This window comes from Dermacentor silvarum, chromosome 8 (genome assembly GCF_013339745.2).
Source record: "Dermacentor silvarum isolate Dsil-2018 chromosome 8, BIME_Dsil_1.4, whole genome shotgun sequence".
NCBI lineage: Eukaryota > Metazoa > Arthropoda > Arachnida > Ixodida > Ixodidae > Dermacentor > Dermacentor silvarum.
The window spans coordinates 68,337,492-68,409,580 of NC_051161.1; the positions used below are offsets into that span (position 1 = coordinate 68,337,492).

At 45.5% G+C, this 72,089-nt stretch overlaps 2 protein-coding genes across 3 annotated transcripts in view; one reads left to right on the forward strand and one right to left on the reverse strand.

Moving 5' to 3' along the window:
• Positions 1-8,878: 8,878 nt before the first annotated feature.
• Positions 8,879-58,818, forward strand: LOC119462194 (hepatocyte growth factor receptor). The gene is made up of 23 exons (XM_049672867.1): positions 8,879-10,081; positions 14,517-14,696; positions 18,618-18,746; positions 19,837-20,010; positions 22,223-22,371; positions 25,850-25,988; positions 26,551-26,687; positions 27,428-27,619; positions 29,226-29,337; positions 32,441-32,710; positions 34,956-35,092; positions 39,437-39,631; positions 41,332-41,443; positions 43,580-43,849; positions 44,777-44,932; positions 47,521-47,773; positions 48,841-48,987; positions 53,161-53,247; positions 54,248-54,432; positions 56,492-56,601; positions 56,851-57,013; positions 57,127-57,263; positions 57,796-58,818. The coding sequence occupies exons 1-23, from the start codon at positions 8,945-8,947 to the stop codon at positions 58,001-58,003; spliced, it is 4,779 nt and encodes a 1,592-aa protein (XP_049528824.1). The 5' UTR covers positions 8,879-8,944; the 3' UTR covers positions 58,004-58,818.
• Positions 58,819-66,109: 7,291 nt separating this feature from the next.
• Positions 66,110-72,089, reverse strand: part of LOC119462691 (uncharacterized) — a 24,286-nt gene continuing 18,306 nt past the window's right edge. Inside the window, exons 4-5 of one of the 2 annotated variants that reach the window (XM_037723992.2) lie at positions 70,009-70,077; positions 66,110-67,969 (exon numbers count right to left, since the gene is read on the reverse strand). In XM_037723992.2, the coding sequence (XP_037579920.2) occupies positions 67,877-67,969; positions 70,009-70,077 (162 nt within the window). In that variant the 3' untranslated portion in view covers positions 66,110-67,876. The remainder of the gene's footprint in view (positions 67,970-70,008; positions 70,078-72,089) is intronic. The other variant, XM_049672576.1, reaches the window with a different exon arrangement.

Here is a 72,089-nt window from a genome sequence, read left to right on the forward strand (position 1 = left end):
CAACTTCAGAAACATTTTCAGAGCTAATTGCGGAGGCCACGCTCCGCTGTGCTGAGTACGGTGAACGCCACCTAGGTGGCGTTGGTAGTGCTTCTTGATGCCAGCGTCCCTTCGAATGCTGGCATCGAGGCGTCGTAGTGCTGAGACCACCGAAGCGTTCACTGTCGGTGCGCGTTAGTGTCATAATGCAGTACTTCTCTTTTCTGCTCGTAGGCGGCGGCACCGCCCCGAGCAAGAGCGCGGGTACACGGAGGAGTGTTAGATATATAAGGCGCGTCTGTGTAGCTCTCTGCAAATGCGTTTGTGGCGCAATGGGTTAAACGCTCGGCGATCTATCGTCGCGGACCGAGAGGTCGTGGGTTCGATTTCCAAATTTTGCATGTTTGTGGAACTTTTTCTTCTGGTTTCTTTCTTTGTATTATGTTCGTGTACATTGTAAGCTGACGTATTTCCGTGACGGAAATACGTCAGTGAAGTCTTGGTGGACCCCGGCATAAAACACTTTCGTGTTAAAAAAAAAAAAGTAGCATGGAAAAGGAAAAGCTCTGTATTATAAATGCCACAACATCACGCGAGTTCCTTTGCCATTGGTTGTCCGCCTACGCTAATGATATTTCGAGCATCAATATTGGCTAGAATTTTCTCTTACGAAGAAGCTTTTATAAATAAGGGCCCAGGTTATCCCGTGCCGAATGCGAAGCACTGAGTAAAGGGTGATGGAAGGGCACATTTTTCAGCGTGAACCCATTAGTCCATCTTTCAGGAGAATGCGCTCAGGTATAAAAAAAAAGTTATTCGGTAATCCAACAAATTACTCGAATCCATGTTATTGTGAAGTATTAGCCACACACCGCATGTGAAAAATTGACAGTGACTTTAGCACGCTGTTGCGGCTCGAGGTGGCGTTGTAGGAATGAAGGAAAGAGGGTTTAATTTACATTGTTTGCACTGGCCCCGAGTACGGAAGTCTACTCCATCCAGGAGCATATTGAACGTCCGAGTTCACATCAGGACACGTCAGAACCACTCCCACTGCACCACAGGTCACCGCTTTTCGTCTTCCCTAGGAGACTGGACTGAGGAACCTGATGATGACAGTCGGCCAATCACAATCGTTGAATCGATCGCAGCATCCCTCCCATGTGGACGCACCGTTCCGCTGGGCCCGCCTCCAATGTCGCACCCCCCCCCCCCCTCCTCCCCCGAGGGGGTGGGTACATTCTTATTAGATAAGCGCAATAATGAGAACAACAACAAAGCTGAGTATGAAAAAACCAAAACAAAACCAGAAAAAGAACAATGATTAAAAGAGCAGTTTAACAGGTCAATACCAAAGGCCTTGAACGGCAATTGCGTTAGCAACGTTATTATACATGTAAAATACAAAACTTATTGAAAGAACAAGTAGCTGCGCAGGTTATTCTGTGAAGTGGTCAACAACTGCGGCCTTGTATGACTTTGGGTTCTGGGCGACGATGGCCCCATTCATCAATTAGCGGGCTCTGGGTCATCTTGTCAGGATCAGGATTAGGTAGTGATCTTCACGGTAATTACCGTATCCGTGGATGGCGGGCGTTGTTGTTGACTTAATCGACGCGGGCTCCTTTGTTAACGCGTCACAGTCTATGACGCGCCCCATCGCTGTCGGTGCGTGCGCTGATGAATGGACTGCCTCGTGGGAAACGTCCAAGGTATGCGCTAGTCCAGGTTGAGACGTAACAATACGCCAAAGAGAGTGGAGGCCGAAGCCTGCGCACTAAAGAGACATTCATTGACTTTCTTGACATTCTCATTCGAATGCGTTGTTACTTATTAGTTGTTTTTTTCCGACCAAAGGTCGCGGGTTCGAGTGCATTAATTGACGCTGCGTTAATTAATTGTACCTAATGAACCTCGCCCTAATTAGCACCAAAGGTGGTGGGTTCGACTCCCACCAAAGGTCAACTGCACATTAGCTTACTGTGCCTTAATTAACTTCGCCTTAACGCCAAATGCGATGGGTTCGACTCTCACATAAGCTCGAGGGTTCGACTCCCACCGAAGGTCGTGGGTTCGAGTGCGTGAATTAACTCTATCTTAATTAACACGATGACGACGGTGACCCGCGCACCATCAGAAATATTCCGCGAGCGTTGCTTGCTTGACCCGTGCACCAATCATCAGAATTGTTGCGTGAGCGTTTGCATATAGGTAAGACACGATGCCGGGTCGGTGCGGTAAGTGAATTACTACACCGAGTCGTCATCGTGTACAATTTCGCTTCGACGACACGGTTTTTCGCTCAAGGACGTTGAAGGTCGACTGAATGATGAGACATATAAGTGGCTTTCGCCCTAATAAATGTTTTAACGTTTCGGGTTGTGACGCAAATCCTCGAAGCATCAGGTCAGACAACCCGATTGTGATGTGAACGTCCACAATTGTCCCCACCGCTATTAATTAGAACACGCAATGCCGTCTCGAGTACAACGCGCGACACATGTGCGCAATGAGAGCGAGGAGACAACCTCACACATGTGCCCGGCGCTGTACTAGACGCATCAGCTACATTGTACGATCAAACGCCCACGTTCGAATCTATCGTGAAGTGATGTTTTCGTGGAGCATTTCATTAAATACTGTGCAACTAATGCGATGCGTACAGTTGTGTTTGTTTTCATTCTACGCAATGTATAATCTCATGGAATGTTTATGCAGCGCAAAGGTGACAATTTTATTCTGGTGCAATGTTTATGCTAATACACTACACCGTTCACAAGCTATGCCGAAATGCAAAAACCCAATGAGGCGTCCACGCAGCGACGTCCTGAAGGTGATGTATATGACGTCTTTGGATGAAATAATAATGATGAGAACTGTGCAGAGAGAAGTGCGACACATATATAAATACTTCCGAGTATTAACGCGATGGCGTTAAGGGCCCCGTGTCGCAGGAAATTGGGTGTCGACGTCGGCGGCGTTGTGCGTTACTGAAAAAAATGATCTCGAACCACGCAGGCCTGGCGTTACAGAACTATAATCGAATTTCTCAAGTAAAATGCGTCAGAAGATTCATTAAGTACGATTTACACACAACCTACAGACATGATAGCGTCGGACTGTAATTTGAACATACGAGAAAACACAATTATGTTACGCGGAAACTCCAACACAAACCTCGGAAACAAACAAGCCCCCCACTCGGTTCCTTGCAACACCATCCAGATGGCGCTCGACTCCGCGTATCCGCGGCAGCGGTGGCGCCCGCCATGCGGGGGAAATAAAAAAAAAGAACCAGAAAGCTCGCCTTCGTGCATAGCGTTCGCCGCCAGCGTTTGCAGGTAAACATTACAGTTACATAAGCTGCAGTTGCCGGGAAGTGTGAGAAGCAGTCAGGGTTCTTTAATTGAATTCTGTCGCGTTCCCCTCTTAAAGGCGAAGCTTCTTAAGTGTCCTCCAAGTTTTTTATGCTCATTCTGTTACAGTGGCACATTCCCATTCTGGAGGACTGTCCAAGAGTAGGCACACACCCAGTGAAAGAAACACTATAGCTCACGAATGGGTAGCCCATGTATATATATATATATATATATATATATATATATATATATATATATATATATATATATATATATATATATAAGAAATTTAAGACAATGAAAGCGTCCTTTGAATATCATGCTCTAAGATTAAGATGCATGTGTATTTTAGGGATATCTATAATCCGACGTTATATGCAAAAGCTTTATGTCGTCGTTTATTGTTTTATTCCGAAGAACAGAACATGCGCTCATTGGTACTACTTTTCCGGTCTGCAGTGATATATTCATGAACCGCCATCGTACAGCAAGGCACAAAGCACACTGGCCACTATGTCGTCCGTACGCACTGATATACCACAAGGCCCGATAGCGGTATACGCTTGTCCCTCATATGCAGTAAGAACAACACAGGACGCATTTCCAACGTGTTTTCGGCGCGACGCAGCCGCGCGTCGGCGCCACAATTTCACGTCACATGCTACGTATAGCTGGATATCATTGCTGAAAGGCTTAGCTTAGCTTTTATTATTATAGTTTCAGTCAGTAACACCTCGGCCCCAGATGAAACATGGTCGCTGCGCAGCTATAAATAGAATATCCGATGCCGAAAATCCGCCGGAAATGCGTTGCATGTGGTTTCCGGCTATCCAAGATAATGAGATGCATTTTATATACATACATACATACATACATACATACATACATACATACATACATATACATACATACATACATACATACATACATACATACATACATACATACATACATACATACATACATACATACATACATACATACATACATACATACATACATACATACATACATACATACGTACCATGCACGGTCCGGGACATGCGCGTATTGTCTCGCCACGCCACAGACCGATGGGCTCTCGGAGAACGCGGCGTCAGAGCTGAGTGCCAGACACCTAGGACCGTTATTCACTCGCTGACAGTTGTCATGCTGAAGATGACACTCGTTAAATTTCCATTGTGAGCGCATTTCCGGCGCGGCTTCAGTTAATGTGCATGAGAAACATGTCGCCTGCTTCATAACCTTGTCGACGACAGAGCTTCCTGGATCGAACCTTGACCGGCCTGTTTCCTTGGTACGGACTCTATAGCTGCCGGGGACGAAGCGAGCTGTAGCGTGCGATTAGAGCGTCGTGTTGAGCATCTGAGACGATAGGAACCCGCGTTCCGCTAAGTGCGCGACTTCCGCTGGAAGCTCGTCGAGAGCGGCGCCTGACTTCGCCTACAGTGGTTCCTGGCAACTCGGCACTGAGCGCCGCCACGAGCGACTCGATCGTTGCCGAGGTTGGTCAACAATTTTGCCAGCGGTCACTGCTTCACGTTGAAGGACTCGCACTGATTGACCCGGTTCCGTTTCACTGTCTATTGCCTGCCGATTATAGTATCGCTGCCATCGCCGATAAAGCGGCTGCACCAATCGATGCTCGTTCGCTGACAACGGAGGGGCTCCGCCTATCTGTCGGGTGAGTAAACATCGCCACGTGCTCGGGTGCGCGTGGCTTGCCTCGTCCTCACACATTCTCAAGGTTGTGCTTTAATGTCTGACGCAGGAAACTTTTCCGCTCCACTGTCATTTGCCGCTCTTTACTTCGTGCAAAATAATCTGTCTTTTCTGGCTTTATCTGCACGTGTTGAGCCTTCACGTGTCGTCATTTTACCTGCTCGCGCGTTTTATTTTTCCGTGATAATTATTCGGTAGATTTCACGTTTTTATCTTTCTCTATGTTATTCCTTCATTGGAGGTTTTCTTGCTTTCCAAGAGAGAGAAAGGAGAACGAGCGAGAGAAGAAAGGAAACGCAGGGAGGTTAATTATGGAGGTATACATCTGGTTGGCTACCCTGGCAAGGCGTGAGGGGATAGAATGAGAAAGTGAGAGGAGTACAAAACGAAGTAAGATCACCTATACGCACTCCAGCGGCACAGGCAGCGTTCTCAAACTCTGTAGGCCCGAAGACATTATAACTTGAGCACCAGCATTACTTTGGGAGCACCGACCCTTCTGTTCCGATGGTGGACGATTGTTCGATCTATCAAACACTGCGTACCTCATGTGTCTATCGGCACTATATATAGCATGGTCAGGCACAAAGATGTTTCAATGTCTCGTCACATCTTCATGCGTCGCACGTGGGGCTGTCAGGTATACAATGATTCAATGCTGGGGTTTTACGTGCCGAAACTGCGATTTGATTATGAGGCACGCCGTAGTGGAGGACTCCGGAGCAATTTTGACCACCAGGGAATCATTAACGTGTCTCCAATGCACGGGACACGGGCGTTCTTGCGTTTCGCCCTCATCGAAATGGGGCCGCCAGGATTTGACCCCACGACCCCATGCTTAGCACCGCAACACCATAGCCGCTAAGCCACCGCAGCGGGTCAGCCATCCAATAAAGAAGCCATGGTAGTTCGTAAATGCGACGCCGAGCTAGAAACCCTGCAACGTGGTCTGTTCGCGTCCTGGTTTTTTGTTTGCAAAGTTTTGTGTTGTGTTGTGTTTAATGGTGCATAAGCAACTAAGCCTATTTCTAATAAATTGGCTTCGCATGTTATACTTTCTCTCTCTCTCTCTCTCTGATATATATATATATATCTGGGTAGGCTTTTATTTTTTGTCTGTTTTTTCAGCCTTTCTCTGCACTACAACACACTATATGTTTGCCGGTCGTCGACAAAAGACAGCATCAACACTTCATGGTTCGGAAAAAAGTTCTTCAGTCCTAATTGATAAGAGCGATCCGCTTTTGAGTGCCGCTTTCCCGCTTCCTTTTGTCTGGGAAAGCGGAACTGACACGACGTGACAAATCGAGCCTCCAGATGCGCTGCTTTGCTGATTTCATAACTGTCGGCAACACCGTTGTCGTTCCGTCAACGCGGTCGCTCGCTGTGTTATACCGTCAGTGCATGTGTTCGCTGCCGATATGGTCGCAAAACTTGCAAACCAAGGATAACCATGTCCGCTCTCGATGCTATTCAGTCTCTAACATAAGATGACTGAAATGAACGACATTGCCCCCAATGCAGTGTTTCCCAAATCTCGGGTGTAGTTTTCGGACGTAAAACTCTATTATGAATTATGATCATTCACCGCGCATATATAGGGTAGCAGGCCTGTGGCTCTGCAAGCATATCCACTTAATTGTCACTTATGTTAACCGCTTCATCTATGCAGCGATTTGTTCACGTGTGAAAATACCATTAGCTGAATAAAATTAAAATACGAGTGCTGGAACCTTCTCTTCTTGCACCGACCCAATAGCGAGGACGCAAAGGGGCAACTAGTGCGACATCTATACAAAAACTAAAACGAGCGCTATCGGTTCCTTGTGTCTCGCAAAGCAAGGGTTATCTTATCTGTCTGCTGGAACTTTTTTTTTTTTTTTGCTCCGATAAAGATATCCCATTTAAGGCCTCTTCGAGGTGACAGGCACATCGACAAGCAAATAACTTGGTGTACGCTTAAGCTTCGCCTTTTAAGCGTAGCGTTATTGGACGCCGTTGACGCCGACACCGTATTTTCTGCGACATGGGGCCCGACCAAAATTTAGAAAGGCTCCGTTTGCAACATTCCCCTCACTGTTGCCTAGAGCCAAAGTTCAGCGATAAACCTTTAAGAGTGGAACGCGATAGCATTCAAAGATCCCTGGCTGCTTATCAGGCTTTTTTCTCGTATATTCAAATTACAATCCCACGCTCTCACGTCTGTAAGTTGTGGTTAAATCGTACTTTACGATTTTTCTGATGGATTTTACTTCGAGAAATTCGATTTTTGTTCACTAACGCTTGGCGCCACGCGGAGGGCCCGCCCGGTCGGGGTGGTTCGGGATGATGTAGTTCGGCATGACTATTTCCGCCAGACGGCGATGCTTACGCCGACACCGACGCCGTCGCCGGATTTTCTTCGACAGAGGGCCTTAACTTCGCGTTAAAATGTGCGCCCAGCGCACCGACGTATACGTTGGAATCAGAAGTTTCTGCGGCAAGGAAGCGGCTGTGTGCATCGTACTTCCTACAAAGTTCGGCGTGCTGACAGACAGTCTGTCCCTTCCGCGCGTTCCCGATGCGGCGATCAGAGCTCAGATGCTTTCAGAATCTCTGGTACTGTGAGTTACAGCACTGTTTACCTTATTTGAAAGCGTCGATATTGCGTAACAATGTCATCGTAACATGCGTAACAATGTCATCGTAACATGCGTAACGATGTCACCGCGGGCGCGTGGTGGCTATTTATAAGTATATCCTATTACCATTTAGCTTCAATGTCGCCGCTTGTGCAACCATGGCCCACGGGCAGTCTAAGTAGTAAAACTGCATTGTAATCTGGATAAGTCCCAAACGTGTGCTCTTTTCGGCGCCGCCCACTTGTCCAGCTGAAATCGGTGGTTCCCAGAGTCATCGCCTATACTTGGTTTACTATTCCGGACCACTAATATGTTCCGGCAATCAAGGGAAAATGAATGCGATAGCAACACAGCAATGTCATACGAAGTAAGGTGAGCGGCTTTGGTAGCAACAACACGCAGAACTGTTGTCGACGCCATCGGCGTTTTGCCCGCGTTAGCTCAAAATGCGTGCGGCGTTGGTGACTGTTGCTGGAGCCTCTGATATAAATAGGCACCTGGTGCCGCAGCTAAACGTCGCCTCCCTTCCCTCCCCCTCCCCCACGGCCTCTCGCGCGTCCGAAGAAGGCGCGTTTGCTCTACATATATGGTGATTGTAAAGGAGAAAAGAGACGCCTACTTCTGCAGCCCTTAAGCGAGCACGGCGCAGAACGCGCGTTTGTTCTCCGCCGTGCGTTCACTCCCCGTGAAAGACGCGCCCCTCGCGCCCTTTCACTCGCACATACAGCGTTCGGCGCGCGGCGACGATTTCATCTCCAAATGACGTCATACGGAACCTCACGGCGACGGCGACGGCGACGCCGACGGCGACGGCGACGCCGACGGCAGAAATCTGCAAAGTGATGAGAAAATTGACACGGCAAGGTCTAAGGCACAATACCTTATAAACGCAGTGTATGTCATATGTTTTGAACCTTGAGGTGCACGCTCGTGTGTTCAGTGCGTTTCTGTTTGTTAGTCAAACAAGATACTGAAGCTGAATGACTTCTCACTGAGTTTCTTTCAATTCCATGCATAGTAACAGTCAATGTCACGGTAGATGTAGCCAGACATAAATCTGGTATATTTCTTGGCGAGTTACACATTATTGCGATGAAAGGGAAAAAAAAAAGACGAAATCGTGTATGGTTGTATTGTATTTCATATAATTCTAAAGACTTTCGAAATTGTGGTTGTCCTATGCAGGAGCGGCCGATACACATATAAGCTGGCTACCAACAAGCATAAAAAAGGCAGACACGAGACAATAATCGAAAAGGACCGATGGATCAACGAAATAATTATGGTGGGCAGCTGCTGGCTGTCATCTTACTGACACTGACGCTTGGTACGGTGATGGTAGTTCAAGCTGCCTTATCTATCAAGACCTTTCAGCTTCCTGGGGGACCTGCACAAAATCTCCTGTACGTCAATCTGTCGCAAGGTGATGGTGTCGTGGTCGTGGGTGGACGAAACAAACTCTACGCACTGTCACCTGACGTATCGCTCAGGGCGTTTTACAATACGGGCCCTTTGAACGATAGCGCGCTATGCCCACCTGATCCTCTCGCGTGCGAACACAGCCGAAATGTGACGGATAACTACAACCGTATTCTTCTGCAAATCGGTACCGAACCACTCATTCTGGCCTGCGGGGTCACGTCGCAGGGAATGTGCTCGATTCACGACCCTTTACTCGACCTGAACGTCACGACGTCCATGGACAAGAGCCTGACGGACAACTACGTTGCTTCGAAGCTGAGCACCGTGGCCTTCTTTGGCACCGGGGATGACGGGAGAAACGTCCTCTTTTCCGCATCGGCCCCGGATGGCCGTCCTCCGGAGTACCGTCAGTTCACCGTGGCTGCCAGAGTGCTCAACACGTCGGGCTCCTTCAGACTGCTTTCTCACACACGGGCGACCTCTATGGACGAGAACAACAGGCTCCGAATGCTTCGCTTTGTCTACGGCTTCAGCCACAATGGCTTCGCTTACTTCGTCGTAGTGCAGAAGGTGCTGAAGGTGTTCCGGGTCTCCTTCGAGACGCGGCTGGCGCGCATATGCGAGAACGACGAGTCCTCATTCCACACGTACGTGGAGGTACCCATCATGTGCCCCACTGGACACGGCGCGCTGTCGGTGGCCACCAGTGCCTACCTGGGGCCGTCGAAGTCTGCAAGCGGCAGTGGCAACGGCAGCACCCACTTTCTTGCAGTGGCTTTCGGAGGGGTTCCCGCCGGTAGAACGAACTCGAGCTACCTGAGGCTGAGTTCTTCGAATTCGGTGGTCTGCTTTTTCGACATGAACAGCGTCGAGGACAGATTTAGGGAGACCATCGAAAACTGCGACAAGGGATTGTCGAGCGCGAGGCTGTCGCGCCTCTACCACGGCGATGGCGACGACCTCAAGTGCTCCCCTTACGTGAGTATCTCTTTACTGACTGTTATTCTACATTCGCACATACCTTAATCCGTCTTCTCGCTGTGCGGTTGAACAGACGTAGAGCAATCACTGTACGTACATCTCCCACACCTTGTTGCGTGCACATTTCCTGGTGCAGAAAGTCGTTGGAGTGTGTCGATTTCGCGGATAGGCCTCGCGTAAGAAGCCAAAAATGCAGCATTATAGACGGCAGTAACACAGTATGCGATGCTTTCGGCACCTTCAGGCTTCACGCCGTTCAGGCATCTTCAAAACAGTATCTGTGAAAGGCGAAAGCATTTACTCACACCTTTGCACAGATTTCTCCTGCAGCGTGAACTCGCTAGAAGATATATCAAATGTCTCCCCTACTGAGGGCAAGTGTAAGCAAACATAATGGACCATTCAGTCATTGGGCGTGACTGTGGCTTTTGCCATGGCGCGTGACTTTGCACGCCCGAAGCGGAAGAGCTACCGAAAAAATTCGGGCAGAACTTATTTACAATGGCTATCGAAATACGCGAATAGCCGAAACGCGTCATGTGCGAGGCGTGTGTGAACCGCCGCGAAGCCGCGCGAAGTTCTTTGCGTGGCCTCCGAGATCACGTGGCGTCCAATGGCACACCAGCGGCGCACTAGCTGGTGTGTGTCGTGTCCTGCATCCGAGCTGCTCTTTCGTTCTTCCGTCTGGACACGCTGCGCCATCCAGTGGTGCGCCCGCAATGTCCGCGCAGGCCCTCCACGTGGTGCAAGGTTTTGGTGAACAAAAATTGAATTTCTCACAGCGAAATCCGTCAGAAAAAAAAATGGTAAAGTACGCGTTGGATTCGCCGTCGGATTGTTTACCAATCGGCATCGGATTGTAATTTGAATGTACGAGAAAACCTAATTCTGCTACGAGGAAACTCAAAGACAAACCCCTTTTTCCAGCAATTCTACCAGACCTGCGCGCTTCGGGGCAATAGCAAACAATTAATGACATAATAAAAAACGTGCTAGGGCCTCCACATTTTAATATAAGACCACTTATATTGCCCCTGGAAAAACGTCTTTCCAGCAATGCATTTCATATTCAAAGTGAAGCCGACTTTAAGGGGATCGATGTAAGCTGAGTCTTTGTAAGCTGGCTTTCCCACATTCATTGTTGCAGTGGATGAAGCCTACTTGCCGTATGCGAACGATGCGATGCGAACGCGTCCCGATAACGCTATCGCGTTCTACTCTTAAAGGCGAAGCTTAAGCGCCCTCCAATTTTTTCTGTCCTTGTTCCTATTGTGTGTTAGCATAACGTGAGTTCCGTATTGCTATGTGTCAGGCAATGAAGAAAAAAAAGTGATAGTGGTTTAATGGTTAGAACACTGGGCTGCTGTGCTCGACGGAAGAAGTTCTATTCCATCATCGGTCGCACATTAATTTTCGTTTTATTAAAACGAGACGAGAAAGGAACCGACCTACCTATGCATCATCATCATGATCATTATTATGATGATCATCATAATAATAAGCCTATTTTCATGTCCACTGCAGGACGAAGGCCTCTCTCAGCCATCTCGAATTACCCCTATCTTGCGCCAGCTCAATCCAACTTGCGCCTGCAAATTTCCTAATTTCATCACCTCACCCAAATTTATGCCGTCCTCGAATGCGCTTCCCTTTCTTTGGTACCCATTCTGTAACTCTAATGATGTACCGGTTATCTGCTCTACGTATTACATGGCCTGCCCAGCTCTAATTGTTTTTCTCTTAATGTCACCTATAATATCTGTTATCGGGGCGTTTGCTCCCTAATCCCCACCACTGTCTTCCTGTCTCTTTGCGTTAAGCCTAATGTTTTTCATTTCATCGCTCATTGCGTGGTTCTTGACTTGTTCTCGAACTACGTTGTTAACCTCCAAGTTTCTGACCCATAGGTAAGCACCGGTAGAGTGCAATGTACACTTTTCTTTTAAGTGCGAAGCACTTTAGGGGCCCGGGCTGCCGGCGTCTACCGCCAGATCACGCTGAAAAACAAGTGCTCAAAACAGGGTCAAAACAAGTGCAGAATTGATGAAAACCGGTTTAAAATAAACTAAAATGATTCAGAATAATTTAAAAGACAGGAATAATCAAGCATTAAGCGCATTAATTAACAGAAATTTGTTAAAATCGCTTCTAACTATCATCAGCAAAGGCTTGGCTACATGTGCGTGGTGGTTTCCCGCCAGTTGTGCCTTAGCACAGGTGTCAAAACGGATGTTGGATTGCTAAACACAAGCTAAACATAGGATAAAACAAGTTAAACAAAAGGAAAACACAAGGGAAACACCGGCGAATCACTGCTCCGCACTTCCCCAGCTTTCACGTTGAGTGGAACTGCAGTATACCGCTGACTTTACAGGAATAATCAAGCATTAAGCGCATTTATTAGCAGAAACTCGTTAAAATCGGTTCCGAAACGCCAGAATGGTACCAGCGAAGCGCAAGAGAGGGCGCCACCACCCCACAAGCGCTCGATTGCTCTTCCCTCCAGTACTAACTCCAGCACCGGCGCATCACTCTGCTTCGCACTTCCCCAGGTTTCACTGCGTTAGCGCTAGATTTGAACTACACAAGCGAAGAATTTCAGCAGAATTGGATCTACATTAATTTTCATTAATTTTGCTTCTCGGGATTCAAGGAACGCCTTCTGCAGTGCTGCAGCTAACAGCTGCGCGGACGGGGGTGTACATCGTGACGCAAGGCGTAGGCGCGCAGACGCATTGTGAGGCTCGATGACGACACGGCCCGAGCGCCGTTTTATTTGATCAACAGGGGTAGGCTCCCAGTCAGGATTTGGTAATACCTGCTTTATGCGCGCTCCAACCTAATTTTATTCTTCTGTAAACTTCCGTCCCATGATCAGGGTTTCCTGTGAGTAATTGACCTTAGATAAACGTTCTCCTGCACGGACTCTAGAGGCTAACTAGCGATCCTGAATTCTTGTTCCCTTGCCAGGTCATCGAACATTACTTTTGTCTTCTGCATATTAATCTTCAACCATACTCTTACACTTTATCGGTTAACGTCCTCAATAATTTGTTGCAATTCATCCCCAGTGTTGCCGAACAGGACAGCGGCATCTGCAAGCCGAAGGTGCTGCGATATTTGCCGTTGATCCTCACTCCTAAGCCTCCCCAGTATTATAGCTTGAATACTTCTTCTAAGCATTCAGTGAATAGAATTGGTGAGATTGTGCTTCCTTGCCTGACCCGTTCCTTGATTAGTAATTTTCAATTTTTTCTTGTGGAGAAGCAAGCTAGCTGTGAAATCTTTGTATATATTTCCCAAGATATCCACGCATGCCTCCATGACTGCTGGTATCTATACTGAATAAAATGTACTTTCATAATTATGAAAGCCATATAGAGAGGTTCACTGTACACCGCAGATTTCTCACTTACCTGATTGATGACATGGATGTCATCCTTTGTAGAATATCCCTTCCTGAAGCCAGCCTGTTCTCTTGGGTGATTTAACGTCAAGTGTTGCCCTAATTCTTTTGCAAATTATCGTGGTAAATATTTTATACAATACTGAAAGCGAGCTAATGGGACTGTATTTTTTTCATTCTTTAATGCCCCCCTTCTTATGGATCAGTATAATGTTGGCATTCTTCCAGCTCTTTGGTACACTTGAAATCGTGAGGCATTGCGTATAAAGGGCCGCAAGTTTTTCAAGCGTAAAATCACCTCCATATTTGATCAAATCGACTGTTATTTATCTTCTCCTGCAGCTTTTGCCCGGGACATGTCTTGCAAGGCCCTCCTAACTTTATGGCTAGTTATATATACGGAGTCGCTGTATCATATTCATCACTATACTTGCAATGAAGGTTGTGTGACCTCCTGTACTCCTTGAATGCGCAATGCCTCCATATCGGCCGGTATCTCTGCTGATCGAATCAAATGCATTTTCATAATCTATGAAAGACATGTAGAGAGGTTGATTGTACTCCGAAGATTTCTCAATTATTTGATTGATGATCATCTACCTATATATACTTTACCGCAGAGTGCCTAGACTGGGGCAAAGAATACTTCGCATTAAAACCTATAAATGTCAGTAACATCGAAGCGTTGATGGTTGTACGTGCACTTTTTACTTCCTCTTACTTAATTTAAACACCGGGGCACTTTCCAGTGTTGTGCGTGCTGACTTTGATGGTCTCAAGGCTCATTTAGAACAGCGATGACCTCAAAAGATAAAGGTTAAAGGTGCCATTCCGTACGTTACCAGTCAGGCATAGTTTATCGTTGTTTTTTCTGAGGTCCGATGACACATTCACGCTACTTGGCGAGTCCTTGCCAAGCCACGCGAGGTCTCAGCTCTGACTACATTGAACAAAAATATTACATATGTCATGCTCTCATTTTCAACGTTTTAAAAAATGTGACGTCATTCTGCGTCTCTCTCTCAGGAAACAGAAGGCAAGGACGTTTGCACACGGGGACGAAATGACTACGTGGAAAGTATGATTCCGCTCGTTGGGCGAGCAACTATAACGTTGACAAAGAGCCTCGCAACCTCCGTCACCGTTATGGGGCAAAACGGTTCCACCGTCGTGTGGGTTGGCGACAACAAGGGGTTTCTCCGCAAGGTACGTAAGAAAAAATAAAACCTATTAGCGGCATTTGCGTAGCAAGGCATATGCAGCACTGCATGATATGCAGTACTTCGACCACTCCGCTCTTAGTGCCGCTTACCGCTCGCGGCATTTCCCGACGATTCACACCCACCAATGCGTAATGATTTTTTTTAAAGATTTCTAAAGTGAAATATGGCGCTCCAGTAGCACGACCGCCGGGATAATCAAATATGTAGCACACTTTTAAATGCGAAGTGTTATTCTCCGAGTCCAGCCACTTTTTTTGGCGGGCGAGTGTATCTCGCCGTTTTCCTTGGCCGGTCACGGTGATTGTGCAGTCTAAAATTATATGCCACAAGGACGACTCGGTAGGTGCCATTGGATATGTGCTAGAGCACTGCACGGGCCGATTTTTTCAGCCCGTTTTTACCTTGGGCTGCCCGCCCGAACCCGAACAAAAGTTTTATGGTGAGACCAGGGCCCGGAAATAATCTACGTTACCCGCGCGGCCCTGCCCGCCACCACTTTACCTTAGGCCCTAGCCCGGCCCGGCCCGGCTTCGAAACCAGACCAAACCCGACCCAAAACCGAAAAAGACCACCGAGCGGCATTAAAAAAATAAAGAAGAGAATGAAAGGAATTTATTTTTAAGGCGTAAATAGATGTCATATGCAATTATGAGCACCATTTGAGCGGTCTGAACGCAAATACCAGCGCGCAAAGTAGTACGAATGACCCTGCTGAGCAGTATCGCCAGCAGTTTCCAACGGCGCGACCTTGATGCGGCCCAATCCACTTCTATCGCAGCACCGCCACCGTATTTTTCCACGTCGGGCGCCTCACTGCAAAGCATGCGCTGCCCCAGCCGCTCGTCCCACTCAACCGTATTCTAGTACACTCTAGCCGAAGCGCAGCCACGACCGGTCGTGAGCGCAGCGCGTGGATGGAGTAAATAGAGAAAAAAGAAGGCTTCTCGTTCCTCCATGGTGCAGCGTAATGCACTGCTGCTAGGCGACCGGTTGAGAACATGCGCGCAATCATGGATGGACACAGTGCCATATATCAGCCGCGTGACGAATTATCTTATCTTACCAGTCATCGTTTTACGAATTCGCCTTTGAAGAATCAGCAAGTCGCGAACGCGCTTACACCACGCTGAAAGCATTAATTACATTGATTTAGGTAAGGAAAAAAATGTCGCAGTTTCGTCCGAAAGGCGAAGCACCAATTGCGATAGCAAATTAGTAGATAGCTATTCGGAGTAGGGATAGTAGTTTTATCGGCTGCATAAACTTGGACACATTCGCTTACTAACTGAATTAACAAACGTGGTGTCAGCGCGCACAAGCAACCATGAATAGATCACATTGAATGACCGCAGACAACTGTCAAAACGCTGGCAGCAAGCACAGCCGCCGCAGCGGGCGAAGGTTCGTGCGGTCTATCGCTTCAAAGGAAACTGAGCGGCGAATGCACAGCGCGTACAAAGGTCAGAGCCGTGTGGATATAAGAGACGGTGCGGGCGACCGCCACAGCCGGGCAGAGTAGAAGCCTGCACCCCCCCCCCCCCCCTCCCTCCCGCGCTGCCTTCCCGGTTTCTTGCTTCTCCCGCGCTGCCTTTCTGCTTTCTTGCTTTCGCGTGGGAGATTGAGTGGCCAGTTCTCCTTGCGCTCGGTTGTAAGATACGCATTTATCTCCCTCCCTCCCATACCCCCACGGCCTTTAGCGCGACGGTCGCGTTTGCTTTCCGCCGTGCGTTCGCTCTCCGTGATAGCGCGCGTCCCCCGCGCGCTTTCACTCGCGCATACGGCGCGCGGCGACGATTTTATCGCCCTTGGACTTTATACGGAACCTCACGGCGACGCCGACGGCAGAAATCCGGTTGAAGTGTCCATATAATTGCTATCGCAATAATACAGTGGCATCCTTTGGGTTGAGGCGACTTCGGTCTTTCTGGACTTTTACATTCTGTTCAAACAGCGCAAAATACGACGGAAGAAGAAAAGGGAAGTACACAGGAGTATAGCACTGCTAGGTTCCAGCTGCACCGGGGCAACAGGCTTTTCAGAGTCGAGACGCGCGAGGATAACTCGCTGCACGTTACATGCACACCACCAGAAAGTACGAGTCCGGCCCTGGCCCGCGTCAAAATACCCGAGCCTGGCCCGGGCCCGGGTCAAAAAGCACATGCCGTGCCCGAGCCCGGCCCGAGCCCGTGAAAAAACTGCCCTACCCGGCCTGACCCAGCCCACGGACCGGGCCCGGGCTTTTGGGTAAGCCTGAGTCCGTGCAGTGCTCTAATATGGGCCCCTGGGGCTGGCACTGGATACGCACTACTGGGCTTTAGTTTGCTTTGATTCTTATATCTTGTCATTACAAACATTCTGTTTTACTTACTATAAATATAAACACCTACAGCCTTTAATCTCTAGATAACCGTTCGCTGCACAACAGTTACACTATTCATATAACCGTTCTTAATTTACAAATGATCAGTGCTTCGCACTACGTAGACGTCAACTGCAGTTGAGTCTGCCAAATTTTTCTCCCGCAATATTACACGCCCTCGTTCAGATCGCACATTGCGGCTTATTTTATCATTCTTTTTGCTTCAGTTACGTCGCGTACTTTGCTCTGAGCGTTTTCCTTATGGGGCCAAAGTGCTTTACTTCAAGCAAACAACTTTTTCACCTAATTTAAGACAGATTGAGACACAGATTTAGCACTGTAGTGTATCGCCAGATCTAGACTAGACTCGAAACGTTTTGTGCAATGTTGGGCAAAACACCGAGTTTGCGACGACAGATGAGCTCTAAGAAGTTTAGTACAAGAAGCCATTACAAGGTCGTTCGTGGCCAAAAGGAGTAAACTTTAGACATGTACTTATATATATATATATATATATATATATATGTGTGTGTGTGTGTGTGTGTGTGTGTGTGTGTGTGTGTGTGTGTGTGTTGCTAGCATTCACGGGGTGGGTTAATTAGCCGCCACATGGGTGGCACACGCAGGCGCCAGTGCCAGATTTCATTCTAGCTTTTCTTTAACTGGATGCATGTGTAGGGAATGATGCCATCATTAATGACGCGCGCTAGTCTTTCTCAATTAGGCAGACAGTCCATAGGAAAAGTAGGAGGCTCAGACAAACAAGCAAACGAGGCAGGATATCAAAATAAAATCTAAATAGAAGTCGAAACGTGCTATAGTATAGTTCAATTAAAGTAGTAATTAGCACATTGCATACAACAAACGAAATTTGCGCAGCAAGTAGTGTAAGATCGTATAAAAATAAAGTAAATATTGTGGCGCAATTGCCTTGCAGTTCGCTTGCAGTTGACATGTAGTTCAAGGAAGAACAGTCTACAGCACAATACATAGAGTGGTTGCAAAAGTTATGAAAAAACTGTTGTTGTAACGCATGCTGTGCTGGCGTTCTTTGCATTAGCAGAAGGTGGCAGTGATATTAGCTTCCATTAGAGTGTACAGTTGATGAGAGGAAAAGAGCCCATTTCTTGCGGGGCCTGCTCCAACGAGCAAGCTTTAACATTATTGCTTAGACATTATCATGCATAACTGCAAATTCCTTAATATTATCACTCTAGATAGTCCTCTTCCACCTTACCTCCCCTCTTCTAATTGTTTGAAGCTGCAACTGAGTGTCATAAACGGCATCAATGATTCTCTCAAGCCATCAAGGAACAGCTTTTCTCCTTGGCCCCTTTCACTATGTAACTGTTGTGAATAACAAATAAAATAATAAATGGTTATAAACAATTGTTTATTGTCCTTGACACCCATGTTGGCATAACAAAGAAGCACCGGTTATTAGCTTCATGCATGCGCAAGAACTTAATAAGTGCCTCCTTTTTAGACACGTTGTGCGAGTGTGGCCAGGTCCTGACGGCAAGCATTCTTGCCCGGTTGCCGCAGTTTCTGTTGCAGGATGACTCACCTCGGTTGCTTGCATCACTGGACCTGTCGAAGGTGGGCCACATAATTAGTAGGAACACAGCTCTGGACAGCAACGGAGCGTATGGTTATTTTATCATCGGCAACAGGGTACGCCACATCCACCCGTCCTATTTTGTCACACCTTGTATTGTGCATTACCTCGAAAAGAATAGCCCTTAATTGAAAATCGATACTGCAACATGAAGTTGGGCATCATTGATAATAGTCGTGGTCGCAATTTCGAAACTCTTCTGGTCGACTTTCTGAGGGACACACACAAGACAACGTTTAAGTGGTATATAGAGACCAACTAGAAATAATTTTACTTAATCTACATTACTTCTAAAGGAACTCTATGCTACCTAATTAGGCACAATGTTTGGAATCCCAAGTGCAAAGTGCAGGCGATTCGAAAATATCTTGGGATTTTGAAGGACACTGGGGCCTGGGCCTTTCATCACAAAAAGCCCTTACGCTAGAATTGTTGGTAAGAGTGAATTCTTGCCAATCCTCATTCTGAACATATTAACGAAGGTGGCCAGCGAATGCTAACGAGCACTTACGAACTTTGTGAATTCGTCCCCTGGTGACGAAGAAACTCAGCTCATTTTTCATGTTACGCTGGTCTTAATAAAAATATTCACCACACGTTCATCCGGGCAACGTGGTCGTGTGGGCCAAACGGCATGGCCGAGATATACCCTTCTTTGTATTGGAAAGATTTAACTGCGCTAAAAACAGGGACAAAGGAGGACGAAAAAGATACCACGTGCCTGCTTTGTCTCTGTTTCTAGCGCAGTTAAGTCTTTCCAAAATGAACTTCAACCAACTAGCCCAACTTGGTGCACTACTACTCTTCTTTGTGTCGGGAATGAATTCTAAACTTTGCTGTTATCGTTCATGTGCCATGCCCAAATACATGGGAATAGTATCGGTCGCCAAAAAAAAAAACAGTCCATTCTTCATGAAATCCTCTTCACGGTTCTCTGCAGATGCCAAAGATGCATGTCATGTGCCATCGCGTCGACATTTCAGACAAAGCAGAAAGACATTATTAGTGAACCTGTTGCAGCATGAGCTGCTCTACTGCTTGATTTTTGCGCGTCCTCACACAATGTGGACGCTGTGTTTCGGAACAAAAAGAAGCAAAATACAAATGGCACGCGTAGCGGTTGTACATATTGTACTTGGTTTCCAGGTTGCACGGGTTCCAGTCGGTTCGTGCAATATATACGGAAGCTGCTCGCAATGCATACAGAACCAAGAAGACCCGCTCCAATGTGGATGGTGCGGAGATCACTGCGCCCATTTCGCCGAATGTCCCGATCGGGAAAAGTTTTCCGCTGGTCGTTGCCCCATAGAGGTGGAGCGGGTGAGTGCGGAATTTTCACTATTTTTGTAGTAAATAGTACTCTAGTAACTCTATACCTTGTGCTTATAACTGGCGTTGCTACACTCCCGAGTTTGGTTGTGTCTCAGGAATTTGCAAAAGCGTTTTCTCTCTGGGTGTTGTTGTAGGCGGCTTGCCGTCACCCCGTACGGACTGCTTGCGTGCAGGCGCGCGCGCATGTGTGTATGTGTGTGCGCACGCCCGTGTGCGTGTGTGTGTGCGTGCGTGTGTGTGGGCGGACGAGCGTGTGTGCTGGCACGCAGAGCTCCATGTGTTAGCTCCAAGTATTTGTTTCTACAGATAGTTCAATATCTTGGTATCAGTTTGACTCAAATAGTCCTATTGGTCCGAGAAATCAAGTGTTGCCAGCAACTCACGATCATTGGAACTATAGTGTAAATCACAATTTCGGGTAATTTCAACAAATATGAAAGGTTGGAGTGTTGTATTTTTTTTTTTTTTACTTGAGTTCTAAGACCGCGTTATAGGGGATTGTCGGTTCATTGAAACTTCTCGCTTTTTTCAGTAAAAGCGCTACTGCCTGCAGCAAGCGGGTTCTATGGAGACATACGGATTCAGGACAACCTCTGACCACATCATGCCAATGTACTGCATGGTGAAATAACGGATCCTGCTGAAAGCACTCTCTTTTTTTCAAGTTTCTCAAGCTAATAGACACTAAAGTGCGTCCTAAACAATTACTGAATGATGAACAAAAAAAAATTATGCTTGGCCCTGCTACCGCAAACACCAGAGACCGGCGGAGCTGGAGAAAGCCTAGTGAAGTAGTGGCAAACCACACATTTAGTTTCCTGGCGCTCAGTATTTCTTCGCGATGTTCTGCGTAGTATCGCGATAAATTCAACCGGCCACGTTCACAAGCATCCGGATCTTCATTTCTTCGCCTACGGAAACTCTCGGCTTCCCTCAATCTGAACTCGGGATGTTCTCGTCTGCGACGCTTGGTTTCAGCTTCCCTAGCTCTCGCTTCAGTCTTTCAGTAGCAACTAGTGTCCAGTTGTCTGGTCGAAACCTGCCGAGCCGCCGCCAGAGGCATCGGCTGCAGTCACGGACACCAGGCGCGTTCGGCGCGAACGCGGGGAAACGCGATCGGCGTGGGCAGCAGAGCTACGCGTCCCACTACCACATCGGCGTCCCACTTCACTCCTCCTCTCCACCTCCCATCCGCTATGCTGCGCGATGCTATTTTAGGGGCGAAGCTCCTTAGGGTGTGGGTCGTTCCCTCCTCTGTAGTAGTAGTAGTAGTAGTAGTAGTAGTAGTAGTAGTAGTAGTAGTAGTAGTAGTAGTAGTAGTAGTAGTAGTATGTAGCCACCTGTAGTTTTATGAAGTGTTCACTAGATGGCGTTCCGGTTCCGGTTCCACTTCCGGTTCCACTTTGCGCGCGTTCGGTGCGAACGCGGGCAAAACGCCGACGGCGTCGACAATAGTTCTGTGCGTTGCTGGTGCTGCTGCATGTCCAAGTTTATACAGCTGATAAAACTACCATGAGTCGACCCCATGGCTGCGTCGCATACTACTCAGGGTTCCCCTACGGGAAGATGGTGTAATTTTCTCTCTCGTTCCCGACGCGCGCTCTCTTTATCTCTCGTCCGTAGTTGTGGTTTACCCGAATGATCCTCCGGTGCTTCGCCCACTCATCATCATTCACCTCGTGGATATGCTGTGTTTTTTTATACTCTTCTTTCACTCTCTCTCACCTCTCTCTCCCCCAGCTCGGCGTAGCTATCGCACAGCTGGTATGGGGTATGGAGTTTTGTGTTCACGCCACGAAATTTTCCGGCCAACGAGAGGTATACAGCTTCGCTGTAAAAATGAGCGCAGCTTGCACTATAGTGGCGCAAGGCTGGAGCAAATAGCGGAGCTTGTGATCGACCAAGGGTCGCTATCCCGACGCCGCTGGATACTCAAACGCAGACTCTCGCGTTCTCGTTCTCGAAACTCGGGATCTCCGACTCGACAACGCCTCTTCTCGGCTGCAGCTTCGGTACAGTGTACTAGAAGTACAGTGTAGCTTCGGCACGGTACTCCGGATCGGCTCGCCCTGACGGCTAAAGCGAAGGGTGAAAATAGTCCATGATTTTTTTTCAAGACACATCAGAATACTGTCTCGTTGCAGATTGCTAACTATAAAATATTGCTAATATCAGGTAAATATTTTCTATGCCATTTCAGGTATATCCGTTGAATGGACCTGTCTCTGGCGGCACTGTCATCACGATACTCGGTGACAACTTCGGCTCTCCTGAGCGCAAACCTTACAGCAGCATTGAGATCCTAATTGGCAACCACACTTGTGACATCGTTTACTGGAACCCTAAGCGGTAAGTATACGTTCCGTGCAAGCTTTAGACCTGTGACACTCTGCGGCGCCCAAAATGTTTGACATTCGAATTAAGCTACTATACAACACAAATCTGCGGTGCGTGATCTGCAAACTGTTCACTAAATATCGAAAATGAAATTATACGACTTAACTCTTACAGGGAGGGGGGGGGGAGGAGGAGGGGAGAGGTAAGGTTGCCGGTTCTCTCTGAAGCTAAAATCGCCTTTCTCTTGAAGGCAGCCGAGTACTACTTTCACGGTCCTGACATTGTGCAGTTTCAATGCGGCGAAAAAAAAAATGCACTTTTCCGATAACGTGCACTTAACACGATTAGCTCGTTAACTCGTTCCTGCCGCAGTGAGCATTCGCTTCTTATGTCAGCACGTTGTGGCGGCCAAACCCACGCCGCCTGCATACGGTAAAGGATCATGAGTGTAATTGTAGCCATGCAGCAATAACGAAACCAAGACTTCGAGCCTAATTTCTGGCTGAAAATTTTGTTTGGATCCGCATATAGAGTACGGAGCGGAAATTTGGGACGCTAATAATAAAAGATTCACAGGCCTGCGCGGCACACTCAGCACAGTCACAGTTGGAGATTGTTGTGGAAAGGGGTGAAAAGTTGGGTTAAGTGCAACGCGATAACTGTCTCTCAATAGAGGACACCTCAACCGCGTTGCACAGAGGGGAAGTGGGAAGCGGGAAGCAGTCACAGCATAAGCTGGAGGAGCGGCTCAAGAGGAGGAGGAGAAGGAGGAATAACTTTATTGAAAAGGGGTTGGGGTGAAAGGTTATGAGCTCGATGGGTGGGGCCCCGAGTCCAGGGCTCCACTGGCTTCACTGGTTGCATCCGCGCACGTAGCTCTACGATTCGCTTCTTCAGCAGTGATTCGTACCTTGCGAGGAGGCGCCATAACGTGCACCGAAGAGGTATTCAGAATACGTGGCGCACATCTCGCATCCCTTGGCCCGTGGCCCGGTACGTTGTTGTTGTTGATGATGATGATGATGGTTTATTGGCATCCTCAAAACGGGGTGGTGACAAAAGAGAGTTTTAGAATAGGGGCCCCAAAAGTTTGGGGCCCCAAAGAGCTTTGCGGGTGTTGAGCGATGAGTTTTAGAATAGGGCTTTGCGTTTGCGAATACCGTCTTGCGCTTGCAGCGCCACTACGGTGTCAAAGAAAAGCTATTATAAATATTAAAATAAACTATACGATTTTATGATAGGAAGAGTAATTTTGACTTTTGTGGTTTTGCGTTTAATTGCAATTAAGGTGTTATTCTATTAGCAGCAAGCGATTTATTGCGCCTAATTTTGAGTAACCAACTTGACGTGCCTTCACCAGCCAAGCTAATCCACGTTAGGCCTACGAGCCATGAAATCGACAATCGAATTCAGAATCAGCGGCGTCTAATGAATCAATCTTCATTACACACGTTAGTTGAGAGAAAGCGATAACCGCAGTCACTTCTCCTAGCTTACTAACTTCACGCGTTACCACGAATCAAGCCGAGTTTGGTACTCGGAGAGCCGCCGCTTTGATGGGTGCCGCCATGTTTGTTGACGCAAAACTTTTGGGGCTGCTTTTGGGGCTCCCGCTAAATCGGCGAAATAGCGTGCCCAACGCAAAACCCAAACGCAGTTAGCGTCTCGCGCATGCGCAGTGGTGTCGACGCTATTTCTTTGGGGCCCCAAAACGTTTGGGGCCCCTATTCTAAAACTCTCTAAATAGTCACCTAGCCTGCTTGAGTTAACCAGGTCCGGCTACATGCAGCATGCAACTGCTATATGCTGCTGCTACATGTCGATACCCCAGGTGGTCAAAATTAATCCGGAGCCCTCCACTACGGCGTGCCTCGTAATCAGAACTGGTTTTGGCACATAAAACTCCAGAAAGAAGAACATGTCGGGACACGTGGAGGAATGTTACCGAACTGCAAAGCAAATTTTGTACGTATCCAAGCTACGTGGCACGCATGTCACATAGCGTGCCAAATGGCACGATACCATGCTAATGATGATGATTATGATATAATGGAATTTCCTTCGAAACGGGATGGTGACAAACAGTCACCTAGCCCGCTTGAATTACTCAGGTATGCCAGACATGTTTTTCATTACATCAATATTTATACATCCCCATAATCTATAAACCCTATAAGCCGCCCATCCCACCATTCCGAAATTCACCCCTGATTGCCGGTCGTCGAATATCAACTGACAGGTCAATTCCGTGCACCCTTTATACATTCATCTCGCACATTCCAACGTAATCACTGGTGATCCCACACATTCGATAATTTTACAACAGTATTTGCCTCGCGCGCGCTAATCTGATTAGACAAGGCTCCTTCGACAACATTAAAAACAAGAAAAATTGCATACTGTAGGTGTCTCTTTCGCCGAACGATAACTTCATAGCACTAATAGTCCGCTGAAAAACGGTCACTGGCAAAAAAGTAAATCTACGCTCATCAAGAGAGGAACGCCGAATTTGTTTTATGCAACGATTACTCCTGGTGTGTGACAATAATAGCTTTGTGACAGTAATACTCGTAGCTTTCCCACTATACATTTAGTATCGTAGAACACTTTGCCAAGGGCATCTGTGTTCAGTCAACACGGTTTTCTGAAAGCGATTTGTGCCTTCCCTTTCATATCGCTCCCGGGGAGTGCATGTTCTCTTTTCTCCTACACGTTTTACTATACTATATATACGACTCGGTAAAAACAAATTAGCGCAACTTGCACTAAGTTGTGTAAGGCCGGAAAAACCGCGGAGCTGGTAATCGCCTAGTTTCTTCCAGTCTCGCTAGGCTCGGCTAAGCTTTTCTACGTTCGGCTAAGTTTTTCTAGGCTCCGGATGAGCACGCAATCGCCGCATTCGTTCACGGCTGACGGCACGATGGGCTTCCAGCTGAGCGGCTTCTTCTGCGGGAGTCTTGTATATCTTCGGCCGTCCCTTGTTACATTTACTCAGTACGAAGTCTACGAGAGGTGTAAGTGTCGCCGTCGCGGTGACATGATCTTTATAATCAGTGTGACGTCATGGCCAAGCTTCACAAAGTGTGGTCGTGACTAAGCAAAGCAAGAATTGCGGCGCGAAGCAATGACATGGCTGGGCGAAGCTGGGTAAGTGATTGCTGGGTGACCGCATTGACGGAGCGGGTCTGCTGAAACGCGGTGTCGGCATTGCGAGCGGTGGAACGGGGTGTCGGCATTGGAACGCGGAGTGTCGGTGTTGCAAGCTGCGTTATGCAACGCGCAGTGACGTCATCGCTGGCGCGGCGGCGGAGGAGCGTTGCCGGAGCTAGGAGACGCGAGGCGCAGCTGTGGCAGGTGGCTGCTAGGCAACGCAGATAAACGTCATCGTTCAGCGAGGTTTTTTGTTAACGTGTTACGGACTGACTGTCGGCTTTTAAACAGCTCCGCTGTTAAAAGAGCTTAACGCCGTGTCTTATCACCTCTCTTTCAGAGTTCAATGCAAAACGCCCCCTGTGCAGTACAGCTCGAAAGTGGACATTTTGATAAGCGTAAGCGATATTTTCAGTAACGCCGGCAAACGTTACGACGTTCTGCAAAATGGTACGATTCCCTCTGGCTTCGAATACATGGTACGTGAGAATAAAATAATGAATTCCTCATCATTCATGGTGCGCGTGCACATGTGTGCATGCATTTGCGTGTATCACAGTGTGCTTGTGTCTCTTCTTGCGAGTGTGTGTGTGTGTGTGTGTGTGTGTGTGTGTGTGTGTGTGTGTGTGTGTGTGTGTGTGTGTGTGTGTGTGTGTGTGTGTGTGTGTGTGTGTGTGTGTGTGTGTGTGTGTGTGTGTGTGTGTGTGTGTGTGTGTGTGTGTGTGTAGTGTGTGGTAGACAGCATTCAATTGTTTGAGTCAACTGAAATTTGAACAACGTGGGCGCTCAAGATTGGTGCGCTTTATTGAAAAAACAAGTTACACTCTAAGACGTTTTGCACCTTCAAGGGTGCTGGTGTATCCCATTGCTGACACCCGTGACGAAACTTTATCCTTGACGCACTTGTCAGTGTTGCGTTTAGATACAAACTGTACATCACGTGACTTGTTTTTATACCGCCTTCTTTCTTCGCCATAAGTGTTATGAAAGCCGCCTTGCGAGTTCCTCGTCTTTCATTTTCATTTTTTTTCTTTTTTTTAGGTTGTGTCGTTCAGCGGAGTAGCGCCTAATTATGGGCCAATTGCGGGAGGAACTAACGTTTCCCTGAGCGGAGTTAACCTCGACGTTGGCTTACAGCAGGTAGTGAAAATCGGCAGAAGCACATGCCGGATACGAAGGTAACTGAATACTTCAGATATAAATTCCAAAAATGCTTTTAGTCCCCGCTGACGGGAGGCAAGTTTGCAAGGCATTGACGTCGTATGCAATCTCTAACTGCGTGTAGCACTTATGAGTTGAAATGTGTAAGACAACGTATTTTAAGGTAGATAACAGTTTGATCTTCAGAACGAATAATTATATAACGTGTCCTTCGTCGCGCACTAACGAGATCCCTAAGCGATACTCGCACTTTGCGAAAACATTATATTCTACAACACATAATTATATTTTACAATTGTAAAATATATAAAATAGATTTACTATAAAAAAGATATAATACCTTCAAGGCTTCTCCATCCTGACTTTGTTGCCCGTCTGCGGAACGATGTATAAAAAATTTGCGCAAGTGTTCTTCAAACGTTTTTAAAGCTTGGTCAGTCCCTCGTGTCTTCAGTGCACTGAATAAGCTCCAAATAGATGTAACCTCGCTAACTGTGAATTTGAGTCCTATCGCAAAATGATATGAGAATTGTTCTCAACAGTGTCGCTTTTTTTTATGCTCTCCTGCAGCGTGATTAGGATCTTTACGTCAGGTATGTGTCTTATATTTCTTAAATTTCTGTTCTTCCATTGCGATAAGCACACTTATCCATGTAAGCTCCTATTAATCTAATGTACCCTTTTGACAGCGCTGTATGGAACTGTGAATTAATTAATTAATGGCAAGCGAGTCATCTTTGTGTTTTTTTTATCCCAGAGTCGAGAACAAGTTCCTCCATTGTTCAACGAGCACCGCGAGCCGTGTCAAGACGTATCAAAAGATGCAAGTCACGCTGGCCATTGATGGCGCTGAGGTTCCCTTCACTACGGCGGACAGTCTGCGCCCGACGTTCACATACATGCCGAATCCGGTGATCGACAACATTTATCCCCGAAATGCAACTTTCAGGTACGTATCTGTGAATAATTCTGACTGCGAACGAATTGTTAATTCCGTGATTACGGGAGAGATTCCTGGAGGGGCAGGGGATGGCGGGGAGAAGAGGCGACTTGTTTAGGGGGACGCCTGCAGAACAACTGTTCCGTTAATAAAATGCGGGTCGTGTTGATATACTGGGTGATAATTTTTAAGTTTACGGAATTTTTAAAAATAGCCTGTTGCAGATAACCTAATTCTAGTCGTTGAGGCGGATTACTCAGAGAGGCCGACAATACTTGCACGAGAACTCGAAACAAATATTCAACTAATTAGTAAAAATGCACTAATTAACTTCGTAATTAATTACTTTATGGCAAGTATTGCAATTTACGAATTGTAGCCGGTGAGCTTACAAGACGAATCCACTTGAAATGAATTTCCGGGATGACACCAGTTTCGAAATATTATTTCCCAAAGTGTGGGACGAAATACATGGGCGTTCCAGTTACTTTTGTGCTTCAGTGCACAAAAGAGCGTTTTATTAAGAAAGTGGAACAACAGTGCATTATGATGCTGAGTTTGATGGGGCATATCTCCAAACTGGTGTCATTCTGGAAATTCGTTACAAGTGGATACACCTTGCAATGTCACCGGCTACAATTCGTAAATTGCAATACGTGCCGTAAAGTAATTGATTCCGAAGATAATTAGTGAATGTTTGTTAATTAGCTGAGTATGTGCTTCGATTTCTCGTCCAAGTAATGTCCGTCCTCTCTGGGTCATCCAGATCAAAGACAACAATTATGTTATCTGCAACAGGCTATCTTTAAGAATTCCGTAAAACTTTAAAATGATCACCCTGTATATATATTCATATAATTACCTTCCACACAAAGACACTAGTGCTTGAGGCACCTCGACTGGACCATAGGTGGGTACCAGGGGAACCATCTACCGGACTGTCTATTGTCGGGCCGAATTAAAGCTAATCCCGATCCTGACAAACTTACCGGGGCGTGCTCGCTAAATCGGCGGGGCAGCAGAATATACCAGCGCGATAGTTTGTATATGAGTGTTTCTTCTACCACGCTGTCAAGAGAAGCAAGCCGGAGAGGAGAAAAGAAACGGAGAAGTCTGGGATGTTTACCTGAATAGCGTCTGGTTGTTAATCATTGCTTTCTCTAGTTTTGAAAGTCACGAGATTGCATACCGTGTAAGTGTGATGCCGCTTCGAGATAACTTTCCTGAAAGTATACGTTCTTGTTACATGTGTCTTTCTTCGGCTTTGCGGTGGGGGCTGTACGGACTTCATTTTACTAGTGCATCTCTTATCGCGAAATAATTTCTCACAACCCAGAAGACCTCTTGAACGTGGTCACTAGCACTAGCGTACTGTCGTCCGTACGTTATGCTGGAACTAGGCAACAGTATTTAATCTTCAAGAATGAAAAAAAGACAGCTGATTGTCCGAAAACACATCCTAATAAATGTTTTAAATGCTTTTGGGACTCAACAGAACATTTATTATCTCGGCCTCAGATGACAGAGTTGTACTCGTTGAGAGGAGGATAGGAGAAAGCCTCGCGCAAAACTTTTCGCTAAATTTCGGGTCGCTGAAACAGCTTACGATTTGCAGCGAGAACTTCACCGTGGAGGTGAATGGCCTATTTCTGGACAGTGCTGCTGCTCCATCGATGATAATGCGAGTGGATTCTTTGAACTTGAAGAAAAGAGAAACATTTGTGAAGGTAAGAGACCGTGGTTATTATGAGTCGTACTAAACATTTTTGCGTTGGCCCCCGCACGGTAGGTATGCATTCCCTTCATAAGCGATCAGCCTTGCGCAAGAGGAATTTTGAAATCGGAAGCGGCGCTTGAAGCAATTACCCAGCCTCTGTGCTACCAAGGCTTCAAGGGACGCTAAGGAAAACTACTTAACCAGTTTAAACTGATAAAGTGATCTGTACATACTCTATTTTCACAATTTCACATAATACATTGCTTATTAAAGAGAAAATGAAGGCCAAGGTTACATTTTTTTTGTAAATTTCGCGCCGAAACCCAGCGCCGGTACGATGAGACGTCATGGATTTTATAAGAAGTCTGGGGGGGGGGAGTCGCATTTAGGCAGTTGTAGCTCAGTAAGAGTTGTTGAAACTGGCTTAGTTCTGCCTTTGGCTCTTCTGAAATACAATGTAAGCCATCTTTACCGATAGCGAATAGCCTACACCCTAGCAGAAGCTATCAAGGTCCATGACGTCACGGCGAAGTGGTGCGGGAACTTGAAGGCGGCGTCGCCACTAGGCTTTCTTTAATTTGTGCGTCTTTTTTCTGGTTTTCTAAGCCTCCTTCTCACGTTAGGAGTGCTTTTTTTTTTTTGGTATTGCAGAGGGGAAATGTGCTACAAATACAACTAAAATTTAGCTTTTCTCGTTAGTGCCCTTTCTTTATTTCCCTTTTTTGAGGTTCAAATGTTCACCCGCCGCGGTGGCTTAGAACTCATGGTGTTGCGCTGATAAGCACGAGGTCGCGGGATCGAATCCCGGCCGCGGCGGCCGCATTTCTGGGGGCGAAATGCAAAAGCGCCCGTGTCCTGTGCATTGGGGGCACGTTAAAGATCTCCTGGTGGTCAAAATAATCCGGAGTCCCCCACTACGGTGTGCCTTGTAATCAAATCATGGTTTTGACACGTAAAACCACAGAATTCAAATTCAGAAGGTTCGAATGATGTCTGCACATGTCCACTTACGGATGCGTGGCTGTTCGGAGTGGTCGACAGTCGACAGTAGTAATCTTGTCGCTGTCGTTGTTCTTGGTACACTAACTGTAGAACGCATAGCCTCCTAACGTGCTAGTTTCATTACCAGTCTGAGTGAACAAATAGAAAAGCCGCGTTGTGTGCTCTGAAGACAGTGCTTTGCTTGCAAGCATTTTATGTAACAGTAGCCACTAGTGGTAATTTTTTTTTTTTTTTTTTGCTCTCCATGTACTACTCAAGAGACTGCATCTAGTCAGACTGAACGTACTCCACTCAGACCTATGAGTTAATCTCTCCAACAAAATGTTGCCAGCGCTATTTTAGCTCCTAGTTTGTTCTGTGTATTATGCTTTTTTTCATATATTTTTAGGATTGAGTGTACTCCTGAGCGGTCTGTCGTGGTTCATGGTCTTTGCTCTGTATAATGACATTATATAACAACATCTATATAAGAAGTTGGACATTATGTGCAACTTCGTGGGATAGTTACATATTTTGCACGATGTACGTGTTTAAGAGAATGTGTTTCGAATCCAACTTTCAGCATATTCATTCAATAGAACTTGCCGCGTAATGCGTTTAAATACGGTCGGCAGATTCTGTTTTAGGTACATTGCATTCGCATTACTTTAGAATGGCATCGTCATTTTTAGAAGCGCTTTCTTTTGAATCTACTGGGTAACTATATATGTAACACTTTTATACTGTCTAGCCGCTTTGTTCTCATCTCGGAGTCGCAGTATTTCAAAAATAAAATAAATGGAAATAAGAGAGAGAGAGAGAGAGAGAGAGAGAAGTAATGACGTTACCCAAACAAACAAACAAAAAAAAAGGCATCTTGCTCTGATGCGTTTTTGAACGTGTTGAGAATGATTGACACTGTGAACGTTTACAGGCGCCTTACCACTTGTCCGCAGTCATTTCCTTTCGCCTCAATGCCTCATATTTTCTACCCCTTCTTCCGCACAATTAAGCAAGGCAACCAGACATTTATTCCGGTTACACTCCACGCATTTCATGTCATGTTTCTTTCTCTTCCTGTCTTACACCGTGCTTCGCCCCTCATGTCTCATTTTCCGTTTGTCTATATTTTTTATAGATGCAAATTTTCTGTAATTTGTAATTCTTGCCATGAAACATTTGGCACCAGTGAATCGCCTACTGCTAGATGACAAAGAAGAAGAAAAAAAGCTAGTTTTACTCGCTCCATATATAGCTTTAAATTCTTTTTGTTTATTCCTGTTTATGGCAAGGCTGACTGCTCTATAACAGGCTATGTTATTTCATTTGTGATCGGTTTCTTTCATATCATGGTTTACATATTTATTTATTTATTTATTTATTTATTTATTTATTTATTTATTTATTTATTTATTTATTTATTTATTTATTTATTTATTTATTTTCATAATACCGCGTGGTTAGTGGCCACGGTTTGTTCGTGTAACGGGGTTTTCTAATTGCCACGTGCTACTTTAGCGTCCGCTGTCTTTTGTAGCCATGAAGAGAGTAATAAAGATTTTATTTAATTTTATCCCCCCGCAGTGGGTTTGTGCCAGGGTTAAAAGACTCATCATCATCATCTAGCTTTCATATGAACGTTAACAAGAGTACCGTGTGATCTCATTCATTCTGTTCAGGATTCGGTATCTTTCAGTGGTGTTTTCGTCTATGTTTCATCTGTGGGTGTAATGCTGGTCTTTCCTAAAAAGCTGTTTAGCTCACTGACTTGTGGTTAGTGGTGGTTAGTGCTCTATGACACGCGCCATTTCAAACGAGTTTGTGCCGTGCTTTATTTTTCGTTTTCTTCAAGTTAACGTACCTGCATAGCGTGCATAGCTGTGGCCAAAATGTGCAATCAGTAGTAGATTAATAGGTGACAAGCTATACAGACATCAACCTGACACGATTTGTTCTCACCAGCTGCCTACATGGTACGAAAAACAAACATGAGAAACTATTTTAAAACCATTCTTAGCCGGACTCGTCGCTCTCAGCACGACCGTCGTTAGCGTGCATTCTAGTGAATGTAGGGATAACAAAAAATGACGTGCTTCTACTTATTGTGTCATGCCTCTCGCATTGCCCTCTAGGTATGTCGCGTATTAAGTGGAGGCCGCAAGATGCTGTGTCCCGGAACGTCCCTGCTGCAGTTCTCAGTGATCACCGAAGCCGAGTTGCGGAATCACCAGTTTCGCGTGCCAGCGTTCATCAGCTTCCACATGGACGGCTTAAACCTGCCGCCCAGTCACCTAGGAAGAGGCGGATACTTCAAATTCTATTACTTGCCGACGACTGAACTAGACAGCCACACCGAACAGGAAGTCGCTGCCAACGTCCCGCTGGCCAATGCCCGAACTCATGTAATTGTACTCCTATTGTTATTTCCGCTACGATTGGTTGGTTCTTTGATCAAATGTGATATGGCCCAACCCATGCTCTGTGGAAGTAGAAAGAAAAAAAATTCATAGGAATTTTGTAAATAAACGAAAACTTATTAAATGGGTCGGACTCTACTGAAACGTCCCGTACGCCACTATTATCATTCCCTATACGTTCCGTAAGCTTTCCGTGCAATTCTCACGGGATGTATATGGATTCCATATAAATATTGTGTAAGTTTCATAAGAATCGTACGGAAAACATATGGAATTATTGAGCTTATACGGAACGTTTCAGTATAACGGTATATGAATGGTGTACATTAATGAGTATAATCCACCGTCGAAACGGCTCGACGGTGGATTGTCCGCTATTGTCCACTACAGTTCGTCCTTTTTTTTTCATTCAATCAGACACGCCTATTTTCCTTCCTATTAGGTTTTCCAGCTCTACCCGTAACAACATATTTCCATGTAGGTTTTCGGTTCACAAAAGGTGCTTACCTAGAGGAGAGGCTACGGTGGTTAAAATAGTTACATTTGGCGAATGCTCTCCGTAGAACACTTACGTGACACCACGCTTGTTTAAGATTAGTAAGCGAATCGCTCTTCACTTTATACTGCCCGTGAGGTTACGAACCTTACTTCGTATAGCAGTCTAATACTTTGTTATAATACTGTAATACTGTCGGTGCATCACCATTCGGGCGAAACTTGCATTTCCTTTAGCACGGACTCGAAATAAAGAACTTCAAAAAGCACTTTATACCACTCAAAAAATATTTTGAATGCGATCGACGTTTTATACAAATATATGTACATAAATAACATTACCTGGGTAAGAAAATTAGATAATATTATTTTTATTACCATCCTTTTCCGACCAGGTGAGCAACTGATGCACTAAAATTAGCTTGTGTGAGCACCAGCAAGCTATTGAGTGCATAGTCCTCGTGTTTTAGTCTGCTCTCAACGTCACAGGTTTGATTCTCTCCAGCCGTGGCCTCATTAGAAAGCGAACGACATGAAAGAAAAAAGAAGAGAAGAAGCGTTACTTCGAGATTTTAGCGCACTTTTATTCAATCTAAAAGAGGATAACTAACGCAATTTAGACTGCTATAGACTGCTCTTTAAGAGTTCTATCTGCATTTCCATGCCGAAAAAGAAGTTGAAAATTAGAGGAAAAAAATGGCCAAACTTCTTATTTCTTCACTTGCTGATGAATATATCTTAAAATATATTTCAAAATATATATTTTCAAATATATTTCAACTTGATGAATATATTTTAAAATGTATTCATCAGACAAACAGACAAAGAACTTTTATTTTGGTCCTGAGAAGACGATGAGTGTCCCCCCTAGGGGACATCGTCTGCGGGCCGCATCCACGATGGAGCCGGGAGGTTGAGTCTCTCGGCGATCTCGCGGGCTCTCTGGACAGCCCTGAGCTGCTTTTCCTTGGCGGAGCTGGTGACGAGCCGGAGCCAGTCTTCCTCCGAAGAGGGATACCCTGAGCCCCCGCGCAAATCTAGGCACTGCCAGAGCATGTGAAGAGTGCATCTGGGATGTCCGCAGCGCGGACAGCCCGGATCGATGCCTTCTATAAATTTTGAATAAATAAATGGAGACGGATAAGTCCCCGTCTGCAGCATTCGCAGGGTGATTGCCTGTGGTCTGTTTAGGTGTGGGTTGGGAAGCGGAAACTTCCGACGCCCCAGTTGATAGTGCTTGCAGACCTCATTAAAAGTGAGAAGAGTGTCCCTATCAATTTGCGCCTCTTTTAGGCAGGGAAACTTCTGAAACATTGCCAGGAGGTCTCTGCTTTCTTTTGAACGCATGGGTTAGCTTTATTTATGTCTAAAAATAATTTAGCCCTAGTTTATTATCTATTTAGTGTATGTAGTGTTGCTAGGTAATTAGGCTTGATACGAATTCTCATACAATGGTGTGAGGAACATGTGCTATTGCTTGTAACGATTTTAAACTGTCCCGCTTCATTTGTACTTCTTGATCCGATCATAAAAGTATCACAGTTTCATTCCCTTAAATTTGTGTAGGCTGTAAACATACCATCGCTGCTCACGCGGCGTCATTAACTAACAATTAAACAACAGTAAACTGTGTTCATTTTATTCAACAATATTCTCTTTGGTCAGTTTTACTTGCTCCAGTGGTCAACCACAAGGAAATATCAGATAAACAGTTCTTTCTTGTTCCTGTTTCCAGAATGCAACGTTCACTGGTGTTAAACCGTGGTATGGCCCAGCAGCTGGAGGAACTAACATCACTCTGTTTGGAACAAACCTCGACACTGGAACAGAAAGAAGCGTGGTAATCGGTGGAGGCAGATGCACGATCCACAGGTATTCACTATTGATGCTAACTGCACGTGGTATCTAAACGAATGCACTACAGAACGCACGCGGAAAAAGAAAACTCTTAGCTAAAAGGCGCTGCTACAATCTTAACTGCAATACGACCGCACTCTGAAGGAGTACTCTGTTGTGGACTGTAAAACATGTAGTCGCTTCATACTGAACAAGAACGTACTGCGCAAAATACGTGTAGAATAGGAAAGACCAAAAGAAATATAGAACACTGTTCTCTGACCTACTTAGTATTCTTCTTGTATCTTGCGCAGTGCCTTCTTATTCTGCAGGAGTACCATGAATTGGGTACATGTTTCATATGATATCTTTTGTTTCCTGCTAACTCTTTCTTCTGAGCAATCTGAAGAAAGGCCAATGGCGTTTTATTGGTTTCTTGACAGAAGCAGTGACAACTGATACCTGACAGGCTTTCTCTTTCTAAGCTTTCTTATAAACATTAAAAAGGTTCCCGAATTACAAAAATATTCGAACGTTCAGGAAGTCGGGCATTCTCGTGAAGCACAATGCACGTAAAACCACTGTAAAGCACGTAAACTTATTCGCTCCGCAATTATCAAGGATGAGAGAGAGGGAAAGGCTGTATACGCTGGGTATGCGACGTAAACGTCATGTACGTGGCTTCTCGGCTCCCACAAAGAATAAGATAGAGTAGGAATGCCAGTTCCGGACGCTCGACGAGGTGGTGGGAGAGAACTTCTGGTGTGGGTGAGAGTAGCTTACCTCCTCACACAATAGCTTCGCACCATTTCATCTGCATCTATCTCTGCTATTACTACACTTTTTGCGGCAGAATCTCTTGCCGTAGACCGTAACCTAGATGACGCTTTACAAGTATAGCAGTGTATAGCCAAAATTTCCGTTGAGGCCTGATGAAGAGTCTATTACACAGTGAAGACCCAGCTGTCATCACTAATTAAAACGCAATATTGCCCTAAGAGAGGTCGTTGACACGTATTTGTTACTCTTCTGACTTTCAAAAAGCGTTGTGCATTTAAATTAATCGCCCAGTACAGGTCACTACCCACGAAACACACAAGCAGCTATTTGATGTCTAAAAGATGTCTTGAACGGATAATCCAAAAGTCTAATAGCTGTCCTGGTCAAGACAATTTCTAGCCGTGGACGTCTACAGGTACTTCAGTAAGCCCTGCTAACGTTACGCTAAAAGCTGGCTAATAAACATCTCGACAAGAACAACTTCAAGAATTGTATTAGACGTTCCCAGAATTCTGTAATAATGGCTTTGGAAACATTATACAGCTTTTATAAAACATCTTGACAAGAACAAGTTAAGAATTTTATTAGACGTTCCCAGAATTCTGTTACAAATTACAACAGAATTCTGGGGACGTCTAACAAAACTCTTAAGCCTGCATATTGTTTCCGAAGTCATAATCTATAATGGCTTCAGAAACAATATGCAGGCTTTTATAGCTGTCTTTAAAGCAGCATTTATAGATTGTCATTCTACAGCGACGTGGTAAGTAAAATTAATGGCCACTTCTTCCGCATTCCATGCATCCGTATGCTAGCTTCATAGTACACATGTTACTATATAGAACTGAAAATTAAAGTGAATCATTACATTATATTATTTATAATAACTTGCATATAATTGTTTAACATATATCAAATGTGCAATACACATCCAAAGCAAATGAGCATAACAACATGCAGAAAAAAATTACCTGACCTTGTGAGAAAGCGGCTTTATTTACTAATAAATTAAAGGACATGCAGAATTATTTTACAAATTTTTTTAATACACTAGAAAAGGTGACCACATAAGACGCAGCTGCAGTAACCACAGCAATCCAGGTCCCTTCCCTCTTGGATACCGCTGGCTGCCCACAGAAGTTTGCTCTGTAATACAACAGTGAAGAAAAAAGTGAGTGAGCCACACTTGATTTACAATAAAGATGTGCGATTGGGTATTTCAAATAGCACCATATGTGCCATTGCTTTGCCTCGTTCCCATTTATAAATTTAAGCAATACTTTCTCTCAAAATCTTATGCTGTACGACGACGTTCAGAATTATGTTGCAGATATGATATGAAAAAGCTACTGTAGAGTGAAATTAAACTGGCAAATGGTTTGATCCACACACGACTTGCAGTAGGTCATTAGCAGTTAGATGGTTTACAAACGAATCTCTTATAAGAGTATGCTACTTTTAATTAAGTAGTGGTGTTGGTGGGTTGTAGCAACTTGTGGGCTTAGCCTGACAATCAAGGCCGGCAACTGCTCCTTCCGAGTGCCTCTTACAATATCACTGTGGTATTGTACCACATGTCAATAAAACCATTCTCTTCCTAAAGGGACCCTAAACACTTAACAAATCATAGAATGACCTCACTAAGGACGTCGTCTCACGAATCTCATGCCGCAAATAGTTTTCCAATCCTACAACTATAAGTGAAGTTACCACACGCAAGACTATTTTCCTGCCTGCTAGCGTGCTGGAAGCTACACAGAGGAGAAGCCAAGAGAGCAAAGCCCCGGTATATTACGCAATGCAGCACGCTGCTGCCATCTTAAAGGCCACACGCAGCTAGAATTTCTGTAATAATTCAACCAATTATGTGAAACTCCAGCTTTACCTCCCAGATCACAAAAGAACGTTCTGCTACAAACCGTGCATGCAAATATATTCCAGTCTAATCTTCGCGCCAGCACGGGCCCACCAAAACAAAAGTGGCGTGCAAGTTGTAGCAGGTAAACGTACACGTACCGTAAGGAAATGCACCGTATCTGCAGGCGCTGGTCAAGGCTTGAACGTGAGCAAAAGACTTGGGAAGAGAAGCATAAGCACTGGCGAGCGAACGCTTGCGAGCATGAATACGGCCCCTTTGAATCGCTCGCGGAAACTTCAGCGCATCCCCATGGCGCCCCCGTGGTGCGGTCCAAGAGCAGATAGCAGTTCGCTCAAGCGGAGCGCACGTTTGCGACTGCGCGCGGCCAGATCTGTTGGTGACGATACCTGGTATCGCAATTCCAGCTTTTTCACCGCTTGTTCACGCAAAGGGAAATGAAGGCACAGCTCTGATAAGCACGCTGAACGGGCGCGCACGCGTGCGCCCGGCCGTTTTCTTTTTTCTAAACTTTGACTGTCGTGACAGACTCATCGAGTGAAAAAATCGGAAAGGAATCAAATAACCCCGCAGGCGTTTTCTGCTTGTTCACCCAAAGGGGGAAAGCAGCTAAAGGCTGTATGATGCGACGTTAACGGATTGAATATGGCTTGTTAAAGTCGCACGGAATGTAACTCTGCGCGTCGGGCACGCGCATTTTAAATCTTTTTCACTTTCACGCGCACGCCCAAGCTTGTCGCACATCTTCCGACAAAAACATCTAAAAAAGTTCTTGAGTTACACGCTCTCAAGACGTTCACCAAAGTATACTCCGGTGACGCCAGAGGTGGGCTGTTACCACAGCTGAAACACAATAGCATATTTGATTAACCGTACATCCTGCTACATAATGTTTCCAAGAACATCTGTTAATGCCTTTGTGTAGACCAAGACGTCTATAGCCGTTTGTAGCCGTTCCGAGAAGTTTTCAAGACGTTTTGTGTTTCGTGGGTATAGAATACGTAACCACGTAGAACGACACATAAGTGAGTACGTACTTCGTAGGTGCTGTCATCTAGTGAAAGCGGTGCAATCTAATTTTCGCAACGGCGCGTGGTTCATGATGTGGCAGCACCTGAGTTTCTTCTTCAAATGGAATCAGTGTGACAGACTTAATTGAAGGTTAGGCCATGCGAATCTTTGTTTGTCCGTCCATCTCGCTATTTCGTCTTGGCTACAAGCAACACTCACAATATTACGTCATAATATTATTTCCTGAATTAAAATTCAGTAAATACTTCGAACCCAACAATTTAAAAAAAGCACGTTCCTCAGTGAGAGCAACAAGCTCAAGTTTGCCTGTACAAAGTGAAACTTGCGATCAGGCAGTAGTTTCTCTGCGGATGCCATGTCGGGCGGCCTCTTGGGCGTCCTTATCCGTAATGAACACTATGAGGGTGTTCTCTTTGTCTTTGCGTTGACTGGACTTCTTCCTTGTCGGGTTGAGGCCATTAATTTGTGTCGCTCAGTTAGATTTTTTTCTTGTTTTTTTTTTTTCTTAAGGGCCTCAAGGCTGCCCATCGGCGCTACCGAGCGTCGTCTGCTACCATATTTAAACCCTCGTTCAGCTTCGGACGCTCGGTTTATCGCCGTCTGTTGCGACATGGTGACGAAATAGCTCTGGCTGTGTATACATACGTCGTAATAACTACTTCTTCAGTTATAACTGATATGCAACATGACAGGATAAACTCGACTTTCCTGGAGTGCTCAACGAGCGCCGTCGCCAACAAAAGTCACTTGGACCAGGAGATGCAGATCATCCTCATTATAGATAACACGGAAGTTCCTTTTATTCCAAAAGACAATCTGGGCTCCCAGTTCACCTACAAACCTGACCCCGTCATCGACGACATGACACCAAAGAGGTCTACGTTCAGGCAAGTGACACTCAGGAAATTTGCTGGTGTTATATGTAAAGTTGTTTTTGACAGTAGTTTACAAAGTTATTGATGATGGTAGGTCGGATTTCTTCGCGCAAGAGCAACTAAGGACATCTTGTGTCAAACATACAGTAATTAAGTTGTCTGGACAGACATCGCTAATGTATTTGTGGGGATCTGAGCACAGACTTTATGACTGTTAACGTGAACGTCCAAGTGTGCTGTTAAAAGTTGTGATTTCCATGTACTGCTTCCTATTTTTTTTTTTTTTCTTCCTGGAGGGATGAGAGATCGTCCTCCGGTCAATGTCCACGGGAATTCAGTGGCAACGTGTTTAAAAAGCATTGGTTAGCTCACACGTTTATATATATATATATATATATATATATATATATATATATATATATATATATATATATATATATACCAGAAAAAAGCGATTCTGGATCCGGGTAAATATTCACAGTGAAGTAGACGCGCGTATGAAGCGGTTTATTGACGTTTCGGCCGGGGTCCGGCCTTCATCAGAATACAATGCATGGCGTCAGTACAGTTTATATACATGTGCATATCAACCGAATGAAGATATGTTTACATGAAAAACGATAAAACTGAGCGAACAAAATGCGTGTAGATTGTACAAAGGACAGCTGATACGTGTATAAACAGATGGCGTTTGCAAACACATCGTCTACAAATACAAAGCATAAAAACGCACGGAAATGAAGTGCAATAACCAATCGTCAGGCGACAACAAAAACGTCACCCAATATGTGCTATGTTACCAAGCAAACAGGAAAAAAAAAGGGGAAAAAAAAGGGGGGGGGGGGATTAGTGCCGTACTAGTAGAAAGGAGAAACAAGTGACGGGCTACAATGACAGGCAACTCAATTTTCCTACACTTTCATTCAAACCACACGCGACGGTATGAAACTTATAGATAAGGAAGGATTCACGGGCTTCTGTATCATAATTTGAACGAAATGCAGATTCAAGTAACGTGACTTTCAGTTTATCGAATGAGTGGTCAGGGAGGTGCACGTGTCTTGAGATGGGCAGGTTGGGCAACGTGTTAGCGTGGGATTTATTATTGTTAAAGCGCAATCTAAAAGGACCTTCTGTTTGTCCGATGTACTGTTTTTTGCACACCGTACATTCAAGCATATATATTACGTTTTTAGTGTCACAGTCGAAATCGCCTTTGATTTTTAAACGAAAATTTGAAGCCTTACTAGTAACCTGTTGCGATGTGCACATGTAGGGGCAAACTTTGCATCGCGGTTTTCGGCAAGGATGGCATCCGATGGCATTAGGGCAGTCAGTCTATATATATATATATATATATATATATATATATATATATATATATATATCAAATTGCTATGGCTGTAATGACGATTTACTTAGCGCAGAAAATAACACATATTTTTTACCAGACTTAAGACACAAGTATTTATGAGTCGGCTAAACTTATGGCGGCATTCAACAAAGTAATCTTTGCTGCACTCTCCATAGTTATTGCCTTTTTGTTGAATGCTTAAAAATCGATACAAAGGGTATAGGGCTCGCAGTGGGTGTAGGGTGGTCGAGGGTGGAGCTAAGCTGGGCTTCAAAACAATTGGAAGACCATTTTGTGCTTGAGCGACATTAGGTACGTTGATGCTGATTGTTGCCATGGGTTCAATACTGGTTCGCAGTGGGAACTTCACTCTTGATGTGACGGGCGCCCATCTGGACAGCGTGGCTCAGCCCGTCATCGTCACTCGAGTGACTTCTCTGAACCAAGGGCACAAAGAGAACATAAGAAAGGCAAGATGTAGCTTTCATTCATGACCTTGTTTTTCGTATTGACCCTTTCCCGGCGCTCCCATGGGCGCTGCCATGTTTGATCACATGGTGACGCGTCCATTGCTTGCCTCAGCTGCCGCCGTTACCTCCGTGTTTACAATGCAAGCGTGTGACGCCGGTGCGGCGCAGCAAACCGCCGTCTCAACGCATATCGTAGACGGTGACTGTGTAGACGACACGAAGCTTTGGCCACAGCTTTAGAGGACATGTAAGTGCTTTCATAGCTCATTGCGCCTTGTCTAAACGGCGCGGTGCGGTGCTTGTACTAAAAGCGAGGCTAGACATGTGTTCCAAGCTGTCCAAACTTCCCGCTTATGAATTACATCAGGATCACTCTTCTCGTTCTTTATTTGGCAAACATTTTGAAGCAGCGGCTTGTCATGTTTCTGACTCAGTAATACTAAGTTCTTCGGTTCCTCGGTGAGGCTACTATCTGATTGTTTATTTTCAGCCTAATCGCGCTCTCGGGTGTGCTCTGCTGCGATAGATTTGTTCTTGCGGCGCACAAAGCTTGGAATGTAAATGTTCTGTACTTTGTGGTAGCTTGTAGCAAAGACGTATCATCGCTAGCCCGTCGCTTACTCTGTGGACCGTCACGAAACGTTCAGCCTCCAACATTCGTGTCTTGGTGTAGTCGCAGTCACTCACGCTTCAGCACATTGATTCAAGTGTGCGCACATTCACTTTTTATTGATACGTTGGCGATAGCGTGGGCGTAAGTTTGCATGCGAGTAGGGGTATATGTGTGTAAATAACGTGCGGGAAACTTACTATGCCAGTAAGTGGCGTTACTTCCTTTTGTAAAGAGCGGTACTCACTCGTAAGTGCCGACGTTGCGGAGTTGAAGTCCTTTGGAGGTTAGCTATACAGCGCTGGCGGATGAATTATCCTTTTTTATCCTCAAGGAGAGCCGTGCATCGCGAAAGGTCGACAACACAGGCAGTCCTTATGTAGCAGCGGCGACACAGGTTGATTCCATTCCTTAATATGCGAATCACTATTTTTGCGACTAACTACCGCACACGTCTTCCCTTTATCGTTACACATTTTGCAGCATGAATTGGGCACAGTGCATTAGCGAACACCCACTTGTATATCCGACAGCTGATAGCATAGTAGCAGGGCAGAAGCAGTAGTGGTTTCGTATCCGTGCGCATTCGCTGAGGCAACGTATGGCGCACCGCCGAAAGCGCCATCTCGTTCCTCTAGAGTAAACTGCTCCGCGAAAAGGGTCATGCGTATTCGATTCGCGAAACCGCCCTCAGACAAGAGGAACAAAACGCTGCCGACTATGTATTTCGTGTGCTTATTGCCACCGTTACTGCGTATTGGACAGATGCTAAGTCTGCCAACGCACGTGCCATGTTATTTATATACTTTACCTGCCATAGTAACTCAGTGGCTATTGTGTTGTGCTGCTGAGCTAGAGGTTGCGGTCTTTGTTCTGGCCACAGCGGTCACATTTAGATGGGGCAAAATTCAAAAGATTTCGTGCACTTTGATTTCGATGCGAGTTAAATTTAGCCCCACGTGGTGAAAATTAATCCGAAGTCCCCCAACACGGCGTGCCTCATAATCAGATCGTGGTTTTGGCACGCAAAACTGCAAGTTTTCATGCATATATATATAGCTTTAAATGCTGGATGCTTTCTACCGATCTTTTAGCAGAAACTTCACAACCGTAGCTCACAATTACGATCTTCGATTAGTTTGCATCGTAGCAAAGATACACTCATAGCAAAAAAAAAGGGCGTCACAGCAATGCTTTAGTATCTTACTTGTCCATGTGCGGACCCCATGTATAAAAAAACATGACCAGTACAGTGCTGAAGTAAGGTAGCAACATTCGCGCCAGTCGTTTTTTACTTTCCATCTCTACGGAGCCCAGCTTCAACCTAGCAAAGTGAGCAGTCTCCCTCGCGCTTACGTTTCACTGCAATCTCTCGGTCAGAAGGTTTAATGTCTAAGCAAATCTCAGCATCACACAGTATGCTTAAGGTAAACGAGACGCCTTGCCCTAAGTCTTGTAGCATGTGCGCTGTTTGTAACGTCTGAGATGCCCACTGAAAGTTTTTGATGACATACTTTGCGTTACAGGAATGTCGCGTCGTAGAGGGAGGCTTCAAGATGCAGTGCCCTGGCACTTCTCTTATGGAGTCGTCTGTTATCAGCCACAGCGAGTTGAAGGGACTGAACGACTCTATTCTCGTGTGGATCAGTTTTCAAATGGATGGGCTGCGTCTTCCACTGGCCATCAACGGCGACAAAGAACATTTCACGTTTATCTACCAGCCGGAGCCGCAGTTTGTGAGGTTTCCGGAAATGGAACGCGGCATCGACCCCAGCGAACTTGCAGTTGAAATCACGGTGCGGGATTCTAGTTCTTTTAGCATCTGTTTTAAGCTATATTGATATTCATGTAACGATATGACAATTCACTAAAGCTATGATCCCCTGGCTAGTACTGACTAGTCCGCACGACAATACCAGTATCCCTGCGCTGCATTATTTCTATGATGTTGATGTCATCCTCATCATCACTGTAACTAATTACGGTCTTTGTGAAGGTACTCAATATCATTAGAGTTGTGATCTGGGTCAGTTAGTACATATTCTTGAGAATATAAACCAGTCAAAAGACGAAGGACAGACGGTTTTAGCACAGTTGTTCGTCCAGTGCTTGTGTGTGCCACGCCTCTTCTCTGTCCGTCTTCTGACCGGTCTAAATTCTCAAGATCACAAACGTCTTTGTAATCTTGCCGGAATAATTTACCAAGCTACAGTAACCTGCAGCCATGTCTATATCATCGCGCATCAGTGATTGTGTAACAACTCCAGCGTTTCTTGTATTGGACCACTTGCTGACGTCGGTATCGATGAACGACTTCGTGAACGCATCAGCAGACCACAGGCCATATGACTTTCGTTGGCCATCCATGCTTTCTATGCTGCATACCTGAAGCCTTTTACCAGTTACAAACTACTGATATCCCTTAATATTTCCCAACACAGCACTAAACAAACCTCTAATATATATATATATATATATATATATATATATATGTGTGTGTGTGTGTGTGTGTGTGTATGTATGTATGTATGTGCATATATATATATATATATATATATATATATATATATATATATATATATAGGGAGAGAGACTCTCCCTTGCCTTGTTTCAATTAATGGGTATTTGTGCTCCATGGGGGCTTTTCAACAGGCGTTGCCAGATCAGGTGGTATTTTACTGGCTGATTTACGCGTACTGATTAGATGTTCCTCTTTCTTTTAGGGAAATCACTTCGAACTTTTCATGGACCATGAGCAGGTTTCGGTGCGTGTCAGGGGCTTGGACGACGCCTGTAATATCATCAATGTCAGCTCTCACTCAATTGTTTGCAAGATGCAGCCTGGCATTCTGGAACACAATTCACCTTGCGCGTTAGAAGTGAGTAAGCATGTTCCGAACAGCTTTTTTATTTTCAAAGAACAACGCTCTTGTTCTATATATAGTTGATGTAGCTGAGTATATTGACCATCAACAAAAAGTCGTTACTGTTCTTATATTACGGAGCTTAAAAATGAACACGCAAATGCGTTTCATGAATGGTTAGTGCATTGTTATACTATGTCGGTTCCTTGGTCCTCAAAACGTTAGGCATAGTAAGTGTTTGGATAGCATGAATAAGTCAGGATCCTGCAGGTCCGCAAACAAAAGTGTCGTCACAGGGGGTGCATACTGTCATTACCCACGGAGCACCGTTATACGAAAGCGCTGTAAACACAATTTGTTTTTCCACGGTTATAAAGGTAAGGCTAAGGTAATGAAAAAAAAAGAATGCTTCGTTGGATACAATTACAAGACATGGTTCGTAGTTTGCTCCTCGAACACGCTCGTCAGGACACCACGAATTATCGCGTCAGGTTCAAAACCGAGCAATAAATCACCGGAGAACGCTACAAAAACATGATCATTCAAAAATGAGCACAGCTGCAACAAACAGTTCAAAGGGAGGCGAGCTGTTTGTTGTCGGTCGTGAACATGTTACATCAGTGAGTACATTAGTGACTGGTGACAAATCAAATAAGGATATTCACTACAATAATGCGCCTCGCTGCGGGTTGAATGGAATGTCTGGCCAGTTGGTATTCACAGCACTCACTCTAACGGCAAGTATATATTTTACCGGGAAGCCTTCCTGTGTTTTTCATGTGTACGGAGGCTTCGGGGGGTTTTGTTTCTGCTGCACACACAATACAGACACTTATATAACAAAGCCGCCTATATGTAGCCACACCTGTACTATAACACTACAGATGTGCCGGTGGTCGGCTCTGTTCTCTACAAATTTACGCAGTGAAACAACAGTACCTAAATATTCTCACAGTGCAGCAAATATACACCTTCAAGCGTATGTTTCCTTTACCAAAGCTAAGCTTTCTATTCTTTCTTTCCTGGAGTATGGCGCGCCATCTCAGTTGGCATCTTTCCGAGTAAGGTCGGCCGGTCCTGGAGATAGTGCAATGGTAAACAGGGCTGATCGCGGTGGCCTTTCCTCTCGTTCCTCTCACTGTTATCTTTCATTTTCAAGTTATTGTGCTACTAAGATGATGTTAGGCTGCTGCTGAGGTATACCCTAAAGCTGGAGCTGGGAGGCTAGACAGCGTGGTACGACGGGGCAGAAACGTAGGCCAGGAGGGATGAGCAGGATCATAGAGGCATGTGGTCTGTGCTCCGGTGGACGCCTCGCAGATGTACACCAGCTTCAAACGTTGAGCCGTACACTCAGGAGTACCAGGTATAGGCAGGAGCCCGGATGCCTATATTGAAAATCTAGAAGGCACAGCGCCTTAGCAACCACGGTTGAACGAGATTGGCTGAAACGCCGCCGGCGACGCTCTGATTCTCACGCCGTGAGGAGTATTGCTTTTGCGTGTCGCCCACGATACGTTATGTTAAGGTTAAGGTCAAGGTTAAGGTTAGGTTAGGTTAGGATAGGATAGGTTAGGATAGGTTAGCTAAAAGGCTTTAGGTGGCGCGGTGTACTCTCACAGCGGTTGCAAAGGGCGTCGAGTGTCGCCGGTGGCGTTTCGGCCAATCTATTTTAACCGCGGTTACTAAGGCGCTGTGCCTTCTAGATTTTCAATATATGCAGCCCAGACCCATCGTCCAAAAGGCTGCTTCCTCCGCCGCTGCTGCCTTCTCATCTTCGCTTCTCCTCCCACAATGGCGCAGCTCCCGCCTACCTCGCTCGCGCCGCGAGGATCTCCGGAGTTTCTTCTTTCTCTTCTTCGACTTCTTCCGCTGCTATTGCCCGGTCCCACTCGTGCCTTCGTCGTCGTTGTCATCTTCACCTTTCCTTTGCAACGTACCACGTGCACCTCTTGACAGTCTTGTTCTGCTTAGCACGAGATTGTGGGTTCGATCCCGGCCGTGGCGACCGCACTCCGACGGGGTCGGAATGCAAAAGCGCTCGTACGTTCACCATGTCCCAGATGATCAAAAATAATTGGGAGTCCCCAACTACGGCGTGCTTCATTAAAGATCATCGTAATGGAACGTATAAAACCCCACAACGTATTTTACGTAATCACAATGCTGCGAAACTTGTAGAAGTTGTGTTGTACATCAGTTTTATAGAATTTAATTAACTGCTTACTGAAAGCTTCACTTCACATAGATTCCACAGTGTGCTTTGCATATGTATATCTTTTTGCCTGGTATGGAACACATAGCTATAATGTATAATTGAACTAATTTACAGTTAGAAGATAAAATTACTACATTTTATGAATTTTCTACAAAATATTGCTAGGAACATTTTAGGACTATACTTGATACACTTATAGCGATGCTACATTGTCAAGTACGGTAGTACTAGTGTGAACTTGAAGGTAAAGCTATATAGTGTAATTCATCCATATGGTCGCTGTGACCGCTATAATTTTTATAGAAAATTTCAAGCATCTTTTGTTAGTCTTGACCGCTTAGCGCATAGGCACGCTGAATGCTCTGCGCGGGGTTGGTTTGAGCAGGTGGTGTATGCGGGAAGGAGTTACCCGGTTGGCGCCGTTAAGCTGATGACATCTGATCAGCCAGGTCTTCATGCTGGTATCATCGCTGGCTCAACGGTGGCTGTCGTGCTCGCAGTGGTGATCACCGGCGTGGGGTTCTTCTTGCGCCGCCGCCGCCGACGTCAACGAGTCAAAGGCACTTGGCAGACTGGCTACGTCGTTAGCCTCGGCAAGCGTCACAACAAGAGCGACTGTCTGGCTAACGGATTCAATCGTGAGGGAACTTGAGTCCGTCATACTCTATACACAAGAAGAAGGTTCTCGAATAACCTGGTTATCTCTATACTTTTCTGGAATTCAGAGGGTAACTTTCGACGACGCATAAAAAAGGCCAGTGTTGCGGGGTTAGTCAGACACGAAACAATTGAAGTTAGAACATGACAGAAAAAGGCGTATTTTTCTTTCTTTTTTCTTCTTATTTTTTTTGCCTTTTGTCTGTTGGGAACCTATAAACCTCCACACTTGTACCAGCGCATGAAACGAATTTGCCTCCGCAACTATGACTTCTATGCGCTCCGATTTCTCTTCGCATGGCCACACGAAGCCTTAACACATACAAAAATGGCTTGCACCTTCAGCCAGCACTTGTCCTTTGTCAAAGCAATACGTCGGATATCGCGCGTGGTACATTGCAGAGGCTATATGTGATATTATTATAAAAGGATAGAAAGCGGAGCTTGCTATAAAGAGAAGTAACATATCATTACTTGTTGCCGGGTACTAGTTGGTTCAACTGAATCAAGTAGGCCAACAACAAGTAACGATGTGAAAAAATAATTGCGGTTTGCTAGTTTTCTTAGTGATATTAATTTAACGGAAAGGTTGTCGCCTATAGGCAGCTCAACGACATTGCATTGCTGGAGGAAATTCTTGAACCCAGATGTATGTCAACGCCAACATTTTTAAAGCGAAATCATGCACACAAGCAAGCAAAGAAATGCTGTCTGTAAAATCTACTTCTACATGCCATTTTAATCTTTCAGAAATGTTACTCACTGAACTGCTAGTTTTATACTTCGCTGCTGCTTTTATACAACACGACTACAGTTGAAGTGACATTGTGCAACGGTCTTTCTGCACCGGCAGCAAGAAAGGGAAGGAAAGGGTGGTGAGGTTAAGGGCAAGAGAAACATTTGGTTCGCTACCCTTCACTGAGGCAAGGATAAGGGGCGTGCAGAACAAGCCACGTGCATGAAAGAAAACATGTATTGCTTTTACGCCCTTTTCAGTCGCAACGCTAATTATCGTCATGTTTTTCTGATTATTATTGTTTTTGTACAGGCTACGTTCGAGAAAGCAACGCTGATGCCCAGCAAGTACTGATGGAGGCCCCCTTTGACATTGATGAAGAAACCAGAACCATGCTTGAAAGAGAAAAATTACTCATCGATCGAGGGCGGCTCCATTTGGGTCCTGTCATCGGCCAAGGTATCTAGTCGTTATTGTGTAGAGCTGCATTTCTCGTTTCATGGCACGTCAAGCCATTTCTGGAATCGTTGGAGCTCTAACCTTCAGCGGAGGTCATCGATATAAGTAGCGGAAAAAAAAAGAAAAGGCTAGTGTGAGGTAAAGGTCTAGGATCCGATAGATAGAAATAAAGCGTTGTATATGGAGAAAAGATGAACCAAGGCGATGCATCTCACACAGGCGGACCTATTGTTTCAGCAGGTGGACTGATCTTCGTCAGAAATTAGGTGAAAACGTCATCGAAACTCCGTTCTTTCCGGTGCTCTTCACGCTGACCTACCTATTTATAATAGCAAAAACAATTTAAGCAGCACGCATCGATAGAACTCGAAAACGCGAATGAAACTCGAAGATGCAAATAAAACTTGTGCTGTTAGTTTTGCACTACCTGCTCATAATCACAAATCGATTGCTATTACATAACGAATTGATACACCATACTAATATGGAGGAGGGAATTCCGAAATAAAGAAGAAAGAGATAAAGGAGTGCACTTTCTTCCATTTACCCGTTTGTCATCGTAAAGATCCTCATCTCGCCTTGTTATGCAATCGCGCTCCGCATAGAGTCCCTGCATAAGATGTTGAGTAGTAGTCACTCGGGGGGCAAAATGCAGCCCGGACCCATAGTCCAAAAGGCTGCTTCCTCCGCCACTGCTGCCTTCTCCTCTTCGCTTCTCCTCTCACAATGGCGCAAAATAACGGCAATTGACTCATTACGCTCTCCACTGCATGACGTAAATAATCTTACGGCAATGTTTGTAGGGATTTGTATACATTCTGCAACATGTTGTTTGCTTTCAATGAAGTTGAATAAATTCAGTAGACCTGCAGAAATGGGAACTTGGCCCATTTTACGAAATAGCACAACAGTCTTTACCATACATAGTTGCTTACGGAATCTAGTGGGTCCGTAAAGCAAGACCATCCTCACCGTTATGGTGCCTGCACAAACCTGACATACGCCTCACCATCCCAGGAATCACAAAGAAAGCTCACATGCCGTCATCTGCCCTGAAACAGGCCACGTTAGGACTTTTACATGAGGTTCACAGTGCCCGCGTACATGTTTATGTCGATGGCTCAGTCACACCTACAAGTTCAGCTGCCGCAGTGGTGATTCCAGCAAGATCCGTCAAGATGCAGCTAAAGACGTCACATGTCTCATCAACAACAGCTGCTGAACTGGTAGCCCTCCGTGCGGCTCTTCATTTCATTCTGGAGGAACCACCCCATCCATGGTCAATCTTCTGTGACTCCAAGGCAGCCCTACAGAGTTTACTCTCAGTACTGCGCCATGGATCACATGAGCAGCTCGTCGCAGAGATAAGACAAGTACACCATCGCATAATTGATGAAGGGCACAATATAATATATCAGTGGTTGCCTAGTCACTGTGGCATACATGGCAATGATCGAGCGGACGCAGCGGCCCGATCTGCTCATGACGGTGTCAACTGCGTTGCCATTCCTCTTTCGAGAGCCGACGCAGCGAAAAAACTTTCCGCGCTTGCGCGTGAGCTAACATTGATGCAATGGAATTCCTCCGATTTCACAAGTGCACGCCTTCCTGCCCTGGACCCTAATTTACAGCTTCGTATTCCATTCGACCTTCCACGACGGGACTGCACACTTCTAATCCGTCTATGGCTTGGAGTAGCATTTTCAAATGCGTACTTTTCGTATCTGAATGGCCAATAGCCCACTTTGTGAATCCTGCGGGTGCAACGAAACAATCGCACACCTTCTTTGTGAGTGCCCTCGTTTCATCCCGCAGAGAGCAGCTCTCTCAGCGACAATAGATCAACTGGACAAACGCCCAATAACAGAAAGGAACATCCTTGGAAACTGGCCTACACAAACAATGGCGCGAGCCGCCCTGAAGGCACTGCTGCGTTACTTGAAAGACACCGGACTCAGTGACAAATTGTGACTCTGCATTGTGTTACTTAGGACGGAACGTTCAGACTATGCAACACGAGAACACCTTCGCGGACTTCATGACAGTGCCCACAGAAACAGTTCTGTTTTGTGTGCGTGTGTGATTTTCTTGTTTCCTTCCTTTTTGTTTATTCTTTATTTTCACTTATTTTTCTCTCTCTCTCCTTTCGCATCCCTTTACCCCTCCCCCGGTACAGGGTAGCCAACCGGAGATAACCTCTGGTTAACCTCCCTGTCTTTCCTTTACCTTTTTCTCTCTCTCTCTCTCTAGTGGGTCCCTAATAATCCGGTTGTGTGCTTTGTTTTTATTGCAGTAGAAGCAAATATATGGATACTTCAGGCGAATGTTTGCCGTCGCTGTCGTCGTGATGCTCCATATAAGGTGTACGTACGATAGAAATGCCAACAACGTGCGCCTAAGGAGCCTTTAGGTGAAATTTTATATTAAAGTGGCTTTTATAATTTATTTTCACTATTCTGCGGGTTAATATGTAAACCACCACGCATCAAAATAGCCTAAACAATAAAACAAGTTATTCAATTTTAAAATAGTGCGACATCAAACTATTTCCAGTCAGAGAAGATCCTGCCCTCAAAAGATACAAATACTTTCACCTAATGAATGCGCCTTGTAATGTGCCCGCGCGCTGCGGGTGCGAGGGCGAGCATGCGAGGGTAAGCTGAAAATGATGGGGGCTTGATGCGCGCCGTCTTGCTGCGCGCCCAGTGCTGAGATCACCTGATAGAGCGCGCGCCTGAGGAGGAGAGCGCGCGTCTCTTCCCATTGGGCGGCCGTGGTTGCGCATGGTCGCGGGCGGCTGAGCGCATACGCAGCCCGCGCGCCTTATCTTGGATGTAATCTGCGACACGTGCAAGGAATAAGGGCGAGCCGAGATAGCTGGTGGTTTCATGCACCCTGTCTCCCGTGCACCTATCTTGTGGGTCGCGAAACCTCATATTTCGTACACGTGTTGATGTGAGAGGCAGCAAGAAGCATTCGCTTTCCCCTGCCGGCGCGCGCTTCATCACGTCAGCATTGCGACGGCGATGGCGTTCGCAGTCATCAAGTGATATCGGTTCATGTTTGCCTGTGCACGCGGCGATAACCTCGCCTGTAATTTAATTAGCGAACGTTTACTTCTATTTATATGGCCGGCTTAACTACGAACGTTACTTCACGTGATTGTCAACTACTTTGCTGTCGCTATCAATGCTTCGCCTTTCGGGCGAAACTGCGACTTTTTTATTTAATAGTGTTCTCATCTTGAAATCATCAGATTGAAATTTTTCTTTCAGTTAGTAAAGGTTATTTTAAGTTGGACTTATCACATATACTTAATTTCTCCACAGGATATGCCACAAGGCAGAGGCATGCCTTTACAATAACCCCATTCTCCACCCGTAATAACACATTCAAGTATTCGCTTTTCCCTAGGACAATTACAGAATGGAATAATCTTAGTAACGAAGTTGTTTCACAGTCATCCTTGAACCTTTTTGCTGCACAGCTCCAGTAGTGAGTGTCTGAATTCTATTGCATGTGCTCCTGCTGTTTATTTCAATCACTGTAGCGATTCTCCACTCGTGATCAGCTTGAATGTAGCGCTGATTTCATTATATGCCCTTATGCCTGTTTATTGCAAACCGTTGTCTTGTCTGAAAGCGTGTACTCGCCTTACCTGTTTTATATTTATTTGTTTTGCCGATTTGTACATTTAGCAAATGTATACCCACCCTGCTAAAACCCTATGTTAGGGTTGCAGTATTCATAAATAAATAAATAAATAAATAAATAAATAAATAAATAAATAATAAATAAATAAATAAATAAATAAATAAATAAATAAATAAATAAATAAATAAATAAATAAATAAATAAATCTATCGCTTTTCTCAAGCATCCGCTGGAAGTTTATCGTGCATATCCTGTATCGGATATTGAAGTGCTGGTGCTTGCAGCTTGTTCCCATATTCGCAACACTACGTCGTGCTGCTTCAAAGCAGTAATAATATAGAAATAATAATTTGGTAAGGAAAGCTTGCTACATCTACAGCTTTTCATTTGGTCACGAAAAGTGCTGATTGATAGGTACTTTTGACATATTGACAGAAAATCAATTTCATTTGGAGATGTTATTGAAAGCCGGAATATACTTTCATGAAAAGCATATATTGATTTTCTATCCCCCAAAAGGTCACTTCGGTTGTGTCTACCTTGGGAGTATCAAACTCGAAGACAAAGGCCAAGTCCAAGAGGTGGCAGTGAAAACTCTGCATAACAGTATGTAATCCTGCCGTTTCACTTTTCATTGTAAACATTTTCCTTACACTCTGGTGGCGTCTTAAATAGACATAACGTTTAAAGCATATTTCAAGGACAGTTGTTACATGTAACAACCTAGACATCGTATATGGTGTATGATGTTTTTCTACAACGTGCGCCTAAGGAGCCTTTAGGTGAAATTTTATATTAAAGTGGCCTTCATAATTTATTTTCACTATTGTGTGGGTTAATATGTAAATCACCACGCATCAAAATAGCCTAAACAATAAAACAAGTTATTCAATTTTAAAATAGTGCGACATCAAAGTATTTCCAGTCAGAGAAGATCCTGCCCTCAAAAGATACAAATATTTTCACCTAATGAATTCACCTTGTAACCTTAACAATAACAACTGCCGACCGAGATGTACAACCATTTTTGCGATAGCTAATCTATGAAATGCGTGAGCACTTCAGATCTGCTCCTCGAAATTCCATTCTATCTCTCTGCTAACATTCGAAAAAAGGTTGAGTGAAGCAGATAGTTTAGGGTTCTATTAAACTGGTGTTAAACCAACACTTTGTCATACTCAAACTTTTCGCTAGAGACTAAAGGTTGAACTTCATTTCACCCCTTTGTTTATTCTCTACTGCTTCAATTTGCAGGTCTCCGTGTGTTTCTTCCTTCGAAAAAAAAATATTTTGCACTTTTCTTTGCCTCTTGCGTTTACTTTCACGCTCATAACATGAAATAACCTAGCCAAAGCACAATCCACTCCTTATTGCAGCGTCTGTGTTTATTTTACGTTAAAAGATTAAGCAGCGTCAGTCAGTTTCAGTGCTCACAACGCTGATTGGCGTGCCGAGTGTAAAAAGCGAGAGCGTACGTGCGGGCGTGATTTTTCGCTCCTGCATTCCAAAGTTCCGTTCGCGAAGGAATTCGTGCTTTTATCGTTCGACACAAAGTATCGTCAATCCCTTTCGACTGACCGAGATATTCTCTGACGCGACGCTGCAGACTCTCGCGGTGGCGAAGGTGACAGCATGGCGTTCTTGGAGGAGGCACTCATCATGAAAGACTTTCACCACGTGAATGTGCTTCCGCTCATCGGGTTGAGCATCGACAGGGCGGACGGCCTCATGGTCATCATACCCTACATGAAATACGGCGACCTGCTATCCTACATACGAGACGAGAGAAACGTGAGGGCTGCTTCATTGGAATCCTCCGGCACTTTACGTTAGTGTCTGCACGCCAGATCAAAGAGAATGTTGGCAGCTGCCCTTTAGCGGCCCACAGTTTCTTACTAAAATTACTAGAGGGAACACCGGTTGGGATCAAATCGAGGGTTCGACGGAAGCCCGTCTGGTCGGGATGAAACATGAAGCAACAAAACGACAGACACCGACCAAAATAAAAGCTAAAAAAACTAATAAAAACTGAGTAAAAGACGTTTCGGCTTCGCTACGGAAGCCTTGTTCACAATGGGGTGAAGGAAAATTCGTTGCAGCTTATGTACTCTTGAGCACGTGACGCAAAAAAGTACATAAGCTGCAACGAATTTTCCTTCACCCCATTGTGAACAAGGCTTCCGTAGCGAAGCCGAAACGTCTTTTACTCAGTTTTTATTAGTTTTTTAGCTTTTATTTTGGTCGGTGTCTGTCGTTTTGTTGCTTCATGTTTCATCCCGACCAGACGGGCTTCCGTCGAACCCTCGATTTCATCAACCTTCGCCAGGCGTATGGCCAATCTGTAATAAAAAAGTCAGGGAACCCTCCCCCAGTCGTACACGCGCTGTTTGCGTCACGTGCTCAAGAGTACATAAGCTGCAACGAATTTTCCTTCACCCCATTGTGAACAAGGCTTCCGTAGCGAAGCCGAAACGTCTTTTGCTCAGTTTTTATTAGTTTTTTAGCTTTTATTTTGGTCGGTGTCTGTCGTTTTGTTGCTTCACCGGTTGGGATCGTTCAACCGCTATGGGAATGATGGTCAGGATACATGAATTTGTCAAATCTTCATGCTTGTGGCTTCAGACGTTCTTACGGTCTTATTTGTTATGCTATATATTTCTAAATGTCCAAGTGGTCATAGTTTTTCTAAGTACACCGCAAGACAATAAATCTCTGTGCACATGCGCAATACCTGCAAATCGTTGCACTTATAACGCAATATTTTGTTTAAAGACATCAATTTGCGAAGTCACGAAGCTTGTTTGGAGTCACAAAAACGAAGCTTAGGCAAATGCATGTGCTAACCGTCAATCCAATGCTGACTGAACAGCCATACTTGCAATTCCTGCAAACACTAGCGCCGCAGTTCTCTCTCGTGACGTTTGTAGGAAACTGTGTTTTGTGGGAGTAACGGTTCGATCGGCGTTTAGCTCCATTTTCGTGAGTCATCGTACTCCGAAAGAAAGTGTGATCACATTCTCGATGGAGAACAGTGGCATTGCTTAGGTCAAGTAAATATACCCCTACTCCATAGCAGATTACAAGAAGTTTCAGAGGATGCAGTTATATGTGAGACAAGCAGTTGTTCCCGTAGAAAGAGGTTGCCAGCGCTGAATTTGCTCTTCGAGCATAGAAAACAAACCTGCTGACAGGTGAAGGTTCGTGCAGTGTTATACTCGTATTGCCGGTGTAATTTTGCTAGTATAACAGTGCAAGGGTGGGACACGTTAAAGTCCCTTTCCCTCGCTGTTACTCTATTTAGCTGTCTCTCGTACGAGCTAGCCCAAGTTAACACTCTTGCCGGTACCAAGCACATGTCATGCGTAAGAATGTGTTCATTTGTTCCACTAAACATGGGATGCTGTGGCCTATCTAGCTCTCGGAACACAGAAAAAGTTAACAAAAAATGAATGGCTCTTCAGCCAGCATGTGCAGCCTGCAATTGAGAATTGCTTGCTGCAATTCTGGTATCATCCTGGCGTCAACTGGCGTCATTCTGGAAATTAATTCCCAGTGGAGACACACTGCAACCTCACTGGCTACAATTCGTAAATTGCAGTATGTGCCGTAAAGTAATTAATGAAGAAGTTAATCAGTGGATTTTCTAAATTAGTTGAATATGTGTTTCGACTTCTCGTGCAAATAATTTCTGCATCTCTGAATTCGAATTATGTTATCTGCAACAGGCTATTTTTAAAAAAAGTGTGATACATAAAAATGATCGCCCTGTATACTTTGAGTTCTTTTCTGCTCGTCCGTACGTCTTTTTTTCCTTCTATTTTTTCCTTTCTTTTTTTTTTTGCACTTCCAGACACCAACAGTAAAACAACTGATATCATTCGGGGTCCACGTGGCCGAAGGCATGAAGTACTTGGCCGACACTAAGTTCGTGCACAGGGACCTCGCAGCTCGAAACTGCATGTGAGTATGAGCTTTAAACAGTGCCTGATGGCATAGCCTTATGATTGTGGTCATGGCGGCAAAGGAAAAGGAAGCAAAAATATCGGAGGCACCAACAATATTTATTTTTCTACCCTTCTCGTCTTTCGGCTTGTTTGTTCTTTGACGCCTTGCTCAGTATGAAGCCTGCAAATAGTTAATCCTTTTTTTTCGTTGCATTTTGCTTGTGACGGAGAAGTACACGAGTGTTCAGTGGTGCTACCATTGCAGGCTGAGCGAAGACTTTGTCGTCCGTGTCGCCGACTTTGGCCTCTCCCGCGACGTTTACGAGAAGGACTACTACAGCGGGGATAATAAGAAGACTAAACTGCCAGTGAAGTGGATGGCGCCAGAGAGCTTGGAGAAAGGCATCTACAATCACAAGACAGACGTAGTAAGTGTGCGGTGTACGGGTGCAACCTACAGTGATTCGGCGATTTTAATCCGATCTCACGGAGGCAATACTCAATAAAGATGGATATATACCACGTGGTCTTTCTGTTGCAGTGGTCGTACGGCGTGGTCTTGTGGGAGCTGATAACTCGCGGAGTGACACCGTATCCTGAAGTGGACAACTGGGACATCGTAGATTTCCTCAAGCAAGGACGCCGGATGAAACAACCATGCTTCTGCCCCGATGAGCTGTAAACTAATTTACGTGCCTTGCGTTGTAGTTTAACAATAGGAAAGCTGATAATTGAATTCGGGGGTTTTACGCGCAAAAAAAAACAAGATTTGATTATTAGGCACGCCGTAGTGGCGGATTCCGGATTAAATTGGACCACCAGGGGATCATTACCGTGCCCCCAATGCACGGGACACGGGCGTTCTTGCATTTCGCCCCCGTCGAAATGCGGACGCCGCGGCCGGGATTTGATGCCGCGACCTCGTGCTTAACAGCGCAACACCCCAGCCGCTAAGCCTCCGCAGTGGTAAGAAAGCTGATAGTATGCAAAACGGGTGACAAGTGCTGTCCTGCATTTTTTTTGTGCTGTCCATCTACTTTTTGTAGTGTCTGTCAATGATGCTGCTTAACTACAGTGATTAGCACCTTATTAAGCCAACGATAAGTTATTCGCATGCCTGTCGTTTTCCGATAGGGCTCTTCCTTCAATAATATCTTTATACTTGAGCTTTGCCTGCCATTGTTTCAATAATTTTCTTTTCAATACCCAGGTACGACATTATGCTCAAGTGCTGGCAGGATGACCCGAAAAAGAGACCTTCGTTCGCAAAGCTCGTCACAGACATCACGAACGTTCTCACCTGCCTCGAGAAGAAGAAGAGAAATAAGCGACTCGGTTTGAACGTCACTTACATCAACTGCCCGCGCCCTGAGCCTGCAGACGAGGCCGGGCCATCGACAGAATCTCACCCTCTTTAGGCCACGTTGCACGTTGACCAGGTTTCCTCCACCATGCGTCAATGTACAAGACAGCGTTCATCTCCAGAGAGAAAAATGTCAACGCACTGGATGAATGTGTACACAGATGGAGACGGTACACAAATAGCACTATATACGTTTCGTCACATAGCGTAAGCCTTCTCTAATTACGAATAAGCGAACATGCATCATAGGCTCGCTAGTCAAGACACGGAGCTCTCAGCAAACACTGCAATAACGTGACTAGGTGAGAAGGTTAGCACACATTTGGGGCCAGGGCTAAACATGGGTTCAAAAACGATAAGCTCCGCGCCCTGTGTCTTGTCGTTCTATGCCCGGTGTTTGCGCTGCTCTGTAGACTATATATGGAGCTAGAACGCAACCTTCAAGAAGCGCGCCAGACATTACACGCAAACTGACGTAAAACTTATTTGCACACCCAATACTTGGACACACATCGTTTATCTGATCGTCTGATCAAGCTTGTATATTCCGCTCACTGCAATATCTTCAACACAGTGCAACACGTCTCCTCTCCAGTGAGTATGACAGACACATCAGCGTGACACAAGCATCCTGTTATCATGATTGCCATCTTCATTAGAATCTCGTAGAAATGTTTCTCTTCTCTGTTCGTTTACCGGTACGACGTCTAGCTCGGACTTCTTCGGACAGCATCAAGCCGGCCTGACTGAAAACCGTTTTTAGGGGATAAAATACTTGACCGTGGTTGTGCGCGTCGGTGGTATGGAAAGCAAATGAAGTATTAGTACAGTTCTTCAAGTCGACAGGTCTCTGCAGCCATTTGCAGACTTGGTGTGCACCACCACGTGTGTGCGCAACTCATTTTCTTATTTTCGCCTTCGTTATTTATTTTTTTTTTTTGGGGGGGGGGGGCATTAATTCCCTTCCCTCAGTTCAGGGTGACAAACCAGACTTGCATCTGGTCTACATTTCCTTCATTCTGTCCGCTTCGTGAAATAATAAACAGCCAAAAACCATCTGCCTTGCCCCTCTATAAACCATGTCCCCACCTCGCGCCACCTGCATCTCAGCATGTTGGAAGCATGTCGGCTACCAACAAATTTCAGGCCACACATGCACTTACAATTCACAAGCACTGCCTCGCGCCATAATGCTTTGGAACGGTATTCCTGAAAACATTCTTAGTATTCGCGTGGTTATAGTCTTCCGAAAAGAACTCACAACCTGTTTTTTACCCAAAGCCTTCACAACTACAAGTCACGTATTTCTGTGCACATGATTCATTTCATCTTATATTGTACTTGTGTAAACTGGTTCCTGTGGTATGCATATTCACAAAAAAATTTTTTTTTCTTCAATGTCTAACTCTACTTACAGTGTTGTTCTTAAATTCAATGTTACAGCATTAACTATTGCATAACATTAAATCGCCTCTACTTGATACTCTCTTCCCCTCACGGAAGATATAGCTCTTGTCATTATTGTCGGAAACAATCTAAATTTATTACGCAAAGCACACACTTTGATACAAATAATAAGGATAATTTCTGTATACGACTAACCCCAACTTGTTATTTTCGGAGCATACCAGTGCTCAAGCAGCCACGGACTTTTAATTCACCTAGTTAGATTGGAAATGGCATGCACAGGAAGCTTCCTTTATCAGGTAATTAGCGTTACAATGTAGTCACCTATGGGAAAATCCTTATCACTCGACCTCTTTACGTTTGCTAGAGGAGTCATTTGAGATCAACGCTGAATGGTCTTGATAACTTTTCTTTTATTGCGATAGCAATTATATGGACACTTAAACCGAATTTCTGCCGTCGGCGTCACCGTCTCCGTCGCCGTGAGGTTCCGTATAGATTCCAAGGGCGTTAAAATCGTCGCCGCGCGCCGTATGCGCGAGCAAGAGCGCGGGGGGGGGGGGGGGGGGGACGCGCGCGCTATCACGGAGAGCGAACGCACGGCCGAAAGCAGACGCGACCGTCGCGCGAAAGGCCGTCGGGGTATGGGAGGTAGGGAGGCGGGGCGACGCTGTGCTCCGGCACCAAAGGCGTATCTTGCAATCGGGCGTAAGGGGAACTTGCCACTCTATCTCCCACGCGAAAGCAACAAAGCGGTAAGGCAGCGCGGGAGGGAGGGGGGGGGGGGGGGCGCAGCTTCTCCTCTGCCAACAACTTCTCTACCCGGCGGTCGCCCGCACTGTCTCTTATCTCCACACGGCTCTGACCTTTGTATACGCTGTGCATTCGCCGCTCAGTTTCCGTTGAAGCGATAGACCGCGCGAACTTGCGCTTGCTGCCAGCGTTTTGGCAGTCGTTGGCTGTGGTCATTCAGTGTGATCTATTCATGTTTGCTTGTGCGCGCTGACACCACGCTTGTTAATTCAGTTAGTAAGCGGATGTGTCCAAGCTTATGCAACCGATAAAACTACTATCCCTACTCCGAATAGCTCTCTACTAATTTGCTATCGCAATTGATGCTTCGCGCCTTTCGGGCGAAACTGCGACTTTTTATAGAAAACGTGCTTGGACCATGGAATTATTCACGAGCGCAAATTAGAGCGCTGATAGCTTTACAGCGTTTCTTCGCGGACTGTTGTACATATATTTTTTTCGGGTTTCTATTATCATATCTTCACTAACTTGTTCATTTGCGCGTCCATGTATTCACTCATGTATTTCTCAGTATGCATGGTTTGTCTTTATTGTCCACAATTTTTTTATTCATTGTGTAAGTTTCCGAACTTTTGCCTGCATTTGTAATTGATACATAAATTGCTTTTTGATTTTTTTGGCTGAACACTTAGATGTGCATTGTACCAAGTGCATTGTCGCCCCCATTACATTGCTTATCGATTCAAGCTCGCCGACGCTAAGTTCTCATCATTGTGTGTATCTGTATGTGTTTATCTGTATGTGTTTTTGTTTGCTTATCTAGTGATGGCATTTTGGTCTGCTCATTTAACAATCAAAGGTTGTCAAAAAGCTGGCCATGAAAGTTACCAACATTTTCATTGTCATCAAACAACAACAACAACAACAACAACAACAACAACAACAACAACAACAACAACAACAACAACAACAACAATAATAATAATAATAATAATAATAATATTTTATGAATAGTACGTAATAGTAGTTTACCGGCAGTTTGCGTAATACTATTACTGCTATTACGTAATAGTAATAGTAGTAGTATGTGGAGTCTCACACGGACTCTTGGGACAAAGGAACGACAACACAGTAGTGCAAACAGTCAAAGGGCATTTATTGCACCTTTCATACACTAACGCATGCAAGCCGAATTACAACGCATAGAACATTCACATGGGCGCGCGACAAATCAAGGAAGTTAGGAACTCCGACTCACCGCGACCGGATAGCGAGCGAATATGTTCGCCCCATGCTATGACACCATCGCCTAGTCGTTCACGTGTACGGTCACGCGAACGGTGGCGCGTTCAAACGATCCGTGTTGGTCCATACCGGTGTCCTGCGCCTAGCCACGCGAGACGGTAATTCGAAGCGTGGATCGGCGCATGCGTGGGACGTCCGCGTCGCACCATCCCCCAACCCGAAGAGGAAGCGCCTTCGACCATTTGCTCCCAAGTAACCCCGCCGTTAGCAGCGCGACACTCGCGTCATCTCTCGCAACGAGCCGCAACCACACCGACCGCCGCCGGCGTTAGCCACGCGGAGAAGCCGGATTACAGGAGACGCGAGCTATGCGGGGAAAACAACATCAGGGAACGCATGAGAGTCGCGCATCCCCACAAGTAATAGTAGTTAATTTAATAAGAGCACTCCATTCACCGTTCGCCCTTCAAGCGCAAATTCGAGGGATTAAGACAACTCGTGGGTGGTCAGAAATCTTTTCACTGGAGTGGTAATCACTTTCCACGGACTTCCTGCCATTTTTGATCCGCTTGAACCTTTCGGTGTAGCTCACGTCTTTATCTAATTGTTTCCTCTTTCTATTGCCCCTATCTTCTACCCCCTTGTAGGGTAGCAAACCAGACGCTCGTCTGGTTGACATTTTGACCTCCCTGTCTTTCCTCTCCAAGCCTTCTCTCTCTTGCTAGATCATTCGGTGCCTCTCCGCTGCCAACTTTTCCAGTCTGAAATAGAACTTCACAGAAATTATCACACAAACATCGTCAAAACACTATTACAAAATCAATCAGATGGCATGATTGAATGCCATTATTCTCGACAACGAAACATTCCGAATTAGCTCATCAACGATACGAGAGAAATCACCACACAGGTGCGCTGACGCAATATGTCATCATTTTTAAAGCAAAACGTTCTTTGCCTCTTCCTCCCTCCTTTCTGGGGCTGGCTACTTGCTGCTTTCTTGCACGATTGGCCGATTCCGGACGTAGTGCTAGCAAGCACCGGGCTTAGCGCAAACCTGTACGGCCCGAGGAGGCAGGTGATGCACGTAAGCGTCGACGTGAGCTCCAATACAAACACCCCGTTGCTGTCACGCCATCCTCACTGAGTCGTCATCATTTCATCGCTTTCTTTCCGTGGTGATCATTCCCTCTTTGTCATGCCTCGTCATCGTTCCACTACGTTCATTGGCGTCATCACTGTGTTTTCATAACGTTTTATTGCGATAGAAATTATATGGACACTTAAACTGGATTTCTGCCGTCGGCGTCGCCGTCGCCGTCGCCGTCGTCGTGAGGTTCCCTATAGATAAAATCTTCGCCGCGCGCCGTATGCCCGAGCGGAAGCGTGCGGGGACGCGCGCTATCACGGAGAGCGAACGCAATCAATCTCCCACGCGCAAGCAAGGAAGCGGGAAGCCAGCGCCGGAGGGAGCGGGGGGGGGGGGGGGGGCACTTCTACTCCGCCAACAACCGCGCTCGTCGCTCGTCCGCACCGTCTCTTATCTCCACACGGCTCTGACCTTTATGCGCCGTGCATTCGCCGCTCAGTTTCCGTTGAAACGATAGACCGCACGTACCTTCGCCCGTTGCTGCGGCGTATGCGCTTGCTGCCAGCGTTTTGACAGTCGTTGTCTGCAGTCATTCAGTGTGATCTATTCATGTTTGTCTGTGCGCGCTCACACCACGCTTGTTCAATCAGTTAGTAATAGTCGGGCCACATTTTCCAACGCACGCTACACATGCAATGCTGCCCGGGTCGGCAGTGCAGCGCTACAGGTGTGTCCTTTCGCACGCGCTGCCCACGGTAAGCGCTTCTCATCAACACCACCGTTTCACACGCGCCTTCTCGTGGTCATCGAGTTTCTCTTCATGTCGGTCTACTTACGCCGCAGCACACCTGCTTACTTAATCAGCTCATGTTTACTACAATTCATATTGCTACCAAAGCCGCTCACCTTACTTCGTATGACATTGCTGTGTTGCTATCGCATTCATTGCTTCGCCCTTAGGGCGAAACTGTGACATTTTTTCATCACGCCGCCGTCCTGCCCCCCCTCTGGTCAGGATCACCTAAAGCCTTTCTGAAACACCCGTCAGCAGGGCCATAGGATACCCAGCCTGGATGAGTCCTATGGCCCTGCTTACGGGTGTTTCAGAAAGGCTTTTGGTGATCCTGACCAGAGGGAGGTCAGGACGCGACGCCCAGGACAAGGTACCTCATGCGAGCACAACCGTCATACCCTATGTCCATGGGGTCTCGCATAGTTTAAAAAAGGTCGCCGGAAAAATAGGCACACGCGTTTTGTTCAGCGCGAGGCTCAGCGCTAGCTGTCGGCGCTGTGCCGCAAGGTAAACAAGGAAGGCCCCAGAAAAGCAATCTGTGAGAAACAACACGGAAAACCTTACGTTGACTGCCCATGCGCAGTTTTGTATATAGGATCCCGCTCAAGTGCAAACGCTGCTACATTGGCCGAGCATTGAATGACTGGCTGAGTGAGCATGCACACGCAATGAAAGGGTCTGTACCCAGCCATTTAGCCCAGCACTGCAAAGGATGCGGCTGCAAACTTTTCTTTAAAGAATGCGCAATACTAGGTAGATATACAGAACAAGGAGCACGTGAGATTTGGGAAGCATTTTGCATTCAATCGCACGGAAACTCCTGCGTCAGCGTACCCTCTGTTTCTCTGCATAGATGCGAGATTAACTGCCTGTTAATAACGTGATAGCCTGCTATGACGACGCGCGTGATGTGATGATTTTATTCCCTTCCCGGCGCAGAAACCGTGTCTTTTCTGGCCTTCTGCGCTGAACCTGTGTATTGTATATATTGCACTCCCTGCAATAAACCAGTGGTTGTTAGTTCAGCGCCTTGTCTGTTGTGCTCACTTCGTCCCGTCCTAGCGCTATTTGTTCCCCCTCCTAATCGGAACCGAATGTGCCGGGAGTGCAGTAAAGGCAGCCTCGCTATTACGTCAGACGTAAACGCCCCGTGAAGTATAGTGCTTGACGACGTTTGAATGATGGAATGTTGGGGCAAATATCAAGGCACGTGTCCATATGTGTCTGCATGAGGCATGTTTCCATGTGCCGGCATAAGGCACATTTCTGCTGCAGCAAAAGCCTATCCCGGCCTACGTCACGACCAGACGGTCACGTGATCTTCGGGTACAAGCGGGAGTGTTTGGTGGACAAAAGGCACGCCGCACGCGCGTTGGCATGCACCGACAGCTTCATGTATCACGGGTGTTCTTTCTTTTTTGTGTGTTTTGTGCGCCTTAACCGAGCCGCTTCGTCATGCCTATGAGGTGTAGTGCTGTTGGATTTCCGAGGTTGGATGTTTCCTCCGGGACGCCTTGTCTGCCAGGACGGTGTCCGGAAAGCTCCAACGCTCTCTGGCCAGAGATGATGTTGCGTGCTGAAGAGCGCTGACGCTTGGCGAAGGAGCAATTCACTTCGTTTATTTCACATTTTTGCCGGCATTAGGCCAAGAAGAAAAACAAATACGAAAAGAAACATGAGACGGCAGCGAAACGTGCGCTGAGCTTGAAAAGTATCAGGAAAATTCCTCTCACCCCCCACGTCATCCACTCCCCGCACGTGACGTCAGCCCGGTCAACGTTTATAGGTCACAGTGTCCCCAAGCTTTCCGCGTGGTTCTTGTACGGCGAACAGCGGAGCGCGGTCCACGTTCGGGCCACTAAATCCAAGAGCACGCGCACCTAGGGGGACTTAAACCCGACAAACCACACGTGCTCATGTTGCCGACGAACAATGGTGCGCAGTGCGACGTCGAGTGATTCATGGCATGAAGCAGCGGCAGCAGGCGCTCGACGGGCCGTATCTAACAATGTGTAAATCGCTCAAAAAAAAAAAGGGGGGGGGGGTGCAGGGAGATTGGGCTTTTTCCGTTTCCCAAAAGTCTAGAAGCAGCGAGAAACGTGGCTGCTGACGATACGCTGCGCCGAATAGCAGCCGTCAGGCGCCGACGGAATCTGCGGACTTCACTTCATCCCTGGTGAGTGCGGTTCTCTGGTGACCTTCATTGCACGCATCCACGCTGACACGAAAAAAATGCAACCATTTTCATTGCAGTTGCATTTGATCCGTGGTTACGCAGCTCTTTGTTAGAAACGAGTCACATGCATGTATTATGTGCTTCTGGCGTGGACCGAATTTCACGGATGTACTCGATGACGGGCAGATTTTGGCAGTGCAGTCGCGTACTCGGAGAAATTTATCGCAGCGTATTCCATGGTATCCATGGCGCGAGGAAAATGTTTTGCCCATCAGCCCTTTGCACATGTCTCGCAGTTCGCTTTACACACAGCCCGTGACGTCACGCTGTTTACTAAAGGGAAATGTTCATTGTAATGCAATGGCAAAATATTCACCCAGACAGGGCCAACCGCGTAACATAAACGCCCTTTAAAAGCGGTGAAACTACCCGGGCAGGCATGGAACGCGTTAGTTCATTTGCATCACGTTTGAGAGCAGCATTGCTGCAATGCGCAAGGGGGCGTGAGGTTGGCTTTTTAATATTTCGCGGGCTCTCTTTTAAACGCGGGAAAATGTGACTCAAAAGAGAGTGAGTGAGTAAAAACTTTATTGAAAATAAGTAAAAGAAGGCACGACGGTTGGGGCCCCTATTCCAGGGCGCCACTGACACGAGCGGCTCGCTGGGCTTGGTTCAGAAGAGCCAATTGGCTCTGCCGGCCCTCGTCCGCAAGCCATGCCTATTCCTCCTTAGTGGATGTTTGCGTATTCCGGGGCTGTCTATGTGCGGAGGCCTCTCGGGACACTGCCATGTGTTGTGTTTTAGTGTAGGTGTGTCTGTGTACCACGGGCACTCGTCACTGAACCTCGTGTGGTGTATTCTGTGTAGGTGGTGCAGGTTGGGCCATGTATTTGTCTGAATACGACGCCAGTCGCCCTCCTGTTGGCTGTTTAAGTTCGAGTGAGGATGTCCAAAACGTCTCCGTCTTTGCTGTAAGAGGATGTCACGAGAACTCTGTGGGAGGTCGGCGCTGGGCCCTGCCGTTGCTCGGACGTTTAATCCTCGAGCAATACGGTCTGCGCTCGCGTTCCCTGCCAGTCCCTCGTGCGCCAGACACCATATGATAGTGTGGTGCCCTTCTAGTTGATTGCCAAAAATTTTGATAATTGAGTGGGGTGCCGTCCCATTTAGAAACAGGCGGCAAGCTGCTTGTGTGTGAGCCGTATAGTACGGCAGCCGGATTGGTTTGGCGCTCGGCGTCCTGAATGGCCAAGGCGATGGATACAGCCTCTGCCACGCATGCCGAGGAGGTTTTGAAGGATACCGTTGTTACGCTGTTCTTACACGTAGAGACTACGGCGAACGTGTCGGAGCTGGTTCGACTATCATCCGTGTAATACACTCCCGGTCCCATGGCGAAACGTTTGTCAAGTCTTTGCTCTTGCTCTGCGTCGTCCGGGAGGGTATCTCGGGATGCATGTTCTTAGGAATTGGGGCCACCGCAATGTGCGATCCAACGTTTCGGTCTATCTGCGCCGTTTCCTCTACGCAATACGGGGGTCTCAGTGTAAATCCTAACCTTGCAAATACAGACCTGCCCTGAGTCAAAGAACAAAGTCGTTCTTTCTGAGCATATAACGTCGCGACGTCCCTCGAATCTCTCTGTGCTAGCGCATTCAGGAAGACCAAGGTTGGCTTTGAAGGCTTTTCTGGTTATTGGTGTTTGCCTGTATTATCTCTTGGTTCGTCAATGCCTGATAGGGAAGGGCGTATGGGATGTGGCTGATTACGAATGCTCAATACTGATTGCGAATACTCAACAGATAGCGCGCCACAAACAATTCCAACTGATGTTTTCCTATGTGTTCTAAAACATGGTGTTGGCATATGTGGTGTAAGCTAATAAAAAAAAGTTCCTCAATCAATCATTCCAAACTAATTAATTATGAACAATGCTAGAAATACTGAATGCTCCTTCAGGTTGCTGCTAACAATATGCAGTTGGTTTCTTCCACGTAAAAAACTTCGCTATTTCCTAAATCTTGGTGCATATATTAGCTGGGGCACCCTGTATTTATAAGGCCACGTAAATAGCAGGGCCACTTTGCCTAGTTTTTCGATAGCTTGTATTTAAAAAAGGCGCAGGGAAAAATAATATATGTTGTTCTATTGACGCTAATCATCTGGCGAACTGTCACAACGTCAAACCTAACGTCCTTTATTTTTTAGGTATGACTCTACAAATGTATGTATTACGTATAACTTAACGAATGCAGGTGGGCACATCTTATCGGGCAGTATTCGCAGGGCGCTTGTTGCATATATGACTGCCGCCGCTGCAGAACGGGCATGTCTTCAGATTATCGAACTACCACTGTGCATTCCCTTGTCTTGTTCTCATTTATACACCTCAGTACGTTTATTTACACATGGTCTTCTCGTTCCGGTGGAAGGTGCAGATTAACACATTCATTGCGCTTCCTCATTAAACTTCTTCGCCAGTCAAAATTCTGTGCATAAAAATCTTGAAGGTCAGAGGTCCCATGTTTTTTAAGAATTGGACGATTCCAATGGCCAGCTAGAAGGAGGTAAATAAAACAAGAGCTTAGTATCAGGAAGAATTAAAAAAGAAATGCTTTGTGTGAGTCGTATGAACAGAGCTCGCTAACGCGAAAAATAGAACATATTGTGGCGCCCGTATTTGAAACCATGTATTTTGTCAGGAAAGACGGACGGTAATCATTTCAACACGGCGCTGACACTGTTTCTAGCCACAAATGTCAATTCTTTGTGCGTTATATACCGGTGAAAGAGCGACCTTGTTTATACAGGGTGTTTCTACGAAGAATTTAGGTATTATTTAAAAATAGCTGTTTTGAAATGAAAGAATGGTTCCTTCGAAGGCATGCCGTCAGCGGTGCCGACCACGGGTTGACGGGTGATACGTGTTAATTATTGGATAATAAATTAAAATTAATTAACCTTTAAACCTTTAGCTTCAGCGGTCTCATCGTACTTGGGAAATTGAAGCGAAATGTCCGTACAAGCCATATCAACTTCTGAATCTGGAAAAGTGCGATTACCCGCGGAACTGTGGCGCGACGAATTTCGGCAATCAGTGCGCGTGAAACCGAAACTGGAAGGCATGCAGCGAGCACAGGGCTGGACAAAGACAATTTGCAATTATTTGTATCACGATACGATACAAGATACTCGGGCAGCAAGTATTTGAGATACAGATGCAAGATATTGCCGCAATTATTGTATCCGGCCGATACGATACTTTCCCTTTGTATCTCAAGATACATCGATACATTCGCACATTTCTTATTATAGACCTATATATTGTAGCAGCAAACGTGTATGCACAAAAATGTTTGCTTGAAAATTTCTTAACTCCGACCAAACTTGTTTAATTTATTTCTCTTCGACTAGAAAGCTTTTGCAGCCCAAAAACCTCTCGTACGTATTGTAGTGGCAGAAAGCGTTGCAGGATACTGTCGCTATTCACTCTACTGCCAATTATATAGGTCCGATTATCTGGTGATTTGTAACAGAAAGAAATTTAAGGGTGAGAAAAAAAAGAAAAAATATATCTAAGTAAAATTGAAAGGCAGTTCCCTGTCACAAAATCACAGCGAATACGTAGAAACACAATACAGGCGGCACCAGTAATAGTTATCACATTTAAGCGTGAAGCATAAGTGATAGCGTTACATTGTATCTTAAGATACACGATGCGTTCTTTCATGTATCGGAAATACTGATACTGATACACGTCTTGCCAGACGTATCATGATACAGATACGATACCCAAAAAGTATCTACGATAGTATCTAAGAATTCATGTATCTTCGATATTGCCCAGCACTGAGCGAGCGCAAAGCCGCTCCTCTCGAAGCGACGTTCTGCTTACGTCACCCAGCGGCGGGCATATCGCGCCGCGAGAGTGAGGAGCATGGAGCCCGCAGAAACTAAATGATTAAAAGTTAATTACTTAATTTTTCTTAATTGCCTACTAATTACCGTGTATCACCCGTCACCCAGTGGTCGCCACCGAAGACGGAGTGTCTCCGAAGGAACCGCCCTTTTATTCCAAAACGGCTACGTTTTGGAATAAAAGCCCGGTATGTGTATAGGACGTGCTGACGTACGCTTACTGGTTGTCCTGTTGGATATTTGCTTTCCACCATTTAAAATTAAAGCGTGTAAAATGTCACTTCTTTTATGTAGTGCGAAGAGGCATGATTTGTCAGCACTTTTTTTTATGCGCATATGGGAGCACAAAAATGCCCCACACGGTGTATGTAAAAATCTTACACACTCTTCCTACGCCCATCATTGCCTAAGTATATTTTATTGCGATATACGTGGCTGGAACGATGATGTCATGGCTTAAATAAGCTACTCTGAAGTCTAGCAATGCTCTGCTTATCTAGTTTGCGTGCGTCTTCATTTCATTATGGTATGTCTTCTATGCTCCAAGTTCCGAGGTCGAAGCAATATATCAGTAGTAAACCCTACTGGTCCAATTATTGCTGTCAGATCTTAAATGACTACAAGAAATGTCTTAGAGAGAGAAAAACAACTGAGATATGTGTGTAGGAAATGCCTTACCGATGATGCCTCGCCGAGAACTTCATTTGTCTTCGCGATTATGTGGGCAGGTGTGATTTCTCCGGTAATCTGAAAGTAGAGCAAAAGGAGATATCTTCCGATGAACTAGATCCTCGTCAATGACACTTTTCAAAGCAAAGATCTTCTACAGAGGATACACAAATGGATGTAAGTTTCATTCAAAACATCCTCTTCTCTGATATTTTGTTCTGTGAATACATGACGGGGGATAATATGCATATCAGGTGCTGTTTTTTTTTTTTAGCTGCACAGCATTTTTAAAAATCACATGTGGCAAATAGCCCAATTCTAAACCATGAACTAAGTACTCGATGGTGCGGACATTACGGCCACGAAAAATCCATATGCTCAATTGAATAATTAACATAATTACACTAACTAAGTTTTCAACTATTTACTTCAGGGGACAAATTGAACTTAAAGAGATTTGTAGCCGGTGAGTTCGCAAGGCGTTTTCACTAGCGAATTTTCAAGGGGACACCAGTTCCGTTCCAAGATACTAATTTTCAATGTTTGCGACGAAATATATTCGCGTTCCAGCTACTTTTGTGCTTCAATCCATAAGACAGCGTCTTCTTTGAAAAGTAAGTGGAGCAGCAGTGCATCTTTACCGAACGAACGACGGCTCATATCTCGAAACCGATGCCATTCTCAGAATTCGTCTCAAGTGATATACCGTGCGAAATAACTAGCTACAATTAACAAATTGCAATATGTGCTCTAAGTTAATTAGTAAAAGCTTAATTAGTGAAATTTTATACATTAGTCAATTTCGCATTTGATTTCTTGTCGACGTAATGTCCGCCTCGTGGAGTAATTTAGTCCGAGGGTCAGGATTGGGCTATATCTGCCACAAGTATGGTATGGTATGGTAAAACTTTATTATGTTCCCTCGGAACGCGCATCCGTCACAGGTTAATTTTTTTTTTAATGTGGTGCAGCTAAAAAAGAAAAAGACACCGGTTATAATGTATGTCGTAAAGTGGCAACGTGACCTATAGCTTCACATGTTTGCGCAGCCTAAAGAGCTCCTGTTCTTTGCCCCAAGTACAAACAATAAGAACGCAATAAATAATAGCCGGCCGTGCCATGGACCCAATTACCTCAGAATATATAGGCGACGGCGCCTTGCACTAGCCAACATTTTGTGCAATTATTCACTCGCACAATCACTCGTGCGCTCTGCCGTCCCCTGATCCCCTGATCTTTACTCCTTTATTCGTAGCACATGTCAATCATTAACTTTATTCTAGTGAAACCAAGACGTTTGTTCCATCAACAAGAAATGCCGAATTAGACACATCGGGGCCAATTAATATTGACATTTACAGGCGCTCACACTCGCGTATGATTGTCGAATAAGTGTGAAAGAGAGTGCATTCAGACAGGGGGCGTTTCTGTCTGTGGCAATTTAAATGCCCCGAATTCACGCTACCGTATATCATATGACACTCACACTCATCGATAGACATTCGTGCTGACAGTGTGTGTACATATTGCCCCTATGTTGTCCTTGGTGTCTTTGTTTGTTGGCTTCGTATAATATGATTGTATATATATATATATATATATATATATATATATATATTATGACAAGGAAGTCTAGCACGGCTGTGGACGACACGAAGGACGCCGACAGGAAGACACAGCAGCGTAGGTTTAGCCAGGCGCACACCAGGAACAGCGTCGAGCCCGAGCCCCACTTCAGTAGCGCTGGCGATCCGGCTGCGGAGCTCTACACGACACACACACACACACACACACACACACACACACACACACACACACACACACACACACACACATGTATGTATATATATATATATATATATATATATATATATATATATATATATATATATGCGTGCGTGTGTGTGTGCACATACCCAGTGGCCATACCCAGAAAACGCAAGTTGGTCCGATAATTGGTTTTGAAGCCGGTTCCCTGAGCACAGCAGCCCGGTGACCCAAGTTGTAGGGAAACCGGTTAGTTAGTTAGTTAGTTAGTTAGTTAGTTAGTTAGTTAGTCAGTTAGTCAGTCAGTCAGTCAGTCAGTCAGT

Bases quoted from the DNA above. Each gene is read 5' to 3' on its own strand.
- LOC119462194 (XM_049672867.1), top strand. From the start codon at position 8,945: ATGGATCAACGAAATAATTATGGTGGGCAGCTGCTGGCTGTCATCTTA. The intron at 18,747-19,836 runs GTACGCCACATC...CTTGGTTTCCAG, and splicing joins ATTTTATCATCGGCAACAGG to GTTGCACGGGTTCCAGTCGG. The intron at 57,264-57,795 runs GTAAACTAATTT...TTCAATACCCAG, and splicing joins TGCTTCTGCCCCGATGAGCT to GTACGACATTATGCTCAAGT.